General features: G+C 44.8%; 1 protein-coding gene across 1 annotated transcript; it reads right to left on the bottom strand.

Moving 5' to 3' along the window:
• Positions 1 to 5405: 5405 nt before the first annotated feature.
• On the bottom strand, positions 5406 to 47805 carry nell3 (NELL (neural EGFL like) family member 3). The gene is made up of 5 exons (XM_078538061.1): positions 47727 to 47805; positions 46859 to 47535; positions 31092 to 31630; positions 10317 to 10383; positions 5406 to 9726 (listed from the first exon to the last, which is right to left on the bottom strand). Exons 2-5 carry the CDS (start codon positions 47505 to 47507, stop codon positions 8201 to 8203), a joined length of 2781 nt encoding a protein of 926 aa, XP_078394187.1. The 5' UTR covers positions 47508 to 47535; positions 47727 to 47805; the 3' UTR covers positions 5406 to 8200.
• Between the last annotated feature and the right edge of the window lie 2877 nt (positions 47806 to 50682).

Raw genomic sequence — 50682 nt, 5'->3', positions numbered from 1 at the left:
CAACCCCTCTCAATAACTTCCTGTTTATTGAGTATTCCCTTGCTTTGTTGGCCCTCCCCAAATGCATTATCTCATACTTTTCCAGATTGAATTCCATTTATCACTTCTCCGCCAACTCAACTAAACCAGTGATTTCATTCTGAAGTTGACAGCTATCCTCTTCACTATCAACTACATTATGGTGGCATAGAATGGCATAGCCATATGGAAAGCCATACCTCATCCAAAGTCATTTTGAGTGTGGCTTTGGGGAGGAGGAATTAAATTACAAATTTTGTTTTCTTGTCTGAGGGAAAAGCACTACAGAGATGCAGGTGTCAGGAATTTTAAAAGGTAAAGGAAAGGATTTAGAAGCTCCTGGAAAGCCTTTAATCAGTAATTGAAATTAGTGCGGCCTTTAGTTCACCAATTCCTCACTTTTAATTGTTTAAAGTGCTAGGCGTGGCTGTTAAGCCATTATTTTTTGGGTGTAAACTTACTCCAATGGAAGGAGCGATGTAAACCCAGGTAAATTTATGTGTACATGAACAGCACAGCTATGTAAATAAGGCCTAGGAGGTTTTGATGGGTATAAGATTTGCGTTGTTAAAAAAGTCAAGGGAATTTGAATTTAGCATAGTAATGGAAAATTGATAGCTCTTCCATCTTTTCAGTGTAATAAAGGTGTGACAACAGTGTACCCGCCAAAGACAGCAAGCAACTTCATAATGGGCCAAAACTTCCAAGGAGTGGCAACCACCATCAGATTGCCACGGTGATTGCCACTCTGCTCCTATTTCCTTGCCCAGACTTCCAAATTAGGGCTCTTCAGAAATGCGGAGTGTACCTGTTCTGGGAGTCCTTCTTCGTAGCGCAGGATTATCAGGGGAAGCCAAGCCACACCCCCTTTTTTACGGCACTATAGCTGTCTTATTTCAGTAAGTCTTCATTCGCTAACAACAGCGAAAGGTTTTGTGACATTTAAATAGCCTTTCATTAGTGAACGTGAGTGAGATAATTAGGTAAATGGGTAGAGTGGCGGGGTGGTAAAGTGGATAGAATGCCAGCTGGGTAGGGCAGTAGGGAGGATAGGGTGCCACTTGGGTAAGGTGGTAGGGTGGGTAGGATGGTAGGGTGGTAGGTGGCAGGGTGGTAGGTGACAGGCTGAGTAGTGTGGATAGGGTGCCAGCTGGATAGGGTGCCAGGGTGGGTAGGGTGGCAGCTGGTTAAGGTGCCAGGGTGGGTAGGGTGCCAGGGTGGGTAGGGTGGCAGCTGGGTAGGGTGCCAGGGTGGGTAGGGTGGCAGCTGGGTAGGGTGCCAGGATGGGTAGGGTGGCAGCTACGTAGGGTGGCAGCTGGGTAGGGTGCTAGGGTGATAGGTCGCAGGGTGGGTAGTGTGGGTAGGGTTCCAGCTGGGTAATGTGGCAGGGTGGGTAGGGTGATGAGCTCAGGTCAGGTCAGGTCTGGTGGGGTGTCAGAGGGTCAGGGAAGAGGAAGTCTTTTGGAAGTCAATTCTGAAGAGAGTCATACAATAGTTGGATCCCATGGGAATTCTGGAACACAACTGAGCAATTCAAACATTCATGGTACAGGAGAAGTTGCTATTTCTGTAGTGGTGAAATTGCAGGAGAATTCTGTAGAAACGATGTCTGGAGATGACTGATTTCTCAAATCTGAAGGTGTCGGCCCAAATGAAAATCATGTGACCGTCAATCCTAACCATCTTTCTGTAGCAAAGACACCCCAGTGGAGCTACATACATGTCAGACTCAATAAGAGTCCTACAAAATCCATGCCTCTAGAGAGTCCCATTGAACTCAAACTTGAAGCTAATCCTAAATTGGAACACGAAGGCCAAGGGTGTGAGTCGGAAGGTCGGGGGTGACGGGGGGAGTTGGAGGGCCGGGGGAGTCGGAGGTTTGGGAGGGGAGTCAGAAGTTGGAGAGTTAGTCAGGATGGGTCACTGGGTTGGAGGGTTGAGGGGGTAAGCAGGGTGGGTCAGAGGTTGGGGGTTAGTCAGGGTGGGCTGGGATTGGAGGGTTGAGGGGGCCGGGGGGGTAGTCGAGGGGTTGGAGGGTTGGGGGACAGTCGTGGGGGTGTCAGTGTGTGATTGGTCAGTTGTATAGTTAACCAGGAGTTAGAGCTTTTTCTTTCCTGTCTAACATTTCTTGGGTAACTATTCTGATAAGTAAGTCAGAACCATCCAAAGTCTCTGACTCTAACTCAGAGTGGAGACTTTATCGAAGGGTTCCAGGCGCAAGGGAATGGCCCATCAGAAATCCAAACTTCCCAGGCAATTCTTGCATAGTCAGTGCATTGGGACTTCCAAGGAGTCCCGTAGCACATCTTAGGGGGTACCGCCAGTGTATAACCATCTGGAGATCAGAAGTTCAGGGCCAAAGTCTCCTTTCAAAGTGACTGTAGGATATTTAGATAACATTTGCAAATTGTCCCACATCTTCCACATGACATTTATACTTCATACACTCCTGGATACTGTGAATAGGAATATTCATGCAAGTGTCACTTTATTTGTGTACTAAGGATAACAAGCTTCTCATGCTAACTAATCTATTGGAGAACAATTGTGTTACCCTTTCTGTTGTAGGATAACTGTGACAATCTTTCTAAAAGAAGATAACTGAGTCGCCCATTTTATTTTGTAAAACAACCCAGAAGAAAAAAAAGTTCAGATCAGTACTCATATTTCCCAGTTTTTACTGGTGTTCTATTTTTAAATTCTTTTCTTATTCATTCACAGGATGTGAGCTTCGTTGGCTGGGCCAGCATTCATTGCCCATCCTTAGTTGCCCTTGAGAAGGTGGTGGTGAGCTGCCTTCTTGAACCACTGCAGCCCATGTGGTGTAGGTATACCCACAGTGCTGTTAGGGAGGGAGTTCCAGGATTTTGACCCAGCTACAGTGAAGGAACAGTGATATATTTCCAAGTCAGGATGGTAAGTGGCTTGGAGGGGAACTTCCAGTGGTGGTGTTCCCATCCACCTGCTGCCCTTGTCCTTCTAGATGATAGTGGTCGTGGGTTTGGAAGGTTTGAAAGTTTTAAAGTATACAAGAACAGTGTGGACCAGTATTCTTATTTCCCAGCTTTTAGTGTTTCTTCCTTCTGGGGATTGGAAGTTCCACCTCCTAGAGTAAAGTAATGGAATGTCCTAGCACTTAAAGGAAGATATCTGACTGACCCATCCCCTAATGCAAGTGAATGAAGGGACCCATATCCTATTGGAAGATAACTGAGTGGCCCATCGCTTATTGTAAAATTATTGAGTGAATAATTCGTAACGGAAATTAAGTATTGGGGGATAACATCTCTTATTGGTGTAATACTAATTACAGCGTGAAACATCTTGTATTAAGTCATCCTGCTTTTCTCATACTATTTGCTGCAGCTGGCCTGCATTTATAGAAGGCAAATAACTGCTGCTCTAAATAGCAAAATCAAAAACTAGCAGATATTTTACTTTCCAATTAGTACAAGGGAAGAGAGGTTGTAATAGATGAAGATAACATTACTGGTAGGTGCAGGCTTCGATTTGGTTGCTAGCTCAACAGATCTGCAGTATTAGGCTCTGGACACCTGATTTTAATTTAACAACTAGCTGAGCAGACTTTCAGATTTCAGTGAACCAGAGATTCAATTGTGCAATTCTCATGTGATGATGAACGGTCTTCAACATTTAAAAGGATGTTCAGTGAAATTTCAATCCATTAGGTAAACTAAAAGGATTGATGAAAATTTTAACAGCAGGCATTACAGCCATGTATCACCAAGGCATTTCACCACATTGAAGGAAGATTTGATGTGTGTTAAGTGTAACAAAATTTTAAATGCAATGTTTAAGAGTAGATAATTTCCCAACACATATTGCAAATGTAGCCAATTTTTATAATTGAACATTTACCTAAATTTAAAGGGTCATTTTTTTCCATTTTATTTTTATATATTTGGGAAGAAAAAAAGTCAGAACAGCCTGTGGTATATGGAAGTATGCATCATTGAAATTTATCATGTATGGTCAAATATCATATGTCTCTATACAGTATTAATGTGAACTTTGGGGAATATTAGCTTAAATCGGCCAGCACCTAGCCTTAGTGTCTTTACAAGATGGAGTCTTGGTGCAATGCTATGTCCAGTTTGCTCAGTAACAGTGAGTAAATTTCCTCTGTGCATTGTCTATTGGGCAATCATAACCTGTTCCTAAAAAATTGGATTTAAAGTTTTGTTACACTTAACACAAAGCTTTCCCACAGCGGTCGAGTGTCATGGTGATACTCTACATTGACTGCTGTTATATCTTTCCATGTTTTTAATAAATTTAGTTTATCTAATGGATTTTAAAGTTCTCATCTTTGTTTTCAAATCTATAGCCTTGCCACCCCCTATCTTAGTAATCTCCTCAAGATCCACAACCCTTCAGATATCTGCACTCCTCTAATTCTGGCGTCGTGAGCATCCCAGATTTTAATCAGTCCACTATTAGTGACCGTGCCCCCGCCTGTCTAGGCCCTAAGCTCTGGAATTCCCTCCCTAGACCTCAGACCTCCCCTTCCTCCTTTAAGACACTCCTTTAAAACCACCTTTTTGGTCATCTACTGTATTATGCCTTATCCATCTGTGTTTTGGAATGCTCCTAATGAAGTGTTATTATTAAAGGTGCTGTATAAATACAGGTTGTTGTTGTTTTACAACTTGATACAGAAAAACCAATTGGCAACTTAGGATAGATATGTCCTCGGCAAGGACCATAGGTAGCTTTATCCATTGCAGGGCTCAACAGCAGGAGTCATGTGTCTTGTTACAGGCATTAAGATTTCTTGAAGTGGTTGCCTAAAGATAAACCACTCCTTCCACCCTATCTCCAAGCTACTGGCTTGGTGGCATTCACAATGAACTTGGGGGAAGGCTTGGATGAGTCTATTCCACTCATTCTCATTTTCCATAACCACTTTAAAAAGAGGGCAGCACTTGGAAAATGTGCTCCAGTCCACTGTTGTTAATAATGAAGTAACAACTCTGTCCCTGGAGAAATTCAGAGCCCAGGATAACCCACTGCCTAACTCAGGAAAGAGTTTGCATTTGTATAGCACCAATGAAGTACTTCAAAGTGTAGGCAAACATAGGGTTAGAATACAGAAATAAATGAAAGGTAACCAGTCCATTGTTAAACTAGGCCAAGAGAAACAGAATAGGTGGGTGAATAATTGGCATTATTGGACTTAAGCCACTGTTCTGTGGATAGGCCTTCAGCTACCCTTGGCCACTTTAACTACCGATTTGCGATTGACTTAAACATGTCCCTTATGCAGGTGGCCTCATGATGTCACCCCATTTAAGAAATACAGTTATATATCAAAATATTTCCTTGTTGACACTTTGCTAAAATAAATTATAACCAAGCAATACAAATATTTGGAGACAAAATGTTTTAATCCTTCTGCTACAATATATGTTCATATTATAAATAGTATAAACAGGTTATACTTCTGAATTGGTAACAGTGGCACTGTTCTGACACATTACATAGTTAATAAAAATGAAAACAGCATCAAAATGTTATTCAACATTCACTGTACATTTTTGGCAAAAGATTTGAAATAGAAACATGCATATGATTCTTATTAGTTTTAATAGAAAACATAATTGCAAAACGTGTGGCCTTAACTAAAATACAGACTCACTAACTTATTTAGTGCTAGATTCAGTGGCAGCCAAAATAAAATCCCATTCCAAGGACTTGAAATCACAGTCAAAGATGGTCAAACATTTGCATCACTGTACCTTGTACATGTCAAAGTCATTAAAATGGAGGAAACCTATCTGCAAAGCCTCACCGGGAACAATTGCCTTGATGAAGTATGAATGAGAGACATCTCCTTTCGCATTAGCAAGACATCTAGACAATTACCTGGGTGCTCAACTGGGTGGAGCCAAACCATTAGACATAATTACTTGGACAATGGAGCTCTGGCCGTGAAGGGAATTTGGTCAAACATCATCTAATCATGTAAGCTATGCATTTGGAATCCACTGTACCACAACCATATTTGGGGTAGCTGGGCAGTTGGAGAGGGTCATGTGACAAGCCAGCTAACTCGCTGTGTGTTTAAGAAGCTGTTTTCTCTGCAGACCAACACAAGTAAATGAGACACTGAAGAACCAAGATCCTGGTGTGGGTCTCTCGCTCTCTTTCCATACAACTTGCAAGTTTCTAACAATGTTTGCTGTTTTATTGACTCTCCATATGCGGCAGATGGAAATTTTTAAAAAGAACTCACCCCAGCAGCTGCTATCTTCAAAAGAACAGATAAGGCATCTGTCTACAGCTTTAAGCTTCCTCAACACCAAACTGAGAAGGGCCACAGAGTTCCGCCTGAAGACAGCCAAGTCATCAATCTTCTAAAACTCTATTACTTTACTGGACTTTAAATTGCTTAACATATCCTCTCATTCTGTAACCTATTTGCGTGTGTGAACTTTGAGTGTGTGTGCATGTGAAAGTTGGATTTTTTAAAATTATTTTTCTTAAACCAGGGTTAAGTACAAGAAATACTCTCTTGCTTTTAAAAACTCAAGGAAACCTGTCTGTTTGTCTCTTTTATAGTCACAGGACGTAAACAGTTAAACATTCACTGAATGGCAAGCATATCCTTTTTAAAAGATATTACAGTCAAACAAGGAGTGGGGAAAGAGGGGAGCCATTTGACTCCTCCTCACCTGATTATAACAATATGGACACCAAACATTTCTATACTAATATTCACACAGCAGATTTCAAAGCCAATGTATATACAGCTTTGTAATAGATGTTTTAAAAGATAATTACTTTTCTTTTTCACCCTGCATAGGAAAAAAAGTGAAAAATAATCACTTTATCTTTAGGAACCATCCCATATGCCTCCAGTCCCAGTTTCCACTGGCTTCTTGCATGTGTGGATGTATTGAAGGGAAGAATTGCTCTAGTTTGCTATATACAGCAACAGTAAATATGTTCAGAAAGAATGCATGCATAATTTTGTAACACATAGCAACTGGAACAAATTTTCTCCACTGTGTTCGTGATCAGTTAGCAGTGCCAACTGAAATTAATTTTCACATTGAACAGCTGGTGAAGTGCCAAGGGCCAAACAAAAAGCAGTGTGCACCACCACGCCAGGGAGGAAAAGGAAAGCAAAAATTCCCCATGGAAGCGCTGTACTTGTATAGTTGTGTTTTCAAAAGAGCTTACGGCAGAGGATGAAACCTCATTTATATTGCTATAAATTGTGTCCAGCCTGTAGTCAATTGCTTTTATTGCTGATATTTGAAAAGGGAGAAACTATAAATATTTCTCAGCAGCTGTGAACCCTAGCAATGCCCCAGAGGACGCCTCCCACACTCAAAGGAGAAACAACTGATCCCACCACTGAAAACAGGTCTTTGCTTACATTGGCCAAAAAGAAATAATCATTATCCATTTGCATTAACATCAATTTCAAAGTTGCTGATTATCGTGTCTTAAGTATTCATTTTACTTCAGGCAGAAGCAGCTAGTTATAGCTTGTTAAGGTACACTGAATGCAAGAACAACATTGAATGAAAAACATCTTATTCATGTTCAATTATTTTATGTATTAAAAGTTCTTCTAATGGTTTTAGGGGGTTGGAATGGTAGTTATAGCTTGTACTAAGCACTAACTTCAGTTTAAATAAAGCTGAGGAGCTGGAAATAATTTGGCAAAAGATCACTTTTACAGAAGTTACATTCTTGTCATATAGTCACCACCACATTATGATAGACAAATCACCGTCATCCATAAGCAAGGAGACCTGTACCAAAAAATTATTTGCTGGGTCACAATTTGGATCCATGACACAATATTCTGTAAAGCAGCAGTTACAATGTGCAGTAGAAATCTTTCAGCACACGCATAGTCAGTTTGGATTGTCTTTTGCCTTCCATTTCTTTCCATTTGTCTGGCTTAATAGATAAATGTCAGCACGGGGAGGGGGCTGTGGGGAGGTGCACAACATTTACATTGACATCCATTGTTTTTAATTGTGGTTCCTCCCTGCTTCAAAGATCACAGTAAAGAACTTTAAAACCTTCATCAGCTACAGTTGGAGTCCATTATCTGAAACCAGTTATAACTTCAGTGATGTTTTATTCGCTTCATGTAGCTTCCCTTAAGCACTGAAGATATTCCTCCATTCAACAGTATAATTCAGGATGAAACCCATAAAATTGAGAGGGTGGTCTCGTGCCCATGTGCAATCTGATTAATCCGTCCTCGTACACAGTCCAGGGAGATGGCTGCCATTGTGCCATTCCGGACAGCAAATGAGGCACTTAGGCTGACACTTGCCCATTGACTACCCACAGGCATCTGACCACCAATTTGGCGGGCGACAGCGGATGGCTGGGTGTGATCACTCTGCAATTTGTTCAGGGTGACTTTGATGATATCACAAGAGTGAATCAGTTTGATGTTGAATGCAAGGCTGGCCACTCCACTGTGGCAGAACAGAACATACTTGTGTGCAAATTGCCCGTGTTTCACCAGCGCGATCTGGTTCTGTTCTGTCACTGGTGAAACCTCCTGGAAACTGAGAAACTTGTTCCTCACAGCTCCTGTCGGTAATGCAGACCCCAAAACTTCAAGCAGAAGAGCTGAGGAAATGGCTGAAGGAATCCAAATCAGGCTGAAAACACTGATCCCAGAGGTGTCTCCAAAGTAGCGTACACTGCATTGTGCAGGAGAATGGATCTGAAAGCTGATTGTATCTCCGCCGTTCACCATGGCAGCTCCAGAGGCAGTAATTGAGGTATCCCGATAGTTGACACCAGGTTTATAAACTTGCATTAACTCTTCATTTGTCCCATTCCTGTTAATGTAGGCGAGTACTGTGAAGCCTTCTCGAACACACGTGTGGCCCATTGCATATAGGGCTTGGTGATACACGAACTTTATGACCCCTTGCTCTGTGAATCTCACAGCCCTGCCGTCATGGAATAAGGTGATCATGTAGGGATCGGAGATGGAAATGACCTTGAAGACAGGCCGATAGTTGATCTGGTAGTGGACTGAGCTTGCCATGTGTGCACTCATGGCCACTGCTCCTGTGTCATGAGACAGCCAGAAGAAGCTGAATGGGTTCTGGAGGGGGTAGAAGTTGAGGTCATTGCTTTGGTTACAGAACTGATTGGGGCTTTTCATGAAGAGATGGAGTGTTTGGCTGGGCTCCACCTCAGCTGAGCCACTCACACTGCTGCTCTGGTAGTATTTCCCCTCGGGTTGTTCAACACGGACGCTACTGAGGTCACAACCCTGCTCCTCCTCGTTCAATCTCAATGAAAACTGGAGAAAGTTTCTACAGTCATGTCTGATGGCAAAGTTGTAATCGGCCCAGATCAGTCCGTGCTGCCTGAAGACCAACCTGCCATCTTCATTGGTCGCCAGGTCAGACTGCAGCTTTCCCTTTAAGGGGAGATTCAAGCCCAGGTGAACTTGGCCCTGTTTAAGTTTTGGCAATGGGACTTCGGTGTTCGTTGACCATGATTCTGAGAGATGGTTCTCGGGCAACTGGATGCAAATGGTATCGCTGTGCAGGGAGCACTGGAGAGCTACTGTGCCTTCAACACACAATGAACAGGCCTGGCATTCCTGCATTTCTTTGTTAAAGAAGTAGTCATGTCCACAAAACCCTGAGACCATGTCCCTTTCAGCAATGCCCAGGCACCTGAATCCACCTGTTAAAAAGAGCAGAAAAGAGAGACTGACTAAGCACTCTTCTGTGGGCATTGCATACGAACATATGAATTAGGAGCAGGAGTGGGCCATTCGGCCTCTCAAGCCTGCTCTGCCATTCAATAAGATCATGACTGAACTGATTGTGGCCTCAACTCCACATTCCCACTTACACCAGATAACCTTTCATTCTACTGTTAGTCAACAATCTATCTATCTCTGCCTTAAAATTATTCAATGGCCAAGCCTCCATCGGTCTGTGAGGAAGAAAATTCCACAGACTCATGACCCTCAGTAGAAAGATTTCTTCTCATTTCCATCTTTAATGGGAGACCCCCTATTTTTAAACCATGACTCCTAGTTCTAGTCTCTCCCACAAAAGGAAATATCCTTTCAGCATCCACCCTGTCAAGTCCCCTCAGGATCTTCTATGTTTCAATAAGATCACCTCTCAAAATTCTAAACTCCATGGATGCAGGCCCAATCTGTCCAACCTTTCCTCATAAGATAACCCCTGCCCACCCCCATCTTAGATATCAGTCGAGTGAGTTATTTCTCACTTTAGGACTAATGGAAATTATAAAGTACCCACCTGGAGTGTTAAGACATTTTATCCGATCGCCACAAAGATTTACCGATTCCAGACACTCATCTTTGTCCTGGATTTAAGACAAAATTTACAGAAAGCTACTGTGACTGAAAGTAATTTAACATAATGACCTTATTAGTGCTCTAAAATTCCATTATATAATAAGATGCTGTCTTGAATTTATGGAGGTAAGACACTACATGACATGAAATAATATTGGCCTAAATTATTCAAGTATGTGCCCGATTTTTGACCAGCAATGTCACATTTAAAAATCGCAACAATGTAACTGCAACATGGTGTTTACAAATCATACTGAGCAAAATGAGGCAAGAGATGACTGTCCGATTAGGCATTGAAGGGCACCTTAGATTTATAGTATGTTACAGCATAGAGATGACCATGCGGCCCATTCTGCCAAAAGAACTAACCAATTAGTCCCACTCCTCTGCTCTTTCCCAACAGACCTGCAAATTTTTCCTTTTCAATTATTTATCCAATTCACTTTTGAACAGTATTGATAAACGTACTTTCAGGTCATGGATTCCATTTCATAAAAACTCACTGAGTAAAATTTTTTTTCCCTCATGTTGCCTCTGATGCTTTTGTCAATGTTCTTAAGATTGTGTCTGAGTCTTCTGTCCCTGATAGAATAAATAAGATGAAACTGTTTCCTAAGTCCTTCTAGATTTTGAACACATCTTAAATCTCCACTTCATCTTCTCTGCTTCGTCCACTATCCAAATAAGAGCATCCCAACAAATCTGGCTGATAGGACAAATAATATCAACAGCAGCGAGACAACCAGAGTACAAACGTGCAAGAAGATGGCAGAGCTAAGAAAAGCTGCCACCGTAAGTCTACCTTACAATCTCCACTTTCAAATAGCTCCCGAATTATGGCGCTAGATTTCGTGTCCTCAACACTGCTCCCGCCCACCAGTTGGAGAACCAATGTAGTTTCAGCGGGCGTGGTCAGGCACTTAAATGACCGACATTGGGCCTTCCCTGGAATTCACACCCCAGCACCCACCGAGACCCATCGGCCAATCAGAGGCTGGCAGCTCTCCAATGCAGGTACTGCCATCGGAGGTGGTGGCTGCTTCTGGTACTACAGTGAGGCCTTCACCAGAGATCATCCTGGGATCCCTGGAGAGGGGTAATTGGGCAGGTTGATGGTTGCGGGAAGGGAGTCGCTAACGAGGTGGGGGAGGGTGATTGGATGTGAGAGCAGGGGTTGAGTATTAGCAGGCACGGTTTTTCCTGATGGTGGATTCCTCGATCACTACTAAGTACTTTTAAAGAGGGCCCCCCACCCATGCAGCTCCCCACCCCCCCACCTGAGTTTCCCCTGACAGGGTTTGCTGGGTGGCCTACAGGAGGCATGGGAAACACATGCAAGTTCAGGAGAATCCTGAGCCACCACTAAATCCCAGTGGGTTCGGGGATAATGACCTTTAAGTGCCTCATTAATGAGCCTAATTAGCCAGCAGGCCGGCTCCACATGTCAGCTCATTCCTGCCACTGACTTAATGGGGATGAGTTTCCCTGCCAGTGGGAATGAGATGTGTGGTCTCCCCCATAATTACGTGGGCCTGCTCTCCACCTAACCTGGTCCTGCAGGCTCCCGTAATAGTTACCACAAATGATTCCTCACACGCTGGCTCTATCATCACTACCATCCAAAGCACTCAGACAGCCTTTGGAGCATGTCACAAGTTCAGTTTGCAGCTTACAGTGAAACTGCAGCCACAGTGAAATCTTAAAGGAGTACATGTTTCTATTACTACCTTGCTGTATAGTACATGTTAATTCACTAACACCATACGGCCAATTTTGTCAGAGAGAATGGCAGAGATAGAGGCAGGGGAAAGGTTATAGATGGCAAGGAGATGTTTGCACTGCATTCCCACCTCTCACCATTTAAACTTGCCTGAATCCAGGCATGGTAAAGCTGCCTGCCCCAAAGGAGTGGGGCTAATTTAAATGGCAAAGTCGAATTCCAATGATATCATTAGTGCGCGTACACCATTTTAACCATAGGCCTGCACAGTTTCCAGCCTGCTCACGAAAGCCGTAATCAGCAAGGTTCCAGCAGGCCCACTAGGTGAGCAACTTTTTATTAATTGTTAAAGGTTTCTTGTAGGCCTGGAAGAGCAAGAATGCTCCATCTGCCCCTGCGAGAATACCTTGGGCTGCTCTTGCCACTGGCTTTCCACCCTTTTTATTCCTTCACGGGATATCGCTGGCTGGGCCATCATTTATTGCCCATCTCTAATTGCACTCAAGAAGGTGGTGGTGAGCTGCCTTCTTGAACTGCACTCGTCGATGTGGTGTAGGTACATCAACAGTGATGTTATAGGGAGGGGGTTCCAGGATTTTGAAACAGTGGCAGTGAAGGAACGGCGATATAGTTCCAAGTCAGGATGGTTGTGGCTTGGAGGGGAACTTGGAGGGGTCCTGTCACTAATCTCGCTTCTCCTATCCCCAAATATTCACTTACCCTGCTGGGGACTTTTTCTGTGGCTCCCTGAGGATGGCAGTCACCATCCTCCATCCCACTCCATCAATCTTTACTCCCTCCTGCTAGCAGGGACATCATTCCTGAAGCACTTGGTGGGGGGCAGCTGAGGTGCATGCAATTAAGGCCTGGAGTTAAAATCTCCCAGGCTTCACACTCAAGAACGGGCCAGATGGATTTTCTGGTCCTTTTGGCACCCCCCACCGCCACCAACCCCCTCCCCGGCCCCCAGCATCTCCCTGTCCTACACCCAAGTTAAAATCAGCCTTGATGATGGGCTTCATAATGGGCTCCTGTGTCTCATTGTACATGCTCTTTGAATTTGTATCATCTCAAAACTACTTCTCTACATGCGGGACAAAATAAATGATAACAAAAAGCATACAACCGAACTGGAACAGGGCCAAGAAACTGCAATCTTTTGACTACTTATGAAAATGCAATACAGTACTGGACATTATTGACTGGGGGATGGTGTAACTGCAGGACTAATAACATCATCCTCTGTCACGTTCTAAATCTTCTTTCCCCTACTCACTCACCCTTCCACTCAACCACAAACCATCAGCCACAGTATTTAGTACAAAGCAAACACTATTTGAAAGCATCTCTCGCATCCAGCATCATAACACGCGTCCCCTCCTCTGTAGTCCTGGAAATACAGCTTGTTGCAATTTGGGCTACTTCTTAATACTCTTTAATTTATAGCTCACTGCAAAAGTCAGCTTCCTACCAACTGAAACTTGATCTTATGCATAATGTATGTGGGACAGCGTTAACAATCTGCCCTTATACCCCTGGGTTGTAGATGGAAGTAATACAGGAAGCCACTACATGTGACCTCCTGCTTTCTAAAAGAAAGTAAAAACTCACCCCAGTGTCAAACTGTGGGTTAGGCTAAAACCCTATTAAAACTCATTGGAAGGCATATGTTCCTAAAGGATTCTCACCAACATATTCAAAACTGGTTTTGGGACAAAACAAAGCATTCTTGGAAACCTTTGTTAACTTCACAGTTTTCATGTTGCTCCATCTTATAGCAATAATTTAGATATTGGGCCTAACCCAATGAACGAAAGCAACAGTTAGGCAGCAGCTGTACGTCCCACTTTAATCCTCAGCCTGCAAAACCGCTTGATAACAGGGCTGTCAATCAAGTCAAATCTCAAAGACACAGTGGCTGTCTCTCAAAGACCTGTTTTCTAGCAGATTCTTTCAGCTCCAGGTCAAAGTAAGTCTGCGAGAGTTGGCAAACAACCTTGAAATAGAATATGCTTTACTAATAATGGCCTTCCCTTTCTCTCAAAGAAAACTGACAGCATTGCCTGAGGAATTAATCTAACCAATTTTGATCTGTCGAAGTAGTATTTTCCACCAACGACGCAGATAAAGATGGGTGCTAAATTTGATCAAAGAGTACTCCAGGCAGGCAGGTGTGGATTTCATTAGTCTTCAAGACAAAGGAATTATATTACTTGTCAAGTTTAAGGAATTCTTAATTGACACACTGACAACAGTGACTTCAATTTTAATTACCTCGAGTCTATGCCTGGATACGGATTCTGATAGCAAGATTTAGAAATAAAAGAAATACAGAAGCTTGATGGATCTGATTTATCACAGTTTGCTAACACTCCCACTTGGCCCTTAGCAAACCAATATGTTTCAGCATCCTGCATCATTCACACCAACTACTGTAACATCGAGACCAAACAATCACAGCGGATGTAGATGGTGACTTTAAAGAGGTAGCATCAAAACAGTCACGGGTGTGTGTGTGTGTGCGTGTGAGGAGGCTCGGTGGCGGTGCTTACAGAAGGTGCAGAAACATAGTAATTGCCTCCTTTCTGAACCTGAGCCTGTAGAGACGGTGCTCCTCAAGGTAGCGACGCTTGGATTTGTTAATGGCATTGGTGGCACAAAGGGAGATGTGACAGTGTAATGGCGCGGGAGCAACACAGAAATTACGGATTCAAATCCGACAGAACAAGTTATGAAGCTGAATTTAAATTCTGGGCAGACATAAGGAAAAAAATAATCATGATAGCCACTGGATTGCCATTAACAGCCCACCGAATGCCTGACTGGGAACAGAATCTAATGCTCACTGGTCCAGCCTCCACATGACTCCAGCTCCAAACTATGTATTTTTTTATTCATTCCTGGGATGTGGGCTTTTGCTGGTTGGGCCAGCATTTATTACCCATCCATAGTTGCCTTTGAGAAGGTAATGATGAGCTGCCTTTTTGAACCACTAAAGTCCATGTGGTGTGGGTACACCCACAGTGCTGTTAGGAAGGGAGTTCCAGGATTTTGACCCAGCAACAGTGAAGGAATGGTGATATATTTCAAAGTCAGGATGGTGAGTGACTTGGAGGGGAACTTCTAGTTGGTGGTGTTCCCATCTATCTGCTGGCCTTGTCCTTCTAGATGACAGTGGTCGTGGGTTTGGAAGGTGCCATCAAAAGAGCCTTGGTGAATTCCTGCAGTGCATCTTGTAGATGGTACACACTGCTGCTACTATATGTTGGTGGTGGAGGGAGTGAATGTTTGTGGATGTGGTGCCAATCAAGTGGGCTGTTTTGTCCTGGATGGTGACAGGCTTCTTGTGTATTGTGGGAGCTGAACTCATCCAGGCAAGTGGGGAATATTCCATCACACTCCTGGCTTGTGCCTTGTAGAGGGTGGACATGCTTTGGAGAGTCAGGAGGTGGGTTAATCGTCACACTATTCCTAGCCTCTGACCTGGTCTTGTAGCCACAGTATTTATATGGCTAGTCCTGTTCAGTTTCTGGTCAATGGTAGCTCCCAGGATGTTGATAGTGGGGGATTCAGTGATGGTAATGCCATTGAACATCAAGGGGTGATGTTTGGATTCTCTCTTGTTGGAGATGGTCATTGCCTGACATTTGTGTGGCGCGAGTGTTACTTGCCACTCGTCAGCCCAAGCCTGGATATTGTCCAGCTCTTGCTGCATTTGGACATGGACTGCTTCAGTAGCTGAGGAATCATGAATGGTGCTGAACATTGTGAAATCATCAGTGAACATCCCTACTTCTGACCTTATGATGGAAGGAAGGTCATTGATGAAGCAGCTGAAGATGGTTGGGCTGGGGACACTATCCTGAGGAACTCCTGCAGTGATGTCCTGGGGGTAAGATGACTGACCTACAACAACTACAACCATCTTCCTTTGTGCTAGGTATGACTCCAAGCAGCAGAGAGTTTTCCCCCTGATTCCCATTGGCTCCAGTTTTGCTAGGGCTCCTTGATGCTACATACGGTCAAATGCTGCCTTGATTTCAAGGGCAGTCACTCTCACCTCACCTCGGGAGTTTAGCTCTTTTGTCCGTGTTTGAACTAAGGCTGTAATGAAGTCAAGAGCTGAGTGGCCCTGGCGGAACCCAAACTGGGCGTCAGTGAGCAGGTTATTGCTAAGCAAGTGCCACTTGATAGCACTATTGATGACCCCTTCCATCACTTTACTGATGATTGAGAGTAGACTGATGGGGCGGTAATTGGCTGGGTTGGATTTGTCCTGCTTTTTCTGTACAGGACATACCTGGGCAATTTTCCACATAGCCAGGTAGATGCCAGCTATGTGATGGACTCTTAATACCTCCTGAGCAAATAGGGATAGGCAATAAATTCCAGTCCACAAATTTTTTAAAATCCATGTGTAATACATTAGCAGTTTCCGCGATCAACCACATCTGCAGTAAGTGTCTGCAGCTTGAGGAACTTCAGCTCAGAGTCAATGAGCTGCAGTTTGAACTTTAGACACAAAACCACAAAAGTAATCGTCTCTGAATCTCTGGATTACTACCTGAGCCACAAGCAAATTGGCATAGGCTAAATCAGATTCTAAAGTTGAATATGTGGCTCAAAGATTGGTGTGGGAGAAATGGGATTCAATTCATAGGGCACTAGCTACCAGTTCTGGGGAGAGAGGGAGCTGCACTGCTGAGACAGCTTTCACTTCAGCAGCACCGGGACCAGTGTACAGGTGAATCATACAAATAGGGCTGTTGAAAGAGCTTTAAACTAAATAGTGTGGGGAAGGGTTCATGTGACAGGAGATTTGGAAAGTTAAATGGAAAGGACAAGGCAATAGCACAGGGTAACAATGCGGGTAATGATAGCCAGAGTGTGACAGGAAGGGACAGAGTGTACAAACATAAGAGCACACCAGCAAATAAGATCAAAATAGCACCTCCATTACCGTGTACAGTTTTGGTTTCCTTACTTACAGAAGGGTGAGGTAGCATTGGAAGCAGTTCAGAGAAAGTTCACGAGGCTGATTCCTAGGATGAAGGGGTTATCTTATGAGGATAGGTTGAGCAGGTTGGGCGTATAGTCATTGGAGTTTAGAAGAATGAGAGTGATCTTATTGAAACATATAAGATTCTGAAGGGACTTGACAGGGTAGATGCTGAGAGGATGTTTCCCTCATGGGGGAATCTAGAACTAGGGGGAACAGTTTAAAAATAAGGGGTCTCGCACTTGAGATTGAGATGAGGAAGAACTTTTTCTTTCAAGGGGTCGTTAGTCTTTGGAATTCTCTATCTCAGAGAGCAGTGGAGGCTGGGTCATTGAATATATTCAAGGCTAAATTAGACAGATTTTTGATTGACAAGGGAGTTAAGGGGTTAAGAGTAATGAAGAGCAGAAAAGTGGAGTTAAGGCCACAATCAGATCAGCCATGATCTTATTGAATGGTGGAGCAGGCTCGATGGGCCTACTCCTGCTCCCATTTCTTAGGATCTTATGATGTTCTTCTGTTAATTTAATGATGTTAATTTAAAGGGGTATGGGGATGGAGAGAGAAGCTCAGGAAACTGTTGGTTAATGAGGCAGGGCCAATGGGATGGATAAGGCTTGAGAATTGGGGGAGAATTCAGGGTGAGAGGGAGAATATGGATTTGGGAGATGGAGATAGGGGAGACAAGTAGAATAGGGCTCAGTAGGTGCAAGCTTGAGTGGGGCTATGGGGAACGTAGGAGAGTGGGATTATTTGGATGCTTTTTTCAAAGGGCCAGCACAGCGACAAAGGGCCAAATAGTCTCCTGTTCTGTAAGATTCTATGATTTTATAAAATTATGTGGTCCGTGAATCAACTACACTGGTATCTGTGCTCCATTTCCCAATATGGACTCCTGGTGAATCCCAGAGGTGCCAAATTTTAAAATTTACCCTGCCCTACAGGCTATATTCTAATGCAAGCCTGGTTGCAACCAGCATTTAACCAATTGCTACACCACAGACAACTTAAGCCATCTGGGTGAAACTAAACTACCAGCACCAAGGATGAGATAAGTCAGCTCCCAGCTGGTACAGTCCATCTGTTTCATTCAGGAAATGTGAAGTTCAGCACGAAACCTTGACTTGCTAAACTCTTTCAGCTGTGTGGACTATTGGTACAGTAATTAAACTGACATTCAAGCAACTTTACCATTATTATATTGTCTGATTCAGCATTAAAGTGAGTGATCTAGCAATATGCTTTGTTTAAAACGGGAGATACAACAAGAGTGGAATTTCCTGGTAATTAATCTTTAATCCCAGGCTTTAAGCTTTATTTTCTCGTAGAATAGAATAAAACTTTCCCCACACCATGCAAACTCAGTTCTAAAGATAGTCACACTCACTGAAGCTTAAAAACTCCCTCTTAATATACTCATGTTAAACCAATTTGATTACATGTGGCAAACAAGTCCAGCATCATGCATAGTTCAATTCCAATTCTTGTGATCACTCCTTTGTGCCTTTCTTTGAGATGGGTGCATTCGGTGGGGTAAGTGAACATAGGGGTGAAAAATAAGGGAGAGGGTGGATAAATGAGGGGAGAAGGGCAATTAATGGAGTAAGGACATAAAAATAGGAGGAGTAGACCATTCATCCTCTTGAGCCTGCTCCGCCATTCAACATGATCATGACTGATCTTCCATCTCAACTCCACTCTCCTGCCCACTCGCCAGCAAGGATTAGCCGGTTCGGTCCACGGCAGGAATTGTCACGGGCAGGGCGAAAAATTTGATGGACCAGCCAAAGGTCCATTGACTTCGGGCGGGAATTTCCAGTCCAGCGGCGGGTGGGACGGGAAAATCCCAGCCCTCATTTCCCTTGATTCCCTTAGAAATCAAAAATCTATCAATCTCAGTCCTAAATATACTCAACTATGAAGCACTCACAATTCTCAGCAGTAGACAATTCCAAAGATTCACCACCCTCTGAGTAAAAAATTTCTCCTCATCTCAGTCCTTATTCTGACAGCGTGCCCCCATGTTCTAGATTCCCCTGCAAGGGGAGACAACCTCTGGTATCTACCCTGTCAAGCCCCTTCAGAATATTAAGTAAGTGAGAGGAGGGGGAGGAGTGAGGGGAAGTAAGTAATTGAGTGAGGTGAGGCTTGGGCTGATAAGCAGCAAGTGACATGCGTGCAACACAAGTGCCAGGCAATGACTATCACAACAAGAGAGCATCTAACCATCTCCCCTTGACATCCAACCACACTACCATTGCTGAATCCCCCAACATTAACATCCTGGGAATTGTCATTGACCAGAGGCTAAACTGGACCAGACTTATAAGTAATGTAGCTACAAGAGCAGGTTCTGGGGATTCTGTGGCAAGTAACTCACCTCCTGTCTCGCCATAGTCTGTCCACCGTCTACAAGGCACAAGTCAAGGAGTGTGATTTGCATGGATAAGTGCAACGCCAATGATATTCAAGAAGCTAAACAAAGCAGCTCACTTCATCGGCACCGCATCCATAACCTTAAACATTCACTCCCTCCATCACCAGCGCACAGTGACTGCAGTGTGTGCCATATACAAGAAGCTTGACACCATCCAGGGCAAAGCAGCCCACTTGATTGGCACCCGATCAACAAACATTCACTCCCTCCACTACCCATGCACAGTAGCAGCAGTGTGTACCATCCACAAGATACACCACAAGAACTCAGCAAGGCTCCTTCGACAGCACCTTCCAAACCCACAACCACGACCATCTACATGGACAAGGGCAGCAGACACATGGGAACATCACCAGCTGGAAGTTCCCCTCCAAGTCACTCACCATTCTCACTTGGAAATATATCGCCTTTCCTTCATTGTCGCTGGGTCAAAATCCTGGAACTCCCTCCCTAACAGCACATGTACCTACACCACATGGATTGAAGCGGTTTAAGAAAGCAGCTTACCACCACCTTCTCAAGGGCAACTAGGGATGGGCAATAAATGCTGGCCCAGCCAGCAAAGCCCACATTCTGTGAATGAATAAAAGACTCACCAATGCTCCTTTGACAACACCTTCTAAACCCGGGATCCTATTCCACCAAGGACAATGGCAGCAGAAACATGGGAACACCTCCAGCGCAAGGTCCCCTCCAAGCCACACATCATCCTGACTTGAAACTATAATGGCGTTCTTTCACTGTCACTGGGTCAAAATCCTGGAATTCCATTCCTAACATCACTGTGGATGTACCTACACCACATGGACTGCAGCGGTTCAGGGACGCAGCTCAACACCATCTCCTCAAGGGCAACAAGAGATAGGCAACAAATGCTGGCCTTGCCAGAGACACTCAAATCCCAAGAAAGAACAAAACAAAAGTGAGGAAAAAGGTTAACTGAAGGGAGGGGGTAAGTGAGTGAAAGGAGGCATGAAAGGAGTTGGGTGAATGAAGGTTAAGGGGCATTTAAATGAGGGAGCATTTAATTTTGGGAAGGGGTGTTAGTGAAGGGAGGCGTGTTAGTAAGGGTAGGAGGATAAGTAAGGGGAGGAGGTAAGTGAGGACATGAGAGTAAATAAGGGGAGGGGATGAGAGGAGGAGGTAAATGAGGGGTGATAGTGACAGTGGGTGATATGATTGGGGGTAAGTAAGGGGAGGGGGATAATATCTACATTTAATCAAATTTGAGCTATACATCAGAGTGCACCAGCAAATGAGGGCAGAGCAAGCAAAAACAGTGAAAAGACAGAATTAATGGCTTTTTATCTAAATGCTCACAGCATTTGTAACAAGATGGATGAATTGATGGCACAAATGGAAAACAATAGCATTAGAGAGTTTTTACAAGGTGACCAAGGCTGGAACCTGAATATTCTAGGTATTTGACATTTTGGAAGGAAAGGAGGAAAGAAAAGGAGGTGGGGTAGTTCTGTTAATAAAGGATGAGCTTAGTACAATAGTGGGAAATGAGCTTGGTTCAAAAGATCAAGATCAGTCTTGGGCGGAGATAAGAAACAATAAAGGAGTCACTTGTGAAAGTAGTTTATAGGCCCCCCAACAGTAGCTACCTAGTATGACAGAGTATACATCAAGAAATAATGGAAGCTTGCAAGAAAGGTATTGCAATAATCTTGGGGACTTTAATCTTCACATTGTTTGGACAACATCAAACTGGCAAAGGCAGCCTTGAGGATGAGTTCATGGGGTATGCTTGGGATGATTTCTTAGAATATATTCTGGAACCTACCAGGAACAGGTTATTTTGGACCTTATAATGTGTTATGGTACAGAATAAATTAAAGAGCTCATAGTAATGGATCCTCAAGGCAAATGTGATCATAACACGATTGTGAAGAAACGTGGGTCCATAAATAGTGTCCTAAACTTAAATAAAGGCAATTACAAGGGTAAGACGACAGAAATGGCTGAAATGGACTGCGTAAATAGGTTAAAAGGGAAGACAATAGAGAAGCAGTGGCAGACATGTTCGGAGATAGTTCAGGGCTCTCAACAAAGATTTATTTAATTTCAGAAGAAAAACTGTGAGAAGGATGCACCATCCATGGCTAACTAAGGAAGTTAAGAGCGGAATCAAATTGAAAAGGTGTATAATGTTACAAAGATTAGTGGTAGGCCAGGAGCTTGGGAAAGTTATAGAAGCCGACAAAGGATGACTAAAAGTAGTGAGAGAAATTGGAGTATGAGAGAAAACTAGCAAGCAATATAAAAACAGACAGTAAAATCTTCTAGAAGTATAATATTTATTTAAAAGGAATAGAGTAGCTAAAGTGAACACTGGTCCCTTAGAGGGTGAGATTAGGGAATTAATAACAGGAAATGAGGAAACAGCAGAGGCTTTGAACAAGTATTTTATATCGATCTTCACAGTCAGAGACACAAAAAGCATCCCGAGAATAGTAGAAAATCAAGAGGCAAAAGGGAGAGAGGAACTTAAAGCAAATCACTAACACTAGAGAAAAAATAATGGGAAAGCTAATGGAACTTAAGGCTGACAGGACCCCTGGACCTGATGGTCTGCCTCCGAGGGCCTTAAAGGAAGTAGCTACAAAGAAAGTCGGTGGAATTGTCCCAGGTTTTCACAAAGTGCGGTAGTGAGCAGGAAAAAGGATATTTTACCTGCCGGCTGTAATGATGGGTTTTCATGCCATATCGTCCCGTTCCTGGTGCTTCCCGCCTCATTAATAGTGCATTCACGGAAAACATGCCGGACCGCTGACGGGGCAGCCTCTGATTTGCCCGCCCCGCTGTCACCTCAGGCCATCAGTGATCTGGGTGCCATATTTAAAGTTGCCCCTGCACAGAGCTAGCACTCTCTAAGGAACTGGCTGCAAAGTAATGGCTGCCACAGGGAGGAAACATATTGTCCCCAAATTTAGCGACACCTCCCTCAGGCGCCTACTGTACACAGTGAAGGCCCGCCATGAAGTCCACTACCCCCACTCTGGGCGAAAGCCAGCAAGCAAAGTCACCAATTCAGCATGGGAGGCTGCGGTGGTCAGCGCCAATGCCCTGCAAAAAAATGACAGCCACCCAGTGCCGCAAGGGGATGAATGATCTCCTCCGTTCCACCAGGGCAAGTCACTCTTCTCATCACTCTCAACTCACACACTCACAAACCCATCACACATCCACAGGGATCTCACTCACTGCTAGTTCAAGAGACATCACCATTCATTCTCTCATACACACCTTCATCTATCCTGTGGATCGTGTCCTCATCCCATCCATGGGCACAAACACCACCCACACACATGGCAGGCATCCTTCTCATCTGGCCTGGCAGGCATCCTGCTTACACTCTCTCCATCTGTCTTCATACAGGATAAGCTGGCACACAACAAAAGGGAGAGGTCACAGACTGGTGGAGGAATGCCTGACATCCAAGTCCTCACAGACTTTGAAAAAAGAGTCATCCTGCTGGCCAGCGACAATCTGGACCATTCCTGCGCTGACAGTAAAGTCGGCAGTGCTCAACCAAGTGAGGGTCCAGCAGTGCAACATCCATCAGACAACCAGGCTAAGAGTGAGCTCCCCAGTTCCGCAGTCCCCTGTCATGCACTAATTATTTCTCCTTGCTTTTGCAGGCACATCTGGAAAGCAGCCGAGGGGGTCCATGAGCTGGGTCCTCGACTCAAGCCCATGAAGACAACGCGGAAGAAGAATCTGAAGGCACCCTAATTGAAGCCCGATCATAGCGTTCACCCATACCTCGGTGGGACCTAGTTCTAGAGTAACCTCAAGATCACAATCTGGTGAGCACATCACACTGCCTGACCCACAGCAGGCAGCAGCAGGGACTTCCCAGGTTCCCGGCATTTGGAGGACTGCTGGAGGCCAGAAATCAGCTGAGTCCGAGCCAGATTAGGAGCCCCTGGACTCAGTCATACATCTGGTAGGGGAGTCCAGAACTAGGGGGCACTGTTTTAAAATTAGGGGTCACCCTTTTTGAGACAGTATGTGGAGAAGTTTTTCTCTTTCAGAGGGTTGTGCGACTTTGGAACTCTCTGCCTCCGAAGGTGATGGAGGTGGGGTCATTGAATATTTTTAAGGCAGAGATAGATAGATTCTTGTTAGCCAAGGGAATCAAAGGTTATCAGGGGAGATGGGAATGTGGAATTCAAAACACAAACAGATCAGCCATGATCGTATTGAATGGAGGAGCAGGCTCGAGGGGCCGAATGGCCTGCTTCTGCTCCTATTTTGTATGTTCGTATGTATCTCAGTTACTGAAGCTGCAAAGGCAATCTTGGGAACATCAGAAAGGGATATCCGCTGCGCTCCTCAAATTGCAAGGCACGATAGAGGGGTCCATCTGCCTTCTGTCTGAGATGATAGTGCCGGCATGCCAATGCACCAAGGCCAAATCTGGTAGGATGGCGGCTGCCATGGAGACCTTGGTCCAGGACATCGGTCCTGCACTCCTGCGTGGGCTGAACTCCATTGCTGACGCCATAGTTGGCCTCCAACAGTGTCAACATGAGAGAGGTGCGGGTCAGCTTGATCTCACTCCAGCTACCCCTTCTCCTCAAGAAGTCAGCCAGGGGCTCTCGGGCACCCTTAGTGGGGAGGACCAGCAAGTGCACACCCTGGGGCCATCCACCCAGGTGACTTGGGAGTGCCTGGCCCAGTTTCACGAAGGCACAGAACTTTGTGCATTTCGCCTGGGATCAGGAAAGCGAGGAAGCAAGAGTGCTGGGATTTGCGCAGATCTCAGGTTTTCCACAGGTGCAGGGTGCCATCCACTACACTCACGTGGCACTTAGATCTCCATGGCAACAAGCAGTCAACTATGTCAACCACAAGGACTTCCACTCGCTGAATGTTCAGCTGGTGTGTGACCACCACAAACACATCCTGCAGGTCTGCACACGATTCCCAGGGAGCGTCCATGACTCCTACATCCTTAGCGGGTCTCAAGTCCCTGGCATCTTCCAGGGTTAGGAGAGGCTGCATGGTTGGCTTCTCAAGGACAACGGCTCCCCACAAAGGATGTGGCTGATGACGCCCGTGCAGTGGCTTCAGACTGCAGCAGAGCAACGGTATAATGAGGCTCATGCCACAACTCAGACTTTGGTGGAGCAAACAATAGGCATTTGGGGTCATTCTTCCTGTGACCCCAGCAGCTTCAGCTCCACAGGCCAAGGAGGGTGCCACTGCCACACAGCAGGACCCCGAAAGCAGGCCGGGGTCCTCCAGGTCTCAGCCCTCCAGAGTGCGCCTGTCAAGGTCATCACAAACAGCAGTCAGCAGGCTGCCTCCACCTCCACTGTGGATGTCAGGGGAGCACCAAGATCTACCGGCAGGGTTAGGAAGGTTAAGAAGATGTAGTTGCACAGCCTGGGAATACCGTCGGTGGGGTGAAGGGAAGATGTGTTTGGTGGTGGCATCATGCTGGAGTTGGCGGAAATGGCGGAGGATGATCCTTTGAATGCGGAGGCTGGTGGGGTGATAAGTGAGGACAAGGGGGACCCTATCATGTTTCTGCGAGGGAGCAGAAGGCGTGAGGGTGGATGCGTGGGAGATGGGCTCGACACGGCCCTGTCAACCACCGTGGGTGGAAAACCTCGGTCAAGGAAGAAGGAAGACATGTCAGAGGAACTGTTTTTGAAAGGGGCATCATCAGAACAGATGCGACGGAGGCGAAGGAACTGAGAGAATGGGATGGAGTCCTTACAGGAAGCGGGGTGTAAGGAGCTGTAGTCGAGGTAGCTGTGGGAGTCGGTAGGCTTGTTATGGATATTGGTGGACAGTCTATCACCAGAAATTGAGACAGAGAGGTCAAGGAAGGGAAGTGTCAGAGAAGGACCATGTGAAAATGATGGAGGGGTGGAAATTGGAAGCAAAATTAATAAATTTTTCCAGGTCCAGACGAGAGCATGAAGCAGCAGCGAAGTAATCATCGATGTACCGGAGAAAGAGTTGTGGGAGGGGGACAGAGTAGGACTGGAACAAGGAATGTTCCACATACCCCATAAAGAGACAGGCATAACTGGGACCCATGCAGGTACCCATAGCCACACCTTTTATTTAGAGGAAGTGAGAGGAGTTTAAGGAGAAACTGTTCAGTGTGAGAACAAGTTCAGCCAGACAGAGGAGAGTAGTGGTGAATGGGGATTGTTCGGGCCTCTGTTCGAGGAAGAAGCGGAGAGCCGTCAGACCATCCCAGTGGGGGGTGGAGGTGTAGAGGGATTGGACGTCCATGGTGAAGAGGAGGCGGTTGGGGCCAGGGAACTAGAAATTGTTGATATGATGTAGGGTGTCAGTGGAATCACGGATGTAGATAAAGGCAGGTGTCTCAGTCCAGGGCCTCATACTGTGCAGTGTGTAAGCTTCAGACCAAAATGATGGTCTGGTTTCACACTCACTGGACACTGCATCTCAATGGTGCTCGTCATTGCTGACAGAATGTCGCAGGCAGGCGTCACAGAGTTGTGTGTGTGCTCTCAGCTTCTTTAAGGTGGGGCTGGTCCCCCCATCTCTCAGCATCTGTGACCAGTGATGCTGTGCTCCTGAAGGGCTCAGGTGCTGAAGGCTGACAAAGGATCAGGTGCTGTTAGAGTTTCACGGCTGCGTCTCCGTGATATGACCCTGATCACACAGCACAAGCAAGCTGCCCTCAGTCAGACATTCACAGATGCAATGTGAAGATCTATGGAGTGTCCTCACTGCATGTCGTCATCATCCTCCTGGAAATCTAGCAACTATTAGGGCCTCCGCTGCATCTGCATGACTTGAGCCTGAGCACTAAGGGTATGTGCGCTGCCATCAGCTTCAGAGTCGTCAAACAGTCACAGATGCAAGGTAGACTGTCCTCGCTGCATCTCATCATCATCCTCCACGAATCTTGCGGTTATTAGGGCCTCCCGAGAGTGCCTGCCTCATTTGGACAGTACGTTGTTCATCGCCAGCACCCTCGTCTTCGAGGACTTCATCATCATCATCATCCCCTTTGACATCCTCCTTATCGGAGGAGACATACAGCTCTTCCATCTCCTCCTCAGCCAGGTCCTCCCCCGTTGCAATGCCTGATTGTGGAGCGCGCAGAAAGTGACGTTGATGCGCGACACCCTCTGGGGACTATATTGCAGTGCTCCATCGGACCTGTTGAGGCACCAGAACCCCGTTTTCAGAATGCCTATCATTTGCTCCACCAAAGTCTGAGTTGCGGCATGAACCTCATTATACCATCGCTCTGCTGCAGCCTGAGGCTGCCGTATAGGTGTCATCAGCCACATCCTCTGTGGGTAGCCCTTGCCCCCGAGGAGCTAACCCTGCAGCCTCTCTGGACCCTGGGAGATCCCAGGGATCTGAGACCTGCTACGGGTGTAGGAGTCATGGACGCTCCCTGGGAATCATGCACAAACCTGTAGGATGTGTTTGTGGTGGTCACATAAAGCTGAACATTCAGTGAGTGGAAGCCCTTGTGGTTGACATAGTTGACTGTTTGCTGCCATGGAGATCTAAGTGCCGCATGAGTGCAGTCGATGGCACCCTATACCTGTGGAAAACCAGAGATCTGTGCAAATGCCAGCACTCTTGCTTCCTCCCTTTCCTGATCCCAGGCGAAAAGCACAAAGCTCTGTGCCTTCGCGAAGATGGCGCCCATGACCGCCTGGATACACTTGTCCATGGAGGCTTGCAAGATCCTCCACAGGGAACCTATGGAGCCCTGGAGGAGCCCTGGCATAAAAATTGAGCGCCGCAGTCATTTTCACAGCCACTGGCAATGGATGCCCTCCATGACCCCATGGTGCCAAATCCTGCAACAGGTGGCATATGTGACTGACCAGTTCCCTGAACATCCGCAATCTTTGGTGACACTGGTTCTCAATCATCTGCAGGAATGAGGGGTTGTCTATACACCCTGGGTCAAGCGAGGCACCTACGAGTGACAGCTCACTGTCGATCTTCAGCTGCATGCGCAGCAGGCCCTGCCACACCTTCATCATGAAGGAGGCGCTTCTCCCTTTGCCGAGCCAGGCGATTCCACTGGTATCTTCTTCTTCTCTGGTCTCTGTAAACCATGAGGCACATCACTAAATCACCAGGCTCCATGATCCTGATGTTCTCCTCCTGCAGGATCAAAGAGAGAGACGCATGGGTTAGGATATGTGTCCTAAGAACCTCTCTTGGTTAAGTCCGGAGATCTGTTCACGCATGCAGGAGAGTGCTCGCTACCAGTGTGTAGTGCACTCATTGGCTGTCCAAAACCCCATGGACCTCCACCCCACTCCACTTTACCAATTGGCGGCAGCTTTGCCCACTGGACTGCATGTTGTGCTCTCAGCTCAGGCGCAGGCATTCTCCTAACCCGCACTGCTAGGCTGGACTGTTAGTTTGAACTATAATGGATACTGGTCCAAACCTTAATAAAGACATTGCAAGGGGCTGTGAGCACCTCCATCAGTGACTGTGCCATGGCCTGGCCACCTTTTGCACGGGGATTGTGCAACTTGCCCAGTCAGCCAATTGCTCTGTTGCCCCATAAAACACACATTAATTTGCAATCTGCGCCTGAGGGGTGAGAAGTTCTGAAGAATTTGGTGGCACTTTCATGCTTTGCGTTGCTTGTGTGGGCACAAAAGCTTCAGAGGCCCAACTCTAAGCGTGTCAATGGAGCTGCTGTTGAACAGTCTCAGCTGCAGAAGAATGCTCACTTTTGGAAAGCTGTTCCAAGTACGTGGCCACTTCTCTCACCCACCTCCCCCCCACCCCCAGCATGTGCTCAAGTATTTCCTTCAGGCTGTGCTGCCTTGCCCGCACCCTCCCCACCACCCACCCCCCCACCTCCCCCCCACAACCCCAACGCCACCCTTCCCCCCACCCCCCTCACCCCGGCCTGATCCGTACTGGAACCCTTGCCCCAGCACCACACTGAAAGCCAACCAGGAAATAGCGACTTGCCTGTGCATGGTGCCTCTTCCTTGATGTCCTACGGGTAATGCTCGCAAGCACTGCGCAACTTTGTGTGCACTCACCTCCGAGTTCCCCTTAAGTTTAGTTGCCAGGTGCACGCCTTTTAAAGGCAGTTGTGAAGCACGCTGTTCTGAAGTGGGCAGTAAATTTGACGTGGGGGGATGATTCCGGCGAGCAGGGCTTATAATTAGATGCAAATGCATTAAAATGATGTTCCCGATGTGTGGCGCTGGGAAACGCAGCCCGTCATTGATGGGTGGAGCCGACGATTGCAAACTGGTCTCACAACGGCATAAAACCAATTTCTGGCCTAATCGCCATATTGTTACACCACCCCCCCACCCGCCATGACGCCCAACACCAACGGTTCCAGCCCTGGATGCATTGGTTATAATCTTCAAAAATTCCCTAGATTCCAGAAATGTCCCAGCAGATAGAAATACCACAAATGTAACACCTCTAAGCTAGAAAGGAGACAAGGAGCTGCAAACTATGGGCCAGTTAGCCTCAATTGGCCATTGAGAAAATGCTAGAATCCATTACTAACGAAGTAGTAGCATTTAGAAAATGATTATACAATCAGGCGGGGTCAACATGGTTTTGTGAAAGGGAAATCATGTTTGACAAATTTATAGAAAGTTTTTTTGAGGATACAACAAGAAGGGTGGACAAAGGGGAACCAGTAGATGTAGCATATTTGGATTTCCAAAAGATATTTGATTAGGTGCCACATAAAAGGTTAATACACAAGATAGGAGCTTATGGTGTTGGGGCTGATATATTAGCATGGGTAGAGGCCAGGCTAATTAACAGGAAACAGAAAGTCAGGATAAATGGGTCATTTTCAGGCTGGCAAACTCTAACGAGTGGAGTGTCACAAGGACCAATGCTGGAGCCTCAACTGTTTACAATCTATATTAAAGACTTGAATGAAGGGACTGACCAAATTTGCTGATGATACAAAGATAAATAGGAAAGCAAGTTGTGAGGAGGATACAAAGAGTCTGCAAAGGTAGAAAGATGGGTTAGGTGAGTGGGCAAAAATTTGGCAGATGGAGTATAATGTGGGAAAATTTGAGTTGTCCACTTTGGCAGGAAGAACAGCAAAGCACAATATTATTTAAATGGAGAGAGATTACAGAATGCTGCAATACAGAGGGACCTGGGTGTCCTTGTTCATGAGTCACAAAAAGTCAGTATGCAGGTACAGCAATTAATTAGGAATGCAAATGGAATGTTGGCCATTATTGCAAGAGGGCAGGAAGTGTTGCTACAACTGTATAAGGCATTGCTGAGACCACACCTGGAATACTATGTACAGTTTTGGTCTCCTTACTTAAGAATGAACATAGCTGCATTGGAAGCAGCTCAGAGAAGGTTCACTGGGCTGATTCCTGGAATGAGGGGTTTGTCTTATGAGGTAAAGGTTGAGCCTATATTGATTGGAGTTTAGGAGAATGAGGGGTGATCTTAGTGAAAACTATAAAGATTCTGAGGGGGCTTGGGAGGATAGGTGCTGAGTAGATTTTTCCCCTCATGGGGAATCTAGAACTAGGGGGCACAGTTTAACAATAAGGAGTATTTCATTTAAGACAGAGATTAGGAAGAATTTCTTCTCTCAATGAGTCATTAATATTTGGAGTTCTCTTCCCCAGCAAGCAGTGTAGGCTGGGTCATTGAGTACAATCAAGGCAGATAGTAAATAGATTTACCTAGACAGATTTTTGATTAAAAAGGAAGTCAAGGGTTATGGTGGGGTAGGTAGGAAAGTGGAATTAAGGCCATAGTCAGATCAGCCATAATCTCATTGAGTGGCGGAACAGGCTCGAGGGGCCGAAATAGGGCTCTTGCTCCTATTTCTCCTACATTATTTTTGCCAGCACATCATCTGCAGGCTGAGAAGCTGAACATAAGTTAATGACACTCTCAGTAGCTCCAGCTGCAGAGATCTCTGCCAATAGCTCAATGGGTAAATAGTTCACCAGTAAGCCATATAGGACTATAAGGTCCCTAACTCAATTCCTGCTCTCTGCTGTCAAAGTCAGTCTCAACTGGGCTAACAGCAGGATGCTCGAATCCTTGGGTAAGAATGAGGGAGAAAAATCAGCTGGTGCCTCTGCACCTGACTGGTGACTGTGATTCCTGAATTTGTGGTCATGGATTTGTTAAGAATGGATATCAAAGGATATGGAGCTAAGTCGGACAACAGGGGTTGAGATACAGATCAGCCATGATCTAACAGAATGGCAGCGCAGGCTAGCTCAAGGGGCTGATTGGATTTCTCCTACTCTAAGGCGAACAGGCTCGAGTATGACAGCTGGCACGATAAAATAGTCACTAGCACTCAGAAAAGTTAAGGAGGAATATCTGAGTCAGGTATTGATGGGCTCTTGGAATTATCACTTCAGCGTAGGTCAGGACAAAAGGGAAAGAGAAGGAAATCAAAGAACTGAAACAAAAACCGAATATTTTACTTTTATATCAAACTATAACCAAGGCAGTGATGCACAGGCTGAAGGAAGGAGGCAACTTAATACAGTGTTTTTAGATTGAACTGCATAGAAGAGGGGGACTGTTTTACCTGACATATTCGGTCAGCAGTGGCGGAGCACTCAGACACCTGGAAAAACCCCGTCGGACACATGGTACACCTCTCGCATTGAGGTGGCGTCTTATGGAAATCACAATATTCATCACTTTGGCACAAACCACACTCCAGAAGGTGGTCACTGACACCAATCACCTTTGCATCCAATTCCACTTTGTGCACAGCGTATGTCTTTTGCAGTTGACTCTGTAACTGACTCTGTAGACCCTGAAGGTGAGACTCAAACTGGTTCTGAACCTCAGTCTGCAAGTTTGAAAACGATGTCTGCTTAATGGTGTCGAACAGCATGGTGTACTGGACTTTCACCAGCTCCATCTGTTCAAACATCTTCCTCTGCTGCGCCAGAATTTCTCTTTGCTGGTTTATCAACATGGCCTGTTGCTCCGTGAGCCTCTGCTGCAAATCGCCGATTGTTTTCTGTTGACTCTTCAGCATTTCCACAAATTTCTCTTGTCCTTTCGACAACTGGAGCTGCAAGATCAAGGCATCTTCAGACGGCACCTCATTGTCTCCTGAAATATTATGAAGTTTGGCTGTTAGTGCGCACAGAGAGCTGCTACCTATTACCCATTTCCCCAGCTCAAACACCAATCACTGACTTACAGGCCTAACCGCTTCTCCTGAAGTCTCTGCAACAAGGTGGCTCAAAATAGCTAAAACACTGAGGGTTTCAGAATCAAATAGAAAGGATATGCATTTCTACAATAACGTTTGACTCTTTACCTCAGTTTATCCCAAAGCACTTTGCAACACTAAATCATTTTTAAAGTACAGTCACCATTGTCATGTAGGCAAACAAGATAGCTAATTTTAAGCACAGGAAGAGCCCCCAAGCTGCAATTGAATCAGCCTCTTAATCTGTTTTGAACCTGTTGGTTAAGAGTTAAATATTGGCTGAAACACAAGAAGAGTTTCCAGTTCATCTTTGAATATTGCCATGGGACTCTTTGCATCCATTTGAACAAGCAGATCGGGCTCAGTTTAACATCACGTCTGTAACAGGCTCTCCAATAATGCACTACTGCTTTGAAGTGTCAGTCTGGCTTTTGGGGCTCAAATTGAAAGGGCCACAACCCTGGCAGTTACATCGGGGATCGTGCTGCCAATGCCTTCCAGTGCTGATCCAGTCAAAGTGGGGGGGAGGGGGGGGGCCTCAATGCAAATAGGTATGAAGTTAGGTGAGGTACCTCGTGGTCACAGCAGACTCTTGGAATTCCCTTCGATCAGCTTTGCAGGTCACAGAAGAAGTTGTCAATACCTTCTTTTCCATGAATTACCTTAGTGTTTTGTTTAATTTTTAAAAGCCTCTCCGTGGATACTTAACAGCAGCCAGTGGATGGAGGTCATAATGCTTAATTGCAACATGACTGTATAGGATGGGCTCAATGAACCAGCAGGTCTTCTCCTGGCAATTATTTACCTATGTTCATAAGAGGCTGGCAGACACCCATGCCACTGCACCAGCATCATGGGCACCTACCAGCTAAATACTGCCCAAAACCCAAGAGCCTGAAGCCAGGTGTGGAGGAATCCCAAATAAAAACAAAAAATGCAGGAAGTACTCAGCAGGTCAGGCAGCATCTGTGGAGAGAAACAGAGTTAAGTTTCGGGGCAATGATGTGTCATCAGAACAGAAGGAAGATAGAAAGGTAAGAGTTTTTAAGCCAGTAGGAGGGGGAGGGGCCAGGAGGAACAAAAGGGAAAGGGTGGAGGGCAGGAGAGATTAACTAGCAAAAGATTATGATGCAAAAGCGAGAGGTAATGGGTATAGTAAAGAAACATAGGCGATGTCTAGGTGAGGTATGAATGGTTATACAGCATCCATCTGATGCAACATGAAGGGATAAAGAAACAAGCCAGCAAAAAAAGCAAAGAACAAGTTGGAGGTGGAGGTTATGATCTAAATTTGTAGAACTCAATTTTGAGTCCAGAAGGCTAAACAGTGCTGAGACAAAAGATGAAGTGCTGTTCCTTGAACTAACATTGAGCTTCATTGGAACACTGTAGCAGGCCAAGGACAGGAAGGTCAGAGAGGGAGCAAGGTGGAGAATTAAAATGACACCCAACTAGAAGCTCGGGGTTATGCTAGCAGACTGAATGGAGGTGTCCCACAAAGCGGCCACCCAGTCTACATTTGGTCTCCCCCATGTACAGGAGATCACTTCATGAACAGCAAATACAGTATCCTAAATTGAAAGAAGTACAAGTAAATTGCTGTTTCTCTTGGAAGGAATGTATCCCAAATTCTCACTTTAGCGGAATGATTTTCTGACTCCCCCTTGTGAGGGCAATGAAGGTGGTCAGTGAGCTCTTTATGAGGGGACTGATAGTACAACACTTAATTTGGAAAAAAACTTTAATTCGGTCTGGTTGAAACCTACAACTTTCCAGCTCAATGTTGAGAGTGCACGAACTAAGCTAAAGTGACTCAGGCTGATGACAGGATGCTTGGAATGTGTCTTTCCTCAGTTTTATTAATTGGCATCAAACATGAAGGCCACAAAATTCAGCTTCGTAGGGCTTGTTTTCCTGGTGCAATAGTGCACATGCAGGAGTAACCACTGGAAATAGGCAGAGTAGGCAGATCATGATGTCACATCAACTTGTAACATTGACTTGATGCCAGTGCTGCAATTTTGGAACTCAACATACCAGCTGGTGCCCTATCTTAATCTTGCACAGCTAAACACGCAGTCAGCATCACGAAGGACCCACCACCCTCCCAACCAGTGCTATTTAAAGAGAGTATCAACTACTTTCAGGTTAGTTGATTGACTTCTATTGGTTCTTGTTGCAATTGTACAAGTGTTAGGTGGTTTCCAGAGTTGTTTAAAGTTGCTGAAGTATACAGTGAACATGTGGTATGTGTAGGTCTTTGTCCTGACATCAAGATTTGCAAAAACCATTTGTTCCTACACAAGAATGCAGTACTCAACACCCTCCTTAGCCTACAGTGCTTTAGTGAGGATCAGCAGGGGTGAGAAAGGGCACGACAAACAGGAGGAGGAGGAGAAAGTGGAAATGAGTTCACAACATGAGGCCACATCCTCCCAGAGTGTTCAAGGAGCAATTCTCCTACCTGAACTTTAACAAGGAACAGTGCGTCAGACATCTCTACCAAAAGAAGTCAATGCTGAAAACTGACTCAACTGCAGCCTCAGAGTAGGGTGAGAATGGTATTGCCAGTGGCTGTGAAGATGATCATTTCTATGAACTATGCATCAGGATCCTTCCAGGCCACATCAGGCAATATTTGATAATCTCCCAGCTTGTCATCCACTTTGCATAAGGGAGACCATCGAGGCTCTGTATTCCAAAAGAGCTGAATATATTTCATTCTGTCTTGCCAGAGAAAAGCAGGTAGAGTGAGTACATGGCTTCCTGAGGATTACAGGCTTCCCCATAGTGCACAGTGTCATTGACAGCATTACATTGCAAGCTTCATTGAGCTTCAGTGCTGCACAACAACTCTGAGATGTACCACAACTGGGATACCACTTCCTCAACCTCCAGCTGATGTGTAATCATATTGAATGCATCATGTAGGTAAACGTATGCGTGCAAATGCAATGTATCCTGGCAGCAGTTATGATGCCCTCATTCTGGGGCAGTTTGCTGTGCCACCTGCATTTGAGTCACCATGCCAAGCCAGCCACTGGGCAACCTGCTGAACATATTGCTTGTGACTCCGGAGTGCAACCCACTGATACATGGACAATATGCATATAACGAGAGTCACCAAGCAGACCATCAGGGTCCTTAAACAATGCTTCAGCTGACTGACCGCTCTGAAGGAGCCTTTCAGTTCTCATCAAGATCTGATGTATGCTGCACAACCTCACCATCATGAGGGCATAACTCTTGCCACCAGCTATGCAGCAAGCAGCTAAGGAGGAGGAGGAAGAGGAAGAGAGGACCCAACCAATACATGCTCTTTCTGGCTGAGCTGTCTGTGATAACACACCTGGCTGCAGTACCAGTGAGCACAACATCAAGTCCTCATTCACCAACTGTCCCACACCTTATCTTCCCTCTGTTGCTGACCATCACAGCATTCTCATGCCTGTGTTACTACTCTTACATGGTGCTGCCCCAGTGACTCAGCGTGGCTGATAGAAGACTACTGGCTTTCAATTGGCGAGAATGCAAATGGTCTTGCAATACGAACTTGAGCAGCTCAGCGTGGGCAGCAGCAGTCTGGGCTGGCTGGCTGATCAGGCAGCAGCAATGGCATTGGCAACTTGGTAGTAGTGGAAGATGAATGCTATAATCCAGAGAAAGAACAGTAGGTTCGTGCTCCACCATCTGATAGCCACTCCGTGGGCACCTCAGTAGTGTTTTAGAGGACAGATTGCTGACTGTGTGACACCCTGCAAGTTCCTCTGTATACTGGCACCCACAGCTATAACAATTGCAGTCTGAGCTTCATTGCACAACAATCAGAGCCTGGATGAAAGCAATTGGAGCCTGGATGACGCGAATCGACGTTTGTGTACTGCCTCCATTGAGAGCAACAGGTGAGGGTTAATCACACATCATGATTGAATTCTTGCCTTATTGGATTTCACAGCCCACATCCCTTTACATATTGGCAGAACTGTTAATTGTCTCTGCATTAAGGATGGGGATGAAATATCAAATCATCCCAAGATTTTCACACCTCTCACCGGAAATCTTGAAAACCCTGAACTTGAGGGCGGATTTCTAAGGCTTCCACTAATTTAGCTTGAATTTGTAGTTGTTCTATATTCAGATGCATTAAGGTTTCTTAAGTCAACTGTAACTTTCCAGTGTGTGCACTCCTCATGCAATCTTGAAGCAGTGATGAACAACACACAAGCTTCAATAGGCAGATTAGCTATTCTCCCTTGGGTGTACCATACAGAGGTAGCATCAGGCAGCAATTTAATGCAAGCCTTAAAGACCTTGAGACCAGATGGCCCACTAAAGTTTCTTTACAAAATACACCGGGAACACAAACAATCAAAAAGCACTCAGATCTTCCCTTCCCCACATGCAGAAGCAATTAAAGATGTAGGTCAAGGAGAGTGGACAATCACGGTAACAGTATAGAGCAAATGAACCAGGTCCAGTATTTTAACTTAAATGTCAAAAATAAAAAATGAAATATCATTTTCTTCTCTAAAGTGGAGGAGATTGCTTTGAACTGCTGGGCTTCTCCTTTCAGGTGACATGGTCAGGAGCAGAACCATTGTTGGTGGCAATGATACAAAAGGTGGCACTAATGGTTTCAACGACGGCAAGACCAACAAGGGGAGATGGTTTTGCCTGCATTCCCATTGTCGGCAGAACCACAGAAACAATGCATGTGCTTAACTTCAATATTGTTGGCCAGCCTTCTTTTCTGATTCTGGACAGGCAGAAGCACAACCAGACAGGCTTGCAATGTGACCCGTATGAATCTAACACAGGCTAGAAAACCAACTTACAAGCCATATGTGTCCTTTCTGGTGCGGTTTAGTTTTAGAAAAGTACCTCCCCAAAATGGATGGGCAGCTGCATGCTGCAAGAATATCTTTCTCTCCACAAAGTACGTGAAAATACAACTGATTACTAAAAGACATATGAATCTGGGAAGAAAGTCCCTAAATGCAGCCAAGTGCGGAAACAATTGTGTGTTGTTATGATCAGGTGAGAAGGGGTCATATGGCTCCCCTCTTTTCCCTCTCCTCATTCGATCGCAACAGTTTTTTTTAAAAACAGATATACTTGCCAATTACATGAGTGTTTAACAGGTTACGTGCTGGGTCCATTAAAGGCATAATCAGATAGATTTTGTTGAGCTTTTAAAAAAGAAAATAAAATAGTACACACACATGCATTACATAGTGGGGAAGATAGATTAGTAAATTATAGTGGGGAAGATAGATTAGTAAATTAGAGTCCAGTCATACAGCTCTTGAAGATTGGTGATTTGGCTGGCTTCAGGCTGACTTTGATGGCCCTGCTGCTTTTAGCATCAGGCAGTTTCAAGCTGTAGATGGATGACCATAAGACCATAAGACATAGGAGCAGAAATTAGGCTATTCGGCCCATCAAGTCTGTTCCGCCATTCAATCATGGCTGATAAGTTTCTCAACCCCATTCTCCCGCCTTCTCCCCGTAACCTTTGATCCCCTTACCAATCAAGAACCTATCTATCTCGGTTTTAAATTCACTCAATGACCTGGCCTCCACAGCCTTCTGTGGCAATGAATTCCATAGATTCACCACTCTCTGGCTGAAGAAGTTTCTCCTCATCTCTGTTCTAAAAGGTCTTCCCTTTACTCTGAGGCTGTGCCCTTGGGTCCTAGTCTCTCCTACTAATGGAAACATCTTCCCCACGTCCACTCTATCCAGGGCTTTCAGTATACAGTAAGTTTCAATCAGATCCCCCCTCATCCTTCTAAACTCCATCGAGTATAGACCCAGAGTCCTCTCAAACGTTCCTCATATGTTAAGCCTTTCATTCCTGGGATCATTCTCGTGAACCTCCTCTGGACCCTCTCCAGAGTCAGCACATCTTTAATTATATGTTCTTCTGGATACAACAACGCTGGGTTGAGTTCTTCTTAAAAGCTCTGTTTGCGAAAACTGGATAGTTGAAATCAGCAGGCATGGATCAACTTGCAAGTTGGATGGAGAGAAGGGGCCCAGACTTTTGCTCTTGAGTTGGGAGACAGAGACAGGACATTTCCAGACTTGGGATAAAAGAGGCCCAGAAGTTGGAAATTTCATTCCCGTGGGGGCGGGCTGGATTAGAAGTCAAGCAAGATCTCCTACAATTGACCACATCCAAGAAACCAGCTAACCTAAATCAGCCGCAGCAGTGATACTTGTGGTGTATGTGCATGTGTGAGTGTGGGTGTGAATGTGCATGTGCCCAAATGATTGCATGAGGGCTGAATGCTTGATGTCGCATTTTTATTATTTTTCTCGGGTTTAGTGGTTAATAAATTTGCTCTCTCTTTGGCTCAAGATAACCTTGTTTGATTGGCCCCTTATTGCTCACAGCTTAAATAGTTAAATATATTCTGATTTGGAAAAGGCACATCCTCATGAAAAAGAAACTTAAAATTTTGTTGTGACCAACCAAGAAGGTTGAATAGAGCCAGTTCACTCCTTTTCACCTGGTCATAACAAATGGCACCCCGCCTTAATAGTTAGGTTGTAAATCAGTCATGCAGCGGAAATTATATAATGATAACCCTCAGGCTTATGTCAACAGACAGGTGAAATAGCAGGCACTGATTTTTTTTTTTAAAACTCCACACTTTTTTTTTAGAATTTAATGCCTAGCAGAGTTAAATCCCTTGGCAGCTTGGACAGTTTCAATGAGTTTAAGCACAATCATGTCTACTTTTAACAATCCCAAAGGACACCTGACCTGTCTCAACAGGTGCCTTAACTTTTCCAAAAGTGTGCCGGACCACATCCAAAGGGGGACCTTACCTATCCAAAAGGGTACCCTGGCTATCCAAATGAATCCACAAGGTTGAGACCTGCTCCTACCAGGTCAAATCTGCACACTTCGGGTTTCAGACACCTACCTAACCAAAATCAGACAGGAGTGGAGACAGCTGCTGATTTATATGGTCAGCTACCTCCATGAATGACAAATTTGCAATTTACAACCTGCCCCCATTCTCTCCCCCCTTGCGAAAATGGTGGAGGCCAAATTCGGGGGTAGGGTATCCAGATGCGGGCCTCTGCCAGCATTTTCACACAGATAGAGAGCCTTTCCGTCTGCATGAAAATTCAGGCCAGAGGTAGAAAGAAGGAGGCAACTCACTCAGGGTCTTGATCCTTCAGCATCTCAGTTGCTTATCCTCATTCTGCAGAGAAAACAGGTGCTTAAACACACAAAGGACCCTCTCTGTCCAACTGCCAGTGATCCAAATATGGTCATGGCTAGTGTATTCCAGTTACCTTGATTAGATCATGGCTGGAAATTCCTCTCTCAGCCAGGGTCCCATTGTCCAAGTGATTGTATCTACAGGCCACTTATTTATATACACAAAAAGCCTCATATCTGTTTCAGGCACATGTCCTGGATCTCTTCAGAGAAGCTTTAACCAATATGGCAGGTGGAATATTTCTACAAATGGTGCATACCACCAGCCACATTAGCTCATATTATGCCTATAAAACAAGCACAGCATAATCCAATTTCTAGACCCACAAGTGGCCATTGGTCAAGTTTTTGATGTGATAGAAAGGCTATTGTCCAATGTTCAAGTAAAATGCCTCTATTTTAGACTGGCTCCTGAAAAGTGAGACTGTATTCCAAAGGGTTAAATGGAGACAAGCATCAGGAGACTTTTTATTTAGGAGTATGTCACAGACTTGACCTAGTCATAGCAGATGGGGAGGCAAGGTACAGTTTCATGGATAGAATCGTCTAAGTAATACATTGGAATACTGTAGGGATCAGGCTGCTATTTCTGTTCTAAGAAGCATTTCTCAATTTTATGTTTGAAAGATCTGCAATAAAACCCATTCAAAAGAATTTAACTGACTAGTATGTTTGTTTAACCCTCCCCTGAACTGGTTCTAAGCTGATGTGTTAGTTGAACCTCAGTAACGCACTGTTACTGTCTGCTTCTATAATGGTTCCCATAAATAAACACATTTGGTATTTAGAACATTATGAAAGTGTCTACTGTGACTGAATATTAATCATCATTGATAGTGATGTGGAGGCATATTGGAAAATCTACTTGTAGATCAGGGACAACGAGCAGGTTTATTATTTGCCCAGGGTTTAGATTCTCAAATTACTTTGCACATAAAGACATGACTCAACTAACAGTAAGCAGGGACTTGTCTGGTGTTTGTATTGGGCAGAAGAGAAAAAAATATCTGGAGAAGCCTGGATTGTAACAATGCCCTGGAAGAGGCTTCAAAGGAAATTTAATCACCGCAATTTTCATTGCACAGGGAGCAATGCTCATTGCAGAAATACTCCTACACCAGACACTGGTTCCAAGCATAAAACATTTTGGCAGATGTTTGCAGGGGGAATAGGTTTGGGGTTAACATTGAACTGTCAGCTGTCCTTACCTCTCTGAAACTGACCGCAGCTTCAGGATGTCGGGCATGCACAGATTAGCGCAGAAATCCTGAAGCTGTGCTCTATCTCTCAAGGCTTCAACATTATCTGTGCTGTGGACCCCCCCAACCCCCACACCAGCAATCGATGGAAATCAGAGAATTTCAACTTTCCCACTTCCACATCACTGTTAGAAACCTCTTAAACATTATACCTTGTTTAATCAGGTTTAACAGCAATGTGATTAATAATGTTTCATGAACACCAGGACTAGCCCTGATAAAATAAGTTTATAATCATGAAGTGCTGTTAAATGATGAATTAGAACCATAGAAAAGTTACAGCACAGGAGGAGGCCATTCGGCCCATCTTGTCCATGCCAGCCCGAGGACACCCAGGTGCCCTTTCTAATCCCACTTTCCTGCATCCGGCCCATAGCCTTGCAGCTTATAGCACTTAAGGTGCAGATCCAGGTATTTTTTAAAAGAGTTTAGAGTTTCTGCCTCTACCACCAACTTGGGCAGCGAATTCCAGACACCCACTACCTTCTGCGTAAAAGAGTTCTTCCTCATGTACCCCCTAAACTTTCTGCCACTTATCTTGAATCTATGTCCCATGGTTCTAGAATTCTCCACCAAGGGAAACAGTTTTATCCTGTCCACTCTGTCTATTCCCCTCATAATTTTGTACACCTCAATCAAGTCACCTCTCAGCCTTCTTTGTTCTAAGGAAAATAACCCCAACCTATCCAATCTCTCCTCGTGGCTACACTTTTCTAACGCTGGCAACATTCTTGTAAACCTCCTCTGCACTCTCTCCAGAGCTATTATGTCCTTCCTGTAATATGATGACCAGAACTGCACACAATACTCCAATTGTGGCCTCAGTGTTTTATACAATTCCAACACTGTATCCTTACTTTTATGTTCTATACCTCTGCCAGTGCATTCCATATGCCTTCTTTACAACCTTGTCTACTTGAACTGTTGCCTTCAGGGACCTGTGTACTTGTACACCAAGATCTCTCACTTCATCTACTCCTCTTAGTATATTCCCATTCATTGTGTAATCCCTGTAACCGTTTGACCTCCCTAAATGTATGACCTCACACTTCTAGTAGATCAGTAGATTTTTTTAGCTACATTTTAAAAATATGTTCTTTAAAAAGTTTTCAGAATATTTTAGCTTCTGCCTTTAATCCATGTAAAAGTCCCAATCTTTAATTTTTTTCTATATAAAAATATTTTTAAAAGTGATTTTATTTTAATGCTTTTTGTTTCCTGTTTTTTGTTCTGTGAAAATCTTTCAATGTGATTGGCTGCTTGACAGCCTGATGTCATCATGCCAATTCCATGCTGGGAATTCCAAGTATAGAACGCTGCAATCAGCTGCAGTACAACTACATGGCGATAGAGGTAAAATTCCTAACGCAGAGATCACTTGATCTTGACAAGACTTAATTTATGGTCAATGGTGAACGCCCTTGCTTCGCCACTCACTGCAAACTCCAGGCCATACTGTCATTTTCGTTTCAGCCCACTGGAGAATACGTCACCAAGTACCAAATCAGTCTGTTGAACAGCTTGTTGTTCCTGCACCCATGGCCCTCATCAGCATTGTGCATGTCGTAATTCCACTCTACAAAGCAGCCAGTTACAATGATGGCCAATCCAAACTGAATGCTATCAATATATTTATTGTTTATCATCATTCTTTTGTGCCAAGACAACATACAAGGCACTGCAATAGATGACAAGAGTATCAAAACATGTAGAGCATCCAATCTGCATGGGTTGATCAACATGGTATAATTCTTCCTGTCTGAGCTTAACAAAAGTGTAACTACTCAGTTTCCAAAATTACAAACATAATAAATATCCCTCTCGATCTTCATGTGGAACTGAAGTCACTGATAAGTAGATGAGGTAAGGATGATGGGTCATAAAACGCCTGTTTGAGGTGCAAGCCCACCACAAATGTAACTGTACCACCTATACTTAACTAGTGAGAAACTCTTCACAATGTACCAGGTACAAGGTTCCAGGTAAGCCGGTGGTCAATTGTCCAGGAAGTAGTGCATTTCACAATTTCTCTATAAATAATTTATACATATCCCATTTTTTTTAAATAAACAGTCATGTCTCCCAACTGATTCATTGTGTTATTAGTAATGGTGGTATGTAGGGGTCTTATTTTAATGTTAGTTTGTCTGTTATGTTAGTCCATGAAATAATCAGATTTCATTCGCAAGCTTCATTAGCCATAGAGTAAGTACCCTGACTGGACTGGTACAGATACTGACTGTGACAATACTGCTCTTGTAGAACATAGTCAAATGATAATTATGGGATATCAGTATACTTTAAAGCACCATGTCAATATTTATTAGACTGGAGAAGCTATGTTCTGTAGACTGTCAGCTCTTAAAACTGCATTCAAACACTGGCTTTTTGGCCCTTTGGGGAAAGAGTGCTGTCGGAGATGTTGTTGTTAAAAAGCTTCATTTTTTAAAGTCTTTTAAAATGATGTTTATAATAATTAATTATTAATTTATAATTACATTTACATTTTCAATAGTCCAGGTGATCATGGCCATGAGGTCACTGACTATGTCTTTAAGCAACCCCCTGTTTTAGGTATATTTGAAAAGACTTTAGCAATTTGCAATATGCCTTTAAAATCATAGATTTCTATCTATACTTCTCTCAGCTAACTCTACTGCACAGATTTACAAAAGCAGAAATGGGCTGACAGTCAACATAACACATTCTACGTGGCTGAGTGAATCAAGTTCAATCAACGGGATTCAGGGGCAGAATTTTGAGGTCGGCAGGCTTGGGAGTGGCCGGGAAACGGGCCGCCACCTGTGATTGGCCCCCAACCACGATTTCATGCTGGAGGACCAATTAAGGCCCTCAAGAGTGTGAAAGGCAGCTCTCCAATGGTCGGCAAGCGGCGGGCGGGGGCCTGTCAGCCACCACCCAGCGGTCAGTTTAAAACTAGCACAGTCAGGCCCTGGAAGGCTGCCGGTGACAAGGACAGCTCCTGTGTTTTCAGCAGGCGAGTAGAAATGATGGAGAGTAATGTGGATGCAGACACCAGGCGGGAGGGCATGTCGGGAAGGCACTCGGCCCCCCCGGTTTTCTGATGAGTGCCCTGTTGTTCTCCTGGAGGAGGTGGCTGCCAGGAGGGACACCCTTGTCCCCAGGAATGGAAGGAGGAGGCCACTGCACCCAACAAAAAGAGCTTGGGAGGAGGTGGCAGTGCTGGTCAGCAGCCGTTGTGGTGCGGTGCACCTGGGTCCAATGCTGCAAGAGGTTTAATGCCCTGCTGAGCTCGGGAAGGGTAAGCGTCGTTTTGGCATGGAACAGTGTGGTGACGTGTTAAGGCCTGGCTGTTCCCCGTGGAGCTCAAGGGTGTTAGAGTCTGAGTGCCAATTACCAATGACACCGGAGCTGGCTATGGGGGTGAGCCCTGGCTGCTTGGCTGCTTGGACTGAGTGCCTTGCAGCTCATAGGCCATGACTCGGGTGTGCCCTGGTGAGGTGTTCCTCAGCTGGGGTTGGCCAGGCTGCAATGGAGGGGACTAATCAATGCTCCTCTTTCCTTTCAGGAGATGGCGGCACATAACAACATTGAAAGGTCGCGGACCAGCTAGCCTCCTAATCCTTTCCAGATACGAGCAGGATGCCTTGGGCCTGGAAAGGCACCATGCACCTCGGTCAACCGGCCGCAGAGAGGCTGGGGTGTCAGACGAAGGTAAGAGTGCAGTGCACTGGGATGAGAGTTTCAGATACTGCAAACATTCTGATGTAGTCTCATCATTGATGGGAGCCTCAAAACTGGAGTCCCCATTGATCACTGAAAGACAATGGCACCATGATGCAGATCTCCATGGTCTCACCAGGGTGCTTGGCATGCACAGTGACAGTGTGCTGACTTAAACCAATGACATGTCGTTGTTCTCCCTTAGATTTGCCACCACGCATCCAATCGCACAGGCAACTGAGTGGACTTTGGGGTCAAAGGAAAGGTTCATTTCAGACATCCGGGATGGAGGCAGCAGCCATGGCATGAGGTGCTCGCACTTATTTGGCAGCCAAGCTGAAGGAGCGTTGGATCAAGACGTCCCTGCCTCCCTGGAGGTTACCGAGCTCTGCCTCCACATCCTCAGCATTCTCCTCACTATGCTGCTCTTCTGACTCACTACTGGATTCAGCATCTGTGGCCTGTGCACCTGCATCAACACCCTCTTCCTCCAGGGGGTCCCCCCTTGCCAGTGCCAGATTGTGGAGAGCGAAGCATATGACCAGTGACACGCACTCCAGGGGGTATTGTAGTGCACCCCCTGAACAGTCCAGGCATATTCAGAAGACCTATGGTCCTCTCTACTACCGCCCTGTGGAGGCATGGCTCTTGTTATAACGCTGCTCTGCCTCTGTTCTTGAGTGACAGAGAGGCGTCATTACCACCTTTTCAATGGATTGTCCTTGTCACCCAGCAGCCATCCATCCAGTCGGGCTGGAGGACCGAAGAGCCTCAGCACCTGGGAGTGTCTCAGGGTGTACGCGTCATGGTAGCTGCCAGGGTACCTTGCACAGTCTTGCAGAATATACAACCTATGGTCACACACTATCTGCACGTTCGGGGAGTGGAATCCCTTCGTGTTTACGAAAACACCTGGCTGACACCTTGATGTGTGCAGTCTATTGCACCCTGGATGCGGGGGAACCCAGCAGTCACTGCAAAGCCTCTGGCTCGCTCAGCCTGGCTGGCCTTGTCCGCACGGAAATGAATGAAAGTCAATGCCCGCCTGAACAGGGGTTCTGTCACCAGCTTGACGCAACTGTGGGCAGCTGATTGGAAGCAGCAGTAAAGGCCCTCACATTCTGCTAGTAAATGGAAACTGTGTCAGGTTGTGGCAGTGCCAGCCAGTCTGTTAAAAGTCCCGTTCTCCTGCACCATCAGCATCCCCCAACCCAAGAACACTGCATTGGAGAGCAGATTGACTGAGTAAATCCCACAGAAGTTCCATAGTTGGTCTAACAGCATAGGGGAAGATTTGTCCTTGCACCCTTCCCACCCCCACCCATCCTATGTATCAAAATTGTAAATGGATTATTTTTAGATGGGTTTACAATCTTAATATACATAATTGTGCTCCTTATGAGTCAAATCTGGAGCAAGTACAACGACATGTCATTACAATGAAGATATCTGGATTACTGTGGTTGTGCAGTTTAAACCCTTATTATTAATCTTTCTCAATATATATTCTTAATTGAAGCACATCACTAGTGATGAAATAGTTCCAGAATGTCAATAAAACATGTTTTATATTAACAATCGTGAAGATGTGAAAAGAAAAAAAATACAGCATAGACCTCTCGATTATTATTCCCATAGCAACCAGATAATATAGGAATTAATTCAATATCAGAGCTGTTGAAATGGTAAGGAAAGTGCAAATTGTATTAAAAAACCACAGTTAATGTAACTTTATTATATTTTTCTTAGCTATTGAAAATAGCCATTTCAATAAAGTTTGTTACAAAAGAAAAGCAAAAAGTCAAGATGGCTTTAAGATATTAAGATATAAGATAAAAGATGTAGCTGGATATTTTGATGTTTTATTTGCGTTATCGTGGGTGAGGAGAGGCAAGGGGAAACTACAGAACCTTTGTCAGGAGATTAAATTGGCCAGGTGGAGTATATGATGAAGTGGATTGTGTGCAGCCTGTGGAAGGACTAATTTGATGAGCCTTCTCTCATTTCTTGCTTCCCTATGCTGGTGATAAACTAAGAATGCAGATACTTGTCCGTGCATTACAAGGCACAGAACCCAATTATGTTCAGGTCAAGCAATAAACCATGACAGCAAACTCAAGTGGTTTATGTTTGAACACTGAGCCCAGACACTATGCTGGAGAGTACAGTCTGCGCTCTCCGAGGCTGAAACTTCTGCTGCTTTTGGATTGTAGTTTCAGGTCCAGGAAACTGGTGGCATAATTCCAGAGCCAGGTCCTGATCGGACTCCAGAACGCCCTGAAGCTTGGACTTGGCACCATATGGAGTGTGATGTAAAGCTGTGTCTAAAATGTGTTTGGGTTGTCTGTTGGGTACCTGAGCACTCCATAAAGTTAGCATTGAATCCTTAAACGTGACATATGGGGAAGTATGTACTTCTGTGTATGCATCTTCTGTGAAGCCTTTTAGGACTTTTTTTCTGCATTGGAGGCACTATAAAAATGTATGTGACTGCACTTCCCACTCAGTTAATGGTGTCACTATAACTGCAGCTCAAAATTTATACATTGTTTTCGAATACTATTGTTAATAGAAAATGAATAGTATTTATTTTAATGACTCTAGAAAAAGCTAACATGCTCATAATAGTGTCATGGATCATCACTCAAACAGATTTTCTGGCCATCTTTATATTGCTGTTTGTGAGTATTTGCAGTGGGTAAATTGTTATGTCCCCTACCCTACAGGACTTCAAAGATAATTATTTGGCTGTAAGATGTGCTGACATGATGAAAGGCGTAGTAAAATTAAGACTTTCTTTTATGAGGTAGCACAACATGGCACGTGTCTCTTTGGCAAAGCTTCCTTTTTTGACAAATATGTAACTGCCTGTTTGCATTTATGATTAAAATTATCAGAAGCACGAATTTCATAAGATTTACCTGGTTTTATGTCACATGTTAGCTGGACTCCCAGTGCTGCTCCTCCTAGCTCTGTTGTTGAATAGCTGAGGTCAGGAATCTCCCCAATGAACTGAGCTGCTCGATCAGGCATGTGAATAGGGCTGGGTTGTCCAAGAACTTCTGCCCCTAATCCAACAGGAGCAGGAGAACAGTGCTCTCCGGCACACTGACCTCGGGCTTTGGGCTTCAGGCGGCTCCTCAGCGGCAACCTGCACTCGATGCCTTTGCATTCTTGGGTGTCGTTTGGGTTGGGGTGCCTGCCCGGGCAGTCGCCCCCCGGGCAAAGCCCCCCGTTGCCAGGAACTGGCACCCTGGCGTTCTCCTTCCTCCTCACAGCGTGTAGGATGGTGTTGGGATCGGAGGTGGACCTGGAACCCGCCCCCGCGCCGCCGGTCCTCTGGTAGCCCCTAAAGGCCAGGCTCGCCCTGTCCTGAATGTTGTCCAAGTCCCCCCGGGACGGTCTGAACGACCTGCCCTGGCAGTGAGCTCCGGTGCACGGCCAGCTCCGCTCAGCGCTGGCTGCTGTGTAGCAGTAAACCCCCCGGCAGATCTCAGGAGTGGAGCCTGCACTGGGTCCCAAACTGAGCCACGTTAGTAGGAGCAGTAATGGCATTGCTGAGACCGCCATACTTTGCCTTGTCAAAGACTTCTGTTATCTGAGGGAAAAAAATGAAAAAAAAACTGATATAATTTCTAAAATAAACCAGATCACAGAACACAACTACCAAGGGGTTAATCATAACCCACATATTTTTAAGCATTGTGTGGAGGGTATCTCTTTATTAACACAACTGACCTGGGATCCTAGTGCTCAAGATTTAAGAATGGAAACCTTCAGAAGTCTTACCTCAAGAAGTGCATGTGGTCATCAGCTCCCGAGTAATGGTTGTGAACCAGGTTTCTTACCCAGTGTTTACTCAATCCCCGCACCCACCCAGCCCCCTTTGAAGCCTGAGAGTGAAATGTGGCATTCCAGAAACTAATGAGGACTTTTAACCTTTTAACCGCCACATCGGATCACTTGCAGGTATTGCTTTTCTCAAGTTTCAAATGAAAACACAATTGTATTATCTTGCTCACCACTTCTGGAAGTGCCAGTCACCGGAACCCAGAGACAGGGCTGTAAAAGAGTCAATAAAAAGTGAATTCCCAGATTGTTGGAATGAAGTGCTCTTTGAAGAGAAGTTAATTTGTTGAAAGATTTGCACAATCCATCTAGAATGACTGATCATGGTTTTTGTCAGACTACCAGATAACACATTTTACAATCCCACTTAATACAAATACATTCATCTGTTCTCAGAACCTTTAAATACTTTATTTTCAGGGGGAGGTTTTCCTCATCTTTCTAACAAGTAATTCACATACCTTCGAAATTGTAAATTATTTAATGGACTAATGGATCTCCCATGACATGTCTCAGATCAAATCAGCAAAGTTTGTGATGGGGCTAGGACTTATCTTGCTCTTAAGCCAGTTCTTCACTGTAACATGGGAAAGAGCAGAAAATTAGGCAGGATTCCGCCAGGAATATGATCATTTCTTGTTCTGACAATCTTCAAGTATCATGTCTGCTTGATGCTGGAAAATAGCTGGACAGAATCAAGTCGAGCGATAATGTGATGGAGTAGCCAAAGACAGAGTTTTGTGGAGACCCTGTGTAAAACTTGAATTTGGGAGTCCATACATTTTAATTATATTTAATTGGGTTAATCTACATAATGTGGTGCCAAATCTGTATCAGCACCTGAGAAGCCAAAAGAACTCTCTGGAAGGTTCTCCACCCCAAACATTAAATACTGTCCAAGCCACTGCAAGAATTCCAGTTTTCTTTGGTTTAACTTCTAAAAGTTGATTTCTAACTATCCTGAGCTGTTTTGGTCAGATTCATTTTAGGAACATTACTTAAATGAATGAACAAATGAATTAGGAGCAGGAGTAGGCCACCTGGCCCCTCAAGCCTGCTCCGTCATTCAACAAGATCATGGCTGATCTGAATGATACCTCAACCCCAAATTCCTACCTAACCCCGATTACCTTTCACACCCTTGTTAATCAAGAATCTATCTAACTCTGCCTTAAAAATATTCAAAGACTCTGTTTCCATTGTCCTTTGAGGAAGACAGTTCCAAAGACTCATAACACTCGGAAAGAAAAAATTTCCCTTCATCTCTGTCCTAAATGAGTGACCCCTTATTTTTAAACAGTGATACTCTAGTTCTAGATTCTACCAGAAGGGGAGACATCCACCCTGTCAAGACCCCTCAGGATCTTAAAGGTTTCAACTAAGCCACCTCTTACTCTTCTAAATTTCAGTGGATACTAGCCTAACCTGTCCAGCCTTTCTTCATAGGACAACCCATCCATTCCTGGTATTAGTCTAGTAAATCTTCTCTGCACTGCTTCTAATGCATTTACATTTTTCTTTAAATAAGGAGGCCAGTATTGTACACAATATTCCAGATGTGGTCTCACCAATGCCCTGTACAACTGAAGCATAACCTCCCTACTTCTGTAGTCAATTCCCCTCACAATAAATGATAACATTGTATTAGCTTTCCTAATTACCTGCTGTACCTGCATACTAACCTTTTGTGATTCATGCACTAGGACACTCAGATCCCTCTGAATCTCAGAGCTCTGCAATCTCTCACCATTTAGATAATAAGCTTCTTTTTCATACTTCCTGCCAAAACGAACGATTTCACATTTGCCCACATTATACTCCATTTGCCAGATCTTTGCCCACTCACTTCACCTATCTATGTCACATTGTAGCCTCCTTATGTCCTCTTCACAATTTACTTTCCTACCTTTCTTTGTGCCATCAGCAAATTTAGCAACCATTCCTTTGGTCCCTTCATCCAAGTAAAAAGTTGAGGCCCCAGCACTGATCCCCACTTGTGGCACACCACTTATCACATCCTGCCAACCAAAAAAGACCTATTTATGCCAACTCTCTACTTCCTGTTAGCCAGCCAATCTTCTATACATATCAATATGTTACCCCCTATACCATGAGCTTTTATTTTCTGCAATAACCTGTGATGTGGCACTTTATCAAGTGCCTCCCGGAAATCTAAGTATAGTACATCCACCGGTTCCCCTTTATCCACAACATGTGTGACTCCTTCAAAGCACTCCAATAAATTGGTTAAACATGATTTTCCTTTTACAAAACCACATTGACTCTGCCTGATTGCCTTGAATTTTTCTAAGTGCCCTGCTATAACATCTTTAATAATAGCTTCTAACATTTTCCCTCTGACAGATGTTAGGCTAACTGGCCTGCAGTTTCCTGCTTTCTGTCTCCCTCTCTTTTTGAATAAAGGAGTTACATTTGCTATTTTCCAATCTAATGGAACCTTCCCCGAATCGAGGGAATTTTGGAAAATTAAAATCAATGCATCAACCTGAGACCTGGGTGCTCCCCAGCAACATGGGAGGGGAGGGAAAGAGGTAAGGGAAGGTATAAGGAAGAGAGCGGGAGATTCTTCAGCAGCTTAGGAGCTTTTTCTCACCCTTTCTCACATTTGCAAAAGGATAATTTTATTCCATGTTAATGATTAGAAATTATGAATGAGTGGCGAAGAGGATCAATGCGAGCAGTGCACTTATATCTCAGTCCCTGCATCACTCCAAAATGAAACCAGAATATGAGTAGCATACCCCACGTAGAAAATGTACATGTAATGCATTTTACATAGACTGATGGTAGCTGTTACTTGTGGGTGAGTTCATCAGCGAAGGCAAAGAATTGCTTGGCAGTGAGACCCATCCTCAGCATGAGGCTGATGCTGATC

This window comes from Cetorhinus maximus, chromosome 3 (assembly GCF_964194155.1).
Source record: "Cetorhinus maximus chromosome 3, sCetMax3.hap1.1, whole genome shotgun sequence".
NCBI lineage: Eukaryota > Metazoa > Chordata > Chondrichthyes > Lamniformes > Cetorhinidae > Cetorhinus > Cetorhinus maximus.
This window is presented reverse-complemented; position numbering and strand designations above follow the sequence as displayed.

Excerpts from the sequence above, each read along its gene's own strand:
- nell3 (XM_078538061.1), bottom strand. The coding sequence starts at position 47,507 with ATGGCGGTCTCAGCAATGCCATTACTGCTCCTACTAACGTGGCTCAGT. Across the intron at positions 31,631-46,858 it reads AACATGTGACATAAAACCAG|GAGACAATGAGGTGCCGTCT; the intron begins GTAAATCTTATG and ends ATAATATTTCAG. Across the intron at positions 10,384-31,091 it reads CTGCTGACCGAATATGTCAG|GACAAAGATGAGTGTCTGGA; the intron begins GTAAAACAGTCC and ends TCTTAAATCCAG.